The sequence below is a fragment of the Mercenaria mercenaria genome, chromosome 13 (assembly GCF_021730395.1).
Source record: "Mercenaria mercenaria strain notata chromosome 13, MADL_Memer_1, whole genome shotgun sequence".
NCBI lineage: Eukaryota > Metazoa > Mollusca > Bivalvia > Venerida > Veneridae > Mercenaria > Mercenaria mercenaria.
Window position 1 is genome coordinate 59,058,986 of NC_069373.1, and position 72,089 is coordinate 59,131,074.

The 72,089-nt window shown below is 34.6% G+C and overlaps 3 protein-coding genes and 1 long non-coding RNA gene across 9 annotated transcripts; 1 reads left to right on the forward strand and 3 right to left on the reverse strand.

The window, feature by feature from the left end:
- Positions 1–3,337: 3,337 nt before the first annotated feature.
- Positions 3,338–17,115, reverse strand: LOC123530205 (girdin-like). The gene is made up of 7 exons (XM_045310950.2): positions 16,803–17,115; positions 15,622–15,727; positions 11,651–11,664; positions 7,204–7,302; positions 6,279–6,467; positions 5,047–5,235; positions 3,338–4,287 (listed from the first exon to the last, which is right to left on the reverse strand). Exons 1-7 carry the CDS (start codon positions 17,007–17,009, stop codon positions 3,916–3,918), a joined length of 1,176 nt encoding a protein of 391 aa, XP_045166885.1. The 5' UTR covers positions 17,010–17,115; the 3' UTR covers positions 3,338–3,915.
- A 1,517-nt stretch (positions 17,116–18,632) lies between these two features.
- Positions 18,633–39,188, reverse strand: LOC123529002 (uncharacterized). Of its 2 annotated transcripts, XM_045309151.2 has the most exons (7): positions 39,053–39,163; positions 32,495–32,567; positions 31,953–32,224; positions 22,710–22,863; positions 21,704–21,868; positions 20,212–20,439; positions 18,633–19,195 (listed from the first exon to the last, which is right to left on the reverse strand). In XM_045309151.2, exons 3-7 carry the CDS (start codon positions 32,109–32,111, stop codon positions 19,140–19,142), a joined length of 762 nt encoding a protein of 253 aa, XP_045165086.2. In that variant the 5' UTR covers positions 32,112–32,224; positions 32,495–32,567; positions 39,053–39,163; the 3' UTR covers positions 18,633–19,139. The 2 variants fall into 2 exon arrangements, with proteins under 2 accessions (XP_045165086.2, XP_045165085.2); XM_045309150.2 differs by lacking the exon at positions 32,495–32,567 and having other exon boundaries at positions 39,053–39,188.
- On the forward strand, positions 26,859–28,791 carry LOC128547959 (uncharacterized). 3 transcript variants are annotated; one of them, XR_008366814.1, is made up of 4 exons: positions 26,859–27,232; positions 27,684–27,826; positions 28,201–28,297; positions 28,743–28,791. It is a non-coding gene; the product is annotated as an uncharacterized LOC128547959 (long non-coding RNA). The 3 variants fall into 3 exon arrangements; XR_008366815.1 differs by having other exon boundaries at positions 27,689–27,826; XR_008366813.1 differs by lacking the exons at positions 26,859–27,232; positions 27,684–27,826 and having other exon boundaries at positions 27,869–28,297.
- An 11,062-nt stretch (positions 39,189–50,250) lies between the features above and the next one.
- Positions 50,251–57,305, reverse strand: LOC123529662 (uncharacterized). 3 transcript variants are annotated; one of them, XR_006682185.2, is made up of 5 exons: positions 57,063–57,305; positions 55,620–55,770; positions 55,152–55,383; positions 51,933–52,163; positions 50,251–51,664 (listed from the first exon to the last, which is right to left on the reverse strand). XR_006682185.2 is itself a non-coding variant. In XM_053521960.1 (5 exons), exons 3-5 carry the CDS (start codon positions 55,324–55,326, stop codon positions 51,609–51,611), a joined length of 312 nt encoding a protein of 103 aa, XP_053377935.1. In that variant the 5' UTR covers positions 55,327–55,383; positions 55,620–55,770; positions 57,063–57,305; the 3' UTR covers positions 50,251–51,608. The 3 variants fall into 3 exon arrangements, 2 of the variants coding, with proteins under 2 accessions (XP_053377935.1, XP_045166022.1); XM_053521960.1 differs by having other exon boundaries at positions 55,302–55,383; XM_045310087.2 differs by having other exon boundaries at positions 55,207–55,383; positions 57,063–57,304.
- Positions 57,306–72,089: the final 14,784 nt, after the last annotated feature.

The following is a 72,089-nucleotide window of genomic DNA, read 5'->3' on the forward strand; positions in this document are numbered from 1 at the left end:
TTTAAGATCTTATTGATATACCGACCACATATAAGCAAATACATCTATAAAGTCAGACGACTATTTCTACTGTGCGTTTCACTAGACAGGAACATAACGAGAATATTTTAATGCACCATCTGAAAAAATAGGCATTATTATTTACAGCGTGTAATTTTATGTTTTCTTATTTTTATTTAATTAGTAATACTCTCAACATATGTCTAAGAAAATCGATTCTTAAAATATTTTCCAATCCATCGGCAGAAAAGTTTTGTCATATTAGGCTTTAACACTGAATGTCCTTTTTCAACATATGATCTTATTTTGGGAACGTAACCAATATTTACCCCAATTTACTGAAAAGTGTAAAGTGTCCCAGTTTCCCCATTGTCCCAGTTACCCCATTTTACCCTACATGATAAAGTCATCAAATGTCTCGAGTAAGAAAAAGGTTACGTTAAATACAACACTCTAAGCGTGATACCGAAGACTTTACCACGGACGTCCTTGAGTTTACTGTAGGGATAATACACGTTTTTTTTGTGTATAAACGTCTGCAGAAGCCCGCGGGATTGTTTGTGACCGAGACCGAAGGTCGAGGTCACAAAAGTATCCCGCGGGCTTCTGCAGACGTTAATACACAAAACAAACGTGTATTGTCGCTATTCTTGCATAAAAAATATTTTACGACGATTTATGTATTGTTTTCATATGTGATGACTTGACGATTCCGGTACATTTTTTATTTACCATTCCTGTTGTTCTTGGAAACGGTAAACATGTTTTAAATATCCGTATCCATGGCCCGGAAATAAACAACACTATCAAAAGCACATCCTGAAGGTTTTTAAGCGAATTTTTTTATCTCTCATTATTACAAACATAAAATTACCAATAATTGTTCATATCATTTCACAATTTGGTGGACTCATCACAATTTCAAGAATAATAACTTTGCATTCGAGTTATATTGAGTACGGACACGCAGTTGGAGTACGGATAAGTACGAACGTAGTGTCAAGTTTCCAAGCTGTTTATATAAATTCTTTGAGAAATTAGATATAAAACATACCGACTGATACTTACCAAAATCATAAATATAATACCTAAAACGAATAATAGCACAAGTTACACGCGATACTTATTTATTCACAGTTATTTACAATAACTGAACAGACGCTTTGTAAAGGGAGTGAACTCTAAGAGAAGCTAGTGCATACATTGATGGGGGCAGTACGTTTGGGGTTGGAAACAGATACAGCTAAACATACTATGGATTACATTGTATCTATAATGCTACAAGATGAGGTTGTTAAGGAAGAAACAAGACGCAGATGCCAAATATCAGTTTGCGTAAAAATACATACATATATCCCTGGCAAAGCATTTCAAAAATAAAAATCATGTATAAACAGCACGTGAATTGTCTTGTTTGCACACGATTTTTCTCCCGTTTATACATGGGCGGATCCAGTGAAAAAAGTAGTTTTTATGCAAGAATAATGGTTGCAATTATATCTATCAATCTATATCCAGATCTGGATACCGAAGTACCTTTCAGCAATTCACGTAGTTTGAATCTGGGTTTGCCAAAATTAGGTATCGTTTACGTTTATGTTGACTAGAAAAACATTACGTTTCGCGTGAAAAAAAATGAAACATTTGCATTTTGTGGGTGCATGAATTTATCAAACACCTGTCAAAAATGCGGATTCAGAGTCATCCATTTAATTAAACAACTGACGAAGATTTCAAAAACGATAACATCAAAAAACTAGTATCCCTTACTGTGCGAGTAAATGTTCCATTCAATCTTTACAGTTTGGAGGATATTAAAAAATAATTATAATAATTTATTCACATGTTTAGCAGTTTCGATTAGTTAATACTTTCTTTAGACGTCACTTTGTCGCTGTGTGGCACTTGATAATTTTGATCACAAAGACGCTGTAAACGTTTAATGTTAAAAGTAATCGAGTCGTCTGCTTAGATATTTCCCTCGCATTCGAGTACTCCAGAAATTTCCGAGCCGGCCCGAGTCCCAATTTTAAATGTAAAAATGCACAAAGGGTAAGCGAAATAATAAAAATATTTAAAATATTTATTTTATTTTTACAGTTTAGTCGAGCAATAATTTTTTTGAAACATCGCCGAAGCAAAAACGATTATTTTTTCCGTTTTTCGTATTTTGCGCAATATATCAATGAAAATGATCCTAAATTTTGTCCAAAATTGACTTCAATGGAAAATAAGGTTGGTACTGTAAGAGGTTCAAAGGGTAAGTGAAATAATGAACTTACAATTTCTAAAGTTATATCATCATTTAGAGGAAAGATTATACCAATTTTAAATCAACTGGACGTTATCACTTGAAAATTCAAAGAAAATAAAGACAATTACCACTGAAAATGTGTTCTTTGGTACGCCAAAAAGTAAACAAATATCGCCATTTTAACTGCAACTAACGTCAACCCCTTGCATATTATCTCTACTAATTTTAAGTTTGTAATGATTTATGAATGTATATATAAAATCGCTTTAGAAACAACAGATTAATGTTAAATTGACTTTGAAGTGATATATCTCCACCGCTTGTGTTGTTTTTATACATTCTATTGTCTATTTTCTGGCTGTTGTATTGTCAAGTCTTGCTCAAGACTCAAGTCTTGATAATAACAGAATGTCCGACTTGTGTCATTCTATTGTCTACTTCCGAGCCGTTCTAACGTCACAACTCGAAAAATAAAAAATGCGAATTGTGTCATCATGTCGTCTACTTTCCGATTGTTCAAGCGTCAGAGCGTTCGAATTATATATCCATATTATGTCATCATGGTGGCTATGCTTTCCGTTGTCTGACCTTACAATTGACGTAGCGGTAATATACTATATGTTTCAGCCTATTGCTTGCAAACATGAACCTACTGAAAACATAACAGTTGTTTTCAGCAAACACTGTACTTGATTTTAAAGCGGTTATTTGCCGATATAATTTTGACTAAGTGTTTGATAGGACACAGTTACAATTTCATTTCTGAATAAAGTTTCAAAATGTTAAATCCTATATGATAATTTGAACAGTAAACCATCATAAAGATTTAACGTTATTACAAGAAAACGTATGAATTTTTTTTGCAAACTGAAGTACTAGTACATCTTTTATCTCATACCCTTAATTCAAGGAGATGAATACCCTCAAGAATCAGGTGTCGGGACTGAAAAACACAAATGTTAGTATTGTTTTTCATTCGGCTTGATGACCAAAGGTGCATTATATTCATATTGTACATGATACAGCAACTTAGGTTTGGAGACCTTTTGGCCTTCACAAAGTGTAAAATAAATCAAGGCAATCTTTAAAACGTCTTGCAGAAAATCAGTTCATTTAGTAATATGTTTAAAACATCACATAGGTGTTCGCCTGTGACATATATGTACAAACACAAGCATTAAAGTTCTCATAAATTGGTTTTAAACACACTTAATAGCTGTTCTTCTTTATTCTATATAAAATTGACATATTTCCAATTGCTGCAGCACACATCAGGGCCCATTTTAAATGTCTGCAACTTACATTTTCTTGTGCTGAGTATATACCTATATAAATTCTGTAAAAAAATTCGACATATATTTCAGTTAAATACGAACAAACAGAAAAAGATTCCGTATTGTACTTTTTAAATTCCGTATTGTACCTTTTGCATTGTATGCTGCCGGACTTCTTTCGTTAATATGCATGTCCTGACATAGCGCACATAAAAACTTCACATAGTTCCATTTTAATATCGATAAACATTGAAAATTTCGTCCAATAACAAAACAACAAACAAAAAGGTAGAGGTATATAATATAAGAGTCATTATAACAGTAGCTAGATCTGGGATTTTGTATTCGGCTATCGTGGATTTTGCAACCCTATTGTATCTGATGTGGTTACATAACAACACAAGTTTGACTTTCTACTGTCTCTGCATGGGATTTCAATTCTCTAAGTCGTCTTCTCAAGTGTTTTTGCTCTATTTGTTTTCTTTTAATTTCAGCCTCGATTTCGCCTCTCTGATCTAGAAGTTGAGACATACTGTTATTGTCATCACTTTGAGACAACCCCGTGGGCTGTCGTCTGTATAACGTTGTACTGCTAGAGTCCATATCTCTCGATGTCGATAAAGTCCATCGAGTCATGGAAGAGTATGGCCTAGCAGACAACACTTCGTTCTCATCTTCAAGTTTCTCTATCTTTTCCTGTAGTTCTTTCTTCTCTTTTTTGATAAGTTCCAGAGCGGTGCTTTCTCGCTTAAGGTGGTCCTAAAGTTGGTTTTGAAAAATATTTCTTAAAATTTCACGAACTAGAAAGCAAATATTTTGTGCACGCTTTGCTTTTAAGTGCCGCTTTTATTTCTTTTGATATTAATACTTGTTTTAATTGTTATTATAATTTTAGCTCAAAACTGGTTTATTTGTAAATTAGTCAATTACATGTATGTAATATAACATTTGTTAATATTTTAAAATATTTTCATTATTGTCTTAGAATCTTGAAAACTCAATACCTGATATTAAATTTTACTATTCTGTAATTCGATAAGATTAGACTTAATGAATAATATAATCTGTGAGAAGATCCTTTAAGACATAGGTACAGGTCCATTTAGATTATACTGTGTCCATGCTTATCTCAAAGAACTATAAAATATAACAACACTGAGTCCAAGTTCGGGAAGACCTTACATGACCACCATAAGGCGCTTAAAGACTGCTGTTGTGACACTTAACAAAACATTAAGAAGATTCTTTGGAAGCATAAAACGCAACTGAGAAAAATCAAGAGCAGACTCGGTTTAATTGAGTCCGTTCATAGCAGAAAATGGAAAATCTGTAACAATCCTTACGCCTAAAACATGGAGTTGGTTTATTGCAGCAATCATGTTAACAATCATGGCTGCAGTCTTTGATCTGCAATAGAAGTAGGCACAGTCGTGCAGATAGACTCTTTTGCATCTTTTTAACGTTAAAAACCTTTATGAAAGAGGTCAAAATGAAATCTTTAAATTTTAAGATAATAACCATTGCTTTCTTTTTTTCTTGCATCTCTTGTTCAAGTTGTGTACTTTGTCGTTCCACCGTTTTCTTAAGCTTTTCTTTTTCTTTCACAATTCTATCTTCATACATTTTCTGTCTTTTCATTTTCAATTCCACCTCGTCTTTCTCCGATTTTGTCAGCTGAAGCTCTCCAAACATTTGCTCTCTTTCATTCTTCAATGAAATGAGATGTTCAAATTAAAAAATAATCACTAGAACAAAAAAAAAAAAAAATAAACTGGCGAAAGTCTGTCAAAACAATAGGAAAGCAACTGAAATATTTCAAGAACATTTATGAGAAGATCCTCTTGAAGCAGAGAATGCCACGAAGCAAAATAATGGCCGACTCAGTCTAACAGACTATTCATTAGATGTCATAGTATGTACAACATCCCACGTCCGAAGCAGGAATTCTTTTACAAGAGCAATGAATGTACATATATTTCATTATCGCAAGAGACAAGCAAATATAAAACACAAGTTTTATTGCAATTTAATCTATTATTATTATTATTATTATTATTATTATAATACCAGATTTATATAGCGCCCTTTTCACGATCAATTTCACGTTCAAAGGCGCTTTACATAGTTCAAATGCAGCCACACAGGGCGCATAATTCATCCTCTACTAGTACAGACACAGAGCGACCTGACCAGAGGGACAGAGTGAGACAAAGCCCCCACGACAGAGAGATCAGAAATCAGATACAGGCTTGTCCGGCTAACTTAGCCTAGCTCGTTTCGAATAGACAGCCTGGTTCTTTAACGTGCCCAGTGTATAGCACTGATACACGCAAGGATTGCCTGGGTTCCTGAGTACACCTCTAGTTGGGTGGGAAACACTGAAAAGCGTTTCTGAAAATTCCCGAGTAGCTGCCGAGGATCGAACCCCCGACCTCAAGATTGGAAGGCCAGTGTGCAAACCACTGAGCTATCCGTCCACCCATTATTTGACCTGTTACAATATATGCACACACACAACTGCAATGCGGGATATCCTGATACTGCGTATGGATATTATGTTCAGAGGTCAAAAGAGTAAAACAGATATTGGCGGGGTTTTTTTTTGCCGTGCGTGACTTCACCTAGTGTGAATCCATCAACAAGTTGCCTGTTCCACAACGTACCACTACCCACTACAAAATTTAAAGCTGGTTTTGAAACTTTTGTTGAACAATAACCATTGTCAGTATTTTAGAAGATTAAAATTATACCTCTAGTTTCTTATTTTCCTCAGATAGCTCTTTGTTAGTCTCTTCTTGTTGACGCTGTATCTGTTTAAGTTTTTCAATTTCATCTTCCTTCTGTCTCAGGGACGTCTTTAACTTGTCCAGTTCCTCGTTTGTTTGCTGTAAGTTTAAAGCCAGTTTCTTCTCAAACCTTTGGGATGTTTTCTCTTGATCCTGAAAAATATAAGATAATGTTAAGAAATAGAATTAACAAGAGTAAATAACATATTGAGCTTAGTAGTATATTTTCCTAAGCAGACCTAGTATTACTTTAACCTCTTCAAAAGAAGTATTGACCAAGACTTAGACGCTAGTGTATCAATAAAGGTTCCATGAGCACGGCTGCGGATGCCTCTAAATAGTTTTTGTACTTGTAGCATGTGTAAATGTTGAGTTCTGTTAACCCGGGGGCGGAGGGCATGGACGTTAGCATGCATTTCCACTACCGTCCACGAACAGACTCAATCAAACCGAACTTGCAACATTTTCGTTTTTGTCGTGTTGAGTGACCTGTGGAGTTTCCACTTTTTCTATTTTAGACATCGATTAAGACTGTGGCACATATGAGGTGTCATCGCGGCCAAGCTTGAATCGAACCTACGTCCTACGAGTTAACCAGTCGCTATCTTAAACACTAGAACTTCGCTCCCCTGTAGACTAAATGATACACTGGAGGCAAAGAATGCATCCAGCATAATATGCATCCAGCATAATATTAGCACACTCACTTTGATCGAGTCTGTTTATTCGAGGTAGTGGGACGTGCAACACGCCTAATCACCAGCTAAACTGGAACTCTTATTACACATAACGATGGTGGATCCGAAAGAACACTAAGTTGTTGAATATATATAGATGGTGGGTAGAATTTTTTTTTCGTATATATAGTGTAAAAAAAATAAATGCTCACCTGTTTCATTGCAGCAAGTTGTATTTCCTTTTGCTTGTCTCGATCACACAGTTCTTTGAGTGTTTTCATTATAAAAGAATTGTCCACTGCTGTTGCATCCTGTAAAAACGGCATGATACTTTATCATCAAAAGGTTCATCAAATAATTTATACAAGCTGTTTGTCGTATTTCATGCTGACATCAAAGTCAAATTAACCATCTGATTTCATGTTTAAAACGAAAATTAGAATATATTCAACAAATTCATTGATGTTTTTGTTACGTAGCCACACACGCTTTTCACGCTGGTAAAATAAATCTTAATCCGTTCCATAATCATATAAAAGATCAGAGAAAATTGATAAATTTTGTCTTAAACAACTCGATTGTTTACGTATATTTTTTCAATTTCAAGATGAGTAACGGGAGATGATACAAACATGTGACCAGAACAGAAGTTTCTCGAATGATTACTATACTGCTACTTCTACTTCTACTACTACTAGGCCCTAATGTTGTTGCTGTTGCTGCTGCTACTTCTACTTCTGTATTCATTTTAGCTGTAATGCTGATTCTTCGTCTGTAAACTAGCATAGTTTCGTGTTAATGTATGTAAGCTGTTTTAAAGGGACTTGCCCACTCTTCTTTGGGGTTTCAAGCATAGACCTCCCCTCACCCCCACCCAACACCCATCCCTCCCCCGACGCCTTGGTGTTATATAATGGAATGGGAGATAACTCATTATCAGAATCTGATACTATTGGTTTGCACTTCAACCACAATCTGTCAATGTAAAATCTCAATGCAGTTATTTGCAATTCAGGAATGCAAATTTAAATATTGTACAGACAGAAAAGTATGTACAAAAGTGCATAAAAATACACAATTATTCAGGACAGGTTTTCACTTTGCACTTCCTGTATCTTTGATACAACAACCCTAACCCTACTTTAATAGTTGTAAAATTATCACAATTTTGAAAGAAAGAAGAAGCAAAATTCAATTCAAGAACATTCAAATATTAATGTATAGTTTTCGTTCTTGTGTTCTTCACTTTTTTTTTTCATTTCAATCTACCTCGGTGCAAGATACTTTCGGGTAGTAACTGTAAAGTTATCTAGATAAAATGGTTAAGAATAGAGGCAATTATAAGACCATTCAAAACAAGACAGATTTATGGTTCTTGTGTTCTGCATTTCTTTTTAGATTCATTTTACAGTCTTTGACTGTCTTATTGACTTAAGTAACCCTGCAGTGTTCTGAAATGGTATTTAAATCAGTTCTTCATTATTTATTGCCCTGCTCCAAATGTGAACATGCGTTATCAAAGTACGTATGAACTTTATTCGTAAGCACCCCCTTATGCTAAATATTTAAGAAATGAAATGACTTTTTTCGGTGTTCATGCGGAATGAACGACAGAATAGGATCGGCAAATTAAACATGAATCGCTGTTCATGCAAAATGAAAGACAGAATAGGATCGGCAAATCTATTCTGTCGTTCATTGCGCATGAGCACCGAAAAAATAGTTTCATTTCTTATATTTACATTATATTTCCGGGACACCTGCACTTTACCGGTACGCACATTTAATAAATACTCCCCATTTCTTCTTATCGGGGCTACCGCCCCCACACCTCGGTCTTTCTTTTTTCTTTAATGAATAGATTATTGTTACAGTTTATTTAAATGGTTGTAACGAGCACATCCTGCCTTTTAAAATCCTAGCAGGAAGTGCGTACTAGTAAAGTGCATTCTAGCCATATTTCCTTTCCATTTGTAAACTATATAATATCATGGATTGCATATAATTTGTAGAATTTAACATTAAAATCAGCTTCCGGCCATTCTGTTCACTAGACGGAACAACTGCGATATCATCTAAGGAACGTTTTTCGTGCACACCGGACTGGCGTTTCCGGTGATTTTACCTATGCCGGCAAAACCCATCTGGCACCCCCCCATGCCGGATGACTCTCGTGCTGTTAATGACAACTAGTAGTTCATGCACTGATAATCTTATTGTTTATGTAAAATACGGAAAAAACAGGTACCTTGATGGTTTCTCTCCGTTCCTTATAGTATATTTCTCGATTCAAAATATTTCAGTTTATCGTAAAAACATAACGTTATTCTACAAACTATAAAACTAATGCGGAACTTTGTTAATGTGCGTAACGCAAAACATCATGACGTCACTTCTGCTTACGGACGTTAATTTCCCGCGCTTTGTGTTAATTCTCTACTCTAAGAAAGAGTGTTAAAAAGAAAGTATTTCTACCTTTTGTAAAATACGGTATGCAAGAAAAATAATCTGCCAGAATGAAATGCTAAAATGTATACGATATGCAAGAAAAAATATCAGTCATGTGTTTACGAATCGGATGGAAATATCCATCCCGAGGGCACCTACGCATGGGCGGTAATTCTCTAGCCGCTTCGTCTTCCGATATACACGAAATTGAACTTTCTCTAAATTCTGACCTTATAAAAATATCAGAATGGTCAAAACAATGGCTGGTTACATTTAATCCTACAAAAACAGAAGCTATGTTCTTTTCCCTCGCGCGTAGACAATGTCCTAATCTATTATTTGAAAATACTCAGTTAAATTTTGTCGATTATCACAAACATCTTGGCATAACACTCTCTTAAGATGGATCTTGGCACGAACATATATCTAATATTGTAAAGTCGGCAGCAAAAATTCTAGGATCTATGAGAGCGCTGAAATTTAAACTTAGAAGGCACACCTTAAACAAAATCTATATAGCTTACTTGAGACCAGTTCTAGAATATGCCTCTGTTGTTTGGGATAACTGTGCGAATTATGAAAAAGATCAATTAGAAAAGATTCAACTTGAAGCAGCGCGTATTGTAACTGGGCTAACGCGTTCAGTATCAATAGAAAGACTTCTTAACGAAATTGGATGGGTTTCTCTTTCTGACCGCAGAAAAATACAAAAATTAATTTTAATATACAAAGGAAAAAATGATGATCTTCCAACATATTTACTAGATTTATTTCCATCGATCGTGAATGACTCAAACCAGTACAATTTAAGAAACAATGCCGATTTGAAACTTTAGCTAGGCGTATTGAAATTTACTCCCAATCTACTATTCCCTCTGCAATAAAATTATGGAATGATCTGAACATTGAAACTCGTCAACTACCAACTCTTTCGGCTTTCAAAAGTAAACTTAAAGAAATTTTCAAGCCTCCACAATTCCCTACTTTTTACTTAATTGGTGACAGACGATACTCTGTGTTTCATGCTAGGATACGAAACAAGTGCAGTAATCTAAACGCCGACTTGTTTAATAATCACATCAGAGAAAATCCAAACTGCGACTGCGGATCCGAAACGGAAGACGCAGAACACTATTTCTTTAAATGCACTCGTTTTTCACATCAGAGAAGAGAACTTTTTACTAAAACAAGATTATTTCACCCACTAAGTGTCAATAAGCTTTTATATGGCAATGATAATATTTCTATAGAAGATAACACTACTCTTTTCACAGAAGTTCAAAACTATATCAAACATACAAGACGTTTCGACAGTACATAATGTATTTCTTATGTCCTCTTGTCATTATTACATTACTTTGGGACAGGATGTTTGTCATTACTGGGTAGACACTCGGGGATATAGAGCAGCATATATTTCTTTTTCTTTTCTTCTCTAGCTCAACTATAATGATTACAACCATAACTTGACTAATACTAAAATTTATTAATTATCATTGTGTAATTATTATCATAAGTACTATTATTGTTATCATTTTGTTACTACATCACCGTGTAATTATTATCATAAATACTATTATTGTTATCTTTTTGTTACTACATCATCGTGTAATTATTATCATAAATACTATTAGGGTTATCATTTTGTTACTACATTGATATCATCATTATAATATTTCCCTTCTTCTTCTTCTTCCTTTTCTTCTCCTTCATCTTTTTATCTTTGTAGTTATTATCACTATCATATATCTTTGTATAAGGAATGCTTAATTAAACTAATACACTCGTTCATTTTTCATTTGCTATTAATGTTACGCACTTGGGAAGGGCTGACTTCTAATGTTGCAATAACTTGTAGCCCAACCCATTTGCTTTTGTTACTTATTATGTATATGTGCTATGTATTATGTGTTCAGAAGCAATAAAATATGATTAAATCAAAAAAAACCGCCCAATGCGCAGGTGCCCTCGGGACGGATATTTCTATCCGATTCGTAAACACATGACAGATATAATTATTCCTGACTATACGCGGACGTCGTCAAAACAGTCGCGTCGGTTATCACTAAGCAGCGATGACGTAACTTTTGCACCTTTCCTTTTGCTGTTTATACGAAATGAACGTCAAAAGTTTCAATGGAAAAGAAGAAAAGAATAGAGCGAATGTAAATATTACTACACACTAATCCGTTGTCTAGCATATAAACCTACCGGCTTAGGTTTCTCTGAAAAATAAAATAATGATTACAGTACTTGATGTTGACAGTTTGACAGATTCATAAATAGAAGGCATTCGTATCTACTTTATTAAATAAAAGGTAATACAATGTAAAAGTCTTTTTATCACATATTAGCTTATATTATTATTAGGTTATTTAACATTGTTCCGTACAATACGGAGATATATTTGGACGAGTACCCAGCTGAGAAAAACATACTGGACGAGCCGCTAGACGAGTCCAACTGGGTACGGGTCAAATATATCTCGTATTGTACAGTTCAATGTTAAGGCCATACCAAATTGATTAATAGTTCTTCGGAAAATTTTCAATTTCTTGCAATTATGACTATACATGAAGTTAACATTTCTTTAAGAATAACACAGAACTTAAACATTTACAGTGTGACTAAGACAGTAGATAGCTTTTCTGTATGTTTTAAAGACTACATGAATGGTTTTGCAAATAAATTCTTGCTAAAACTCACTGAATCACTTTGTTTTTATTTTGTATTTATAATTACTGAGGGATGAGTGTCTTATTTTTAATTTTGATTGTTCTACATTAATCTGAAGTCGTGCCCATTTAACGGCAGAGGATGAGGAATATTTAAGACAAAACAGGCACCTAGTGGAATAACATATCTTCTGAAACCCAGTTAGATGGCTTCGACACATGAGCAACTTTGTGCCCCTAGTGAAACTCCAAATGGTAGAGGTGAGGGGAAAGTAATAAATCACTTGACCATTGAGACCAAACGGAGTTGGGCACACAAATGCTTCCACATTGCTCGAATCCATTGGAATAATTTCTTAACAGATAAGGTTAGCTTAAGTTTTTGTGGTAGAGGTTCATTTCAGTCAAAAATGATAACAGACGGACAAAAAACGATCCCAATATGGCCACTCTTTAAAAGTGTTATTTGTTGTGCTTTGACTGACCAAGAAATTTTGAGTTGGGAAGGTCTGTTTTTTCAGATTCTTTCTTTCAATCAATTCATAGCCAATTAATATACAAACAGGGAAAATTGGGGTTACAATACGACAGAAATTATTTTTTATATCTACACAACTTATTTGAAAAGCTAAACATTTTTTAAAAATGAATATATGCATTTTGATAGAATATCTGACTGCCGTACTAAAGAAGTTACGTTCAAAACGATTTGGGCCTGAGACAATTAATGTGATGGGTCAGTCAGGATCTGTGAACAAACTTTTTTTTTCAAAAAAGCACTGGCTTTGGCTCTAGATCTAAAATATTTAACTAAACAACTGATAACAAATGGTTTGAAAACTATCTGAACAATATTTCAATGTTTAATCCAAATATTTTCAATTTGAATCCCCGTGGCCGTGCACGTCTTACAAGTCTGGCTTTGTTCTTTTCACTGCATAATTTGAACAATCGTAGAACGTGCCTACTTCAACACCTACTGGCACACCGAAGGCCATGTGTGGCACTAGCACAGACATTCCAGATTTAAAACAAATGATGAACAACACCATAATTCCTGACTTTTTGAGTTTGTGTCATCAGCTACATGTTACCATTACGAACGCATGGATTCCGATCAATATCACTTTGACACATTAAAACAGCGATAAAACCTGTTTACCGTTATCATTCCGGACCGCGTAATCAGATTTTTTTTTGATTTTTTTCGGCGTTTTTTATGTACGTGCGGGCGTGTGAATTTTTTTTTCTTTTTCTCGGGAATGAAATCATTGATGCGGTAGTTCTGACGAACGACAAATCAGTGTGGTATGGCCTAAATTGTGTCAAAAATTAAGACTTTTACTATTGACTTAATGGAAAATAAGGGTGGTTATATAAACGGTTGAAAGGGTAAGTGAAAAAATAAAATTACAATTTCTAAAATTATATCATCATTTAGAGGAAAGATTAAATCAACAAATGCCGCCGAAGCAAATTCGTTATCTTAAACCATTTAAAAGATATAACGAATAAATCGAATTTATCTTTCTTTATTTAATGTGTCAAAAAACCGATAATATCGATTATTGGAACAATTGAAAGTTCAATACGAATGATTCACCGAATATAGTATTTCTGCCTTCCTCATTTCAAGTCTAATCTAAGTCAGTACACACAGCGCCTACGTCACCCGATTTACATTCGGAACATTTTCACGCCGGTTTCGGCGCGTGCGTCAAATAAGGTAATATATTATACAGGCACATGTTGCAAATCAACGTTCGCGATCGGATAGTTTAGTTTAATCATATTTTATTGTATATATATTCAAACATGTATAAATCACATTTAATACAAGCATTAAATCAAATACATACAAATGGATTGGGCCAAAAGTTATTCCAACATCATCTAGGGCCCTCCCAAGAACAGTCAGTTTATAAGTAGCTCAAAAGTAATGTATTAAGGTTGTGTGATTGGTTGTACAATTTCAAGATTTAAACAAAGAATTTTGGAAAATATGCATTGAAAAGAAGTATTGAAAAGAAGTTTAATAATTATTTTGTTAGATATCAAACAAAATGTTATAAAAGTGTAAAAAATAATAAAGAAATAAACAAACAAGAAGATATACCATTGTTGAAGTTACCGCTAGTACTGACACCACCGCCCCCAGTTTTCGTTAAATAGGTTTGCAGCAGTTACATGTTTTGGTGAACTCGAGTTAGCGTTTTTATTTTTTTTTTGTTATTTGAATCTTTTGCTCTCCTAGTTCATAAGTTTGTACTTCTTTGAACAGTATTTCATTCTGGGATTCTGTTAAAAGTATCAATGTCAAATTAAAAGATTCTTTCACCGGTTGTAGGTGCAGATGGGAATTTCCGGCCTCGAGGGTAGCTGTTTAGGCGGTTACGAGACTCCAGCCGAGTAAGCGCGTAAACAGTTACTCGAGAGCCGGAATTTCCCATCTGTACCTACAACCAGTGACAGAATATTTTTCTTGCATACCATAGGCCTATTAAAGATCAACCGAACGGCTTTCTTTTTAGTTTATGAGTTGCAGCGTAACGTTATGAATTTTTGATAAAATAGCTTTTTTTTAAATCGAGAAATATACTATCAGGAAACAAGATGAACTGTCAAGGTATCGGATTTTTATTTTTATTCCGTTTTATGAAATAAAATGTAAATTGCTACATATATGTAGTTCCTTTGTCGTCATTTACAGCACGAGAGTCATCTTACACCCCGGGGTGTAAGATGGATTTTTACAGCACCGATAAACATACCGGAAATCCCCGTCTGGTATGCAAGAAAAAAGTTTCTTTGCGCTATGAGGATGAAAGGCTCTGGTATTAATGAATAATGTTCGCATCTGAAGTGCATATTTTTCTTTGAACTTTAAATTTTAGCATTTTCATAGAACCAAGGATTTTCGATGCTTTAGATACAATAATTGAGATATGTTGATGCCATGACCCGTCCTGACTGAATGTGATACCTAAATGCTTATGATGTTCGGCAAAGTTAAGGTGTACATTGTCAAAAAGTAACGATGGTCGATTTCTGTTACAGAACGAGAAAAACATAACTTCCGTTTTAGAAGGATTGAAATTAACTTACCACTGTTTAGACTATGATGTAATTGACATAAGATCATTATTTGGATAGATCAAATAGATATTGAATAAATGATTACATTTCACTGCCACGCTCTACTTTTGTGTTATATATGTGTTGCTGTTGTACTATAAGCCATTTTGTGTATGGAAAGCTTGTTTCAAAATCAGTTTACTACATTGGTAATTAATTCAAAAAATTTTTCGCATACTCCTATATCGGCTGAAATTATTATCTCTCTGGAAGGCATACTATGTTGTTTTTTTTTCCTATGTTAATAAATATTCCAATAATTATAAATACGTGTATTTGAAATGAGGTTTTATTAAAAGAAAGATATTTGGTCATATCACCAATAGGCATCTGAAAATCGTAAATGAAAATCATTTTTACAAAATTTCTTACTTTTCTGTGTCCTGTCGTCTTTCACTTCTAGCTTATCTGCCAAATGATCGTATCCAGCGTCACGCAATGCTTCTTGAAATATCACAAAACATTTAGACGGTTTTCTCTGAAAACACAAAAAGTTCATTTTATTTTTTGTGCAATGTATCCTTCCTGTTAGCAGTAGAGCAGTCATTGGCTTTAAACAATATATTTATATATTCAGTTAAGAAATGAAAATTTTTTTGGCGTTCATGCGAAATGAACGACATAATAGGATCGGCAAATCCATGAATCGCTGATTCATGTTTAATTTGCCGATCCAATTCTGTCGTTCATTTCGCTTGAACACCGAAAAAAATAGTTCCATTTCTTATATTTACATTATATTTCCTTTCCATTTGTAAACTTTATAATATTATGAATTGCATGAAATTTGTAGCATTTAACATTAAAATCAGCTTCCCAGCCATTCTGTTCAACAGACAGAACAACTGCGACGTCATCTAAGGAACGTTCTCCCCGACTATAAGCGGACGTCATCAAAACAGCGGTCTAAGCAGCGATGACGCAACTTTCGCGTCTTTCCTTTAGCTGTTCATACGAAATGACCGTCAAATGTTTCAATGGAAAATAATAGGGCGAATGTAAATATCAAAATATATCAATAAATTCCATCTACCGTATTATTTTACATTCTCTGTGGATAGGAGGTCAGTATATGCGTGTCTAAAATTTCAATAGATTATGTGAGCCGCGCCATGAGAAAACCAACGTAGTGGCTTTGCGACCAGCATGGATCTTGACAAGCCCGTGCATCTGCTGGTCGCAAAATCGCTATGTTGGTTTTCTCATGGTGCGGGTCAATTATATTTTCCAAGTTATGAAAATAATTTTCTTCTATCTGACTGTATAAAAAATGTATGCTTTTGTCAATCATGTATTTGAAAAGCACTGACGTTATCGTCTAAATAACAGCTGACTGTAATATCATTTCAATATAGCACTTAGTCTATGCTAATTTAACTTTCTATACAGGTAAATTTATCACAAATATAATAAAGAACAGTATTTGAACCGTTTTCGTCAAAACAATAGGGAATTGTAATATCATTTCAGAATAGCCTTTCGTCAATTCTTATAGAACTCTCTGTAAAGACAAATGTGTCAAAACATACTAAAACAACAATATAATTTCTTACTTGTAACAATAACAGGAACTCTTCTGTTCGCTCTTTTTCTATGTTGTATTTCCTTTTGAGATCTTCCCATGTAGCCGGTTTGAGTACATCTTCAACAATCAGGTGATCCACAATATCACCCATTCTAATATCTTGTTTCAGTGTTTTCCAATGTCTCCGAAGAAGACTCATCTCTTTTTCTGTCAATCCACCCCTTTTTGAATCCATACTTGCTATTATGTTTTTGTCATATTTCCTTCTTCATGTAACATGATGTGGAATGTGTTTGGTTCGTATATCCTTACTATATTCATATCTGTAAATACCTGGCTTTATATTACATATCTGAGATTACGATGTATAGATTTTGGCATGTGCAAGGTTTTTATCTTTTCAGAGAAGACAAATTGATAATTACTATAGAGAACACTGTCACACTGTTTGTTTTACATTCGAATCTCAAGTGATCGGAAGATAAAGTGTTTTTTACTTAAGCTAAAGATTACGAACCCGGAAAATATTTTCTGCATGAAAATACTTGAATACAGACTAAAAAAGGGTTATCTTGATTTTTACGAGAAGTTGAAAAAATATTGTACAGTGGAATGTTTATATGAAAAGTAACACCACCATCACATGTATATAACTATTCAAAATAAGAATTATAAGGAACTTGGTAATATTATCCTATCAAAACAGCTACTTTAGTTAGGCTATACATGGATATTGTTACCTGGAACCATACATCAGCGTGTGGTCTGCACTATATATAGCACAAACCAAAGAAGATAATACCGTAGACCGCACAATTGGTCCAAAGTGAAAGTCCTCATTTTCATACCATGAGGATACTACTTTGACATTTTTCGGAATTTTTTGAAATTGGGTGAAAAGATAAAAAAAATCTTTTGATGATGATATTTGGTGAATATTCTGGAGTATACATAGAGGATATTTGTTTGTTTTGAGTGAATATGGAATATATCTCACTGAGAAGTGAGAAAATTTCAAATATTTTCACGAGCGCGTAGCGCGAGTGAAAATGTGAAAATTTTCTCACTTCGAGGTGAGATATATTCTATATTCACGAAAAACAAACAAATTTTCTTTTTATTTTATGCTCAGTTACGTTGAGATGTGCATTTTGCAACTATTTTAATCTCAGCGCGGGAAACAGACGCGCGTAAACAGACATGACGTCAGACGTGCTGTGACGTTATAAAGTTCCATTTTGTTTTATTTTTTGCTGCATAATGGTATGAAATTCTCTTTAAGTAAAATAATTTGAATCGAAAAATATACTATAAAGAACAAAGTGCGGCTACAATTTTCATCCTGTTTTAAGCAAATAATTTAAAACTCATACACAATGTAATGAGGGGGCGGAGCTATATCTCTCACAGTGTGAAAATATAGATTTCATATTTTCACAGTGTGAGTGATGAAATATGAAAATATTTAACTGATAGAATACAGTATTTCATTAGTTAGCATAAAATAAATGTAAACATCTTCCAGGCCAATTTTCAATTTTATAACTGCTTGAATATAGGCCTACACATTTTCTTTGTGGGTGGAAGTTCTTCACGTGTATAAAGAATACAATAAATGAGCCGCGCCTTGAGAAAACCAACATAGTGGCTTTGCGACCAGCATGGATCCAGACTGTTCTCTAACGGTTTCTCTAATTGCAATAGACTTTGAAAGCGAACAGCATGGATCCTGACCAGACTGCGCGGATGCGCATGCTGGTCGCAAAGCCACTATATTGGTTTTCTCATGGCACGGCTCATTTATGCTTCTGAATTAATATGTCTTAAGAAAGTGCGAACATCTTTCAGTTTACAAGTCTTTATTTCTTTTTTACATTTTTTAAATGTAAAAGTAAAAGCTTAAACTTGATTTTTTTTTCATTACATAAACATGCTCTCGATTAAGTTTCCGTTACAAACTAATCGTAGCCTCATACAATTTGGTATGGTACAAATCTATGACAATGTAACTAAATATATATTTAAAAAGTAACGTCAGTTTTGATCACCTGGACCCAAATTTGATGAAAAATGATGAAAATATTTTACATAGCTTGCTTATGATAAGGTTTTAACTGATAAATGTCCGTCTTACATTTTAACAAGGCGTGTTTCAGTCTAGTTGGCAATTTTAAAAACAATGAATACTATAAAATAAAAGTGTAACTTTAAATTGTTGCAAAATATTTAGATCAGAATCTTTAATCGGTATTAATTGAGGCACATTGTACATAGATATCACAAACTGCTCAACGTTGCATAATATCTAAGGTACGTTGGTAGAAAGGCGGAGTGCCATCGAGATCGCCTGGATATTGTACACATTTTAAATACCAGGATAAGGAGGTGGAGGGTCGTCCAGATCTTCAATAATGTCAGGTCCTAAAAATACATTTTAAAATTTATGTTAATATAAATTTAATCGAAGTGACCGTAAAATGTTGCGCCGTACATTTTATTACTAGTCCTGAACCAACTCAATTAAATCGAATCTGACATTATTTTCCTTTGTTGCATTGCTGCGTACTATATCTTTACGATTCTAAAATAATTTGTCTAAATGTAGGCGGTTTTATTTCTTAAAAGGATCCATCATATTTACAGATTAATTTAGACGCTGCCAAAATGAACATTTTCTTCCTAAGCGGAGCGAGAGATTCCGGAGGTGTAACCAAAGCAAGCAATTTCTGTGACGTCATTTGTCATTACATGCTTCTCCAGATTAACAACATAACTTTGTTAACAAGTAACAACAGCTAAATGAAATCGAAAATTATATTTTTTTGTTTAAGAAGTTATTTTGATGTACATGATATAAAGAACTGCTAAATTCCCTCTATTTGATATCAGACTATCGCATGGACACTTTTGATAATTTCCTACTTATTTTTTAATCTGAGGAGTGCTTTTATAGATATGTACGGAATCACAAGTAGATGATATTTGTTTGTTTCCCTTTAAGACTGAGATATCTTTCAAGAGAGAACACCAGATGCAATATTTTCACGAGTGGCATAGCCACGAGTGAAAATTTATGTAAGATATAGTGTTCATGAGTGAACGATATTTTTATCTTACATGTAAAACAAAAATTTTCTTCTCATTTTATGTTTTGACTAAATCTACCCATTTCATTGCGTTTTACCACTGAAAAACATATTTGACATTTTTCGCTGTTAAAATACCAGACACAATTCACTCTAATATCGTCTATTGACGCTAGGGGCTATCAGCCTATTTGATATGCTGATATCACCTTCTGGCGGTCAATAGACGAATATTATGTCGATAGTTCACTGAAAAACATGATAAGAAAATGAACAAACTGATGAAAACATTTTTCTAAATTTCGTATTTACAAATTTACATAAAGTTGGAGGCCTGCAGTGTTAACATACCTGCTTCCTTAGAAGTGTTTTGGCGAGGTTTTCTTTCATCATACAATGATTGGTCTATACGTGTAACAGACTGGTAGTCCGGCGGCTTCCAAGGATCTTCTGATGGATCTACGGCAGAAACTTCGAGTGGATTATCATTCCTCAGAGGTTGCCCAGTATCTTGTGCATTTCGAAATGGATTATCAGGTAGAGTTACCGTCTCGGTCTGCTCTGTATTTGCGGTAACTACTGAAATTGAATGAAACAATGTATACGTAACATGCAATTCTAATTATCTTTAAATCAACAACTGCAATACTCGTGTAGGTATATATTTTTCGGGAAAATGTGAAAACAATAAAAGTTTTACAGGTTATTTTCTGAATTTGTCACGCCTTCATTACATTCTGTTTGGTGTCAGTTACTAGTAATTTTATCATTACGTTACCTTAATTTCTGTTCTTTAATATCAATGCAGTATTAACTAGAGATTTTTCACAAAAAAAGAAAGAAACAAAAAAACCCCCAAAAATGTATATCTCCCACCACTCATAAGCAGACATTGTAAAATACCACAAAGTCCAGTGAAAATCACTGAACCATAATATTCAAATGATATACACAACTAGTCTTGGTACTTATCAGTCCTGTGACGTTTGGTGGAATTCCAACCAGTTGTATTGGAGAAATAGCTCAGACATCAGAGAATTTGACAAATCAAGGATCATAACTTCATTGAAAACCATTAAACCAGAAGAAGTTGATGATACTGATATGCGCAACAAGGCTATAAAATGATCAGTAGTGAGGATTAGTGAACTTCAGCCCCTATGACAAAATTAAGGGTCACAGCTCTGTGAACCGGAATATTCCAACAATACGCACAAAAAGGCTTGGCACTCATTTAAGATTTGGTGGACATCCTCCCAGTTATATAAGAGAAATTAGCAAAACATAGATTAAAGGGTCATAACACCGAGCCGAAAACAAATATGCACAACTAGGTGTACTCTTGTAAAATTTTGTGCAATTCCTTCTTTTGGAATCGGTGTGGGATCGGAGCAGTTATGTGCAACAAATCCGTAAGGGCCATATCTCCGCTGAAAGTCACTGAACCAGAACATGCCCACAATATGCACAAAGAGACCTGGAAACCGATCATTCATGTAAGGTTTGGTGGAAACCGGACCAATAATATGATAGAAGTTGCAAAACCATCCTAAATTTTGACGAATCAAAGGCTAAAGATCCGCTGAAAATGACTAAACCGGAACATGTCAACGAAATGCACAACTAGCCTTGGCAATGATCACTTTTGTAGTGTTTGGTGTAAATCCGCTTGATTATGTGTGTGCGTGGAGGTGGGGGGGGGGGGGGGGGGGGGGGGGGGGAGTTGCGCTGACAAACTTTCTGACGGACAGACTAACAGACAGACTGACAGTACTAAATCAATATCACGGCCTCCCCTACATGTGGAAGCTGTAAAAAGTTGCAAACCAATACTTAAACATACATGGCTGGTCGCATTTATGGCTACGAAAGGCCCACAGAACCACAAGTAAGACAAAAAGTAAACAACCAATGACTGAAAATAGTCCAACAGATGATGCCTTATCCTTGTAGGAGTAGTCCGAAGTGTCGGCTTCTGACCAACTGCTCCATGTTTCCCACTGTTTTTCTGTGAACATAAAATGAGCTGCACCATGAAAAAACCAACATAGTGCATTTGCGACCAGCATCCGCGCAGTCTGGTCAGGATCCATGCTGTTTGCTAACGGTTTCTCTAATTGCAATAGACTTTAAAAGCGAACATCATGGATCCTGACCAGACTGCGCGGATGCACAGGCTGGTCTGGATCCATGCTGGTCGCAAATGCACTATGTTAGTTTTCTCATGGTGCGGCTCAAATGTGCATTGAAAAGGTAAGTAATAATATTTAAATAAACTGCATGTTTTGTATAGAAAGAAAAAAAGCGTTTATTTCCGTATAAAAAGCATTGAAGCGATAATATCAAAGGTGGTCTTTTCCGTAGTGTGACGTCTTTTAAAAAAGGAAGACATGAATAAAACGTGATCGTTCGAAAAAAAAAATGTTTCAAAACTGGACACCAAAATCGGACTGCGAATTACAATTTATCTTGGGCGAGTCCTTTTAGTTGTTCTATCTAGATATTGAAATGATCGATACTCCGACATTCAGTTTGATTTTCTAATACCCACTTTTTTTTAAACTGTAAAAATATAAGGATTGAATACAATTTTTGTGCTTTTATACGAGTATAAATTTAAATCTTAAATGAATAAGCACACATTGAAGAAAGGTTGTCTTATGTCTAGCTTCGTAACTCCCTGTATGAAAAATAAATATATATTTATTGCTAAGTTTTATATACTAGTACCTGTAAACTAGAAAAGTTTGCCCAAGACGACAAAAATGAAAATGCTGCAGTCTTGAAAACATATTTATGTTTAAAACGACTGCTCTATAAGTAGCATGCAAAAAGGTGTGTGGAATTACCGCGTTCGGTGGGAGGTTTCCTTGCGTAGATTTCTAATTCTAATGATACTTCTCCATAGCTTACAAAAAATGGGTCGTAAACAAATACAGCAGACACAGTGCCACGTGTTGTACAGAGAGGATGAAAATCAAAGTTTATACAAGAGTATGTATTCTGAAAACAGAACATGTGGATACAAAACAGAACATGTGGATATAAACAAAACATATGGATATAAAAGTTTTATATCCACATGTTTTGTTTATATCCACTTGCTCTGTTTTTTATAATAAAACAGATCATAATGAACACGTGGATATAAAACAGATCATAATGAACATGTGGACATAAAACAGAACATATGGATATAAACTAGAACATGTGGATATAAAACAAAATATGTGGATATTAACTAGAACATGTGGATATAAAACAGAACATGGATTAACATAAAGAAAAAAACATACTAGTACAACTTAGAATTAATAAATTTGGACATAAATCAATCTAGATTTAAACGAGTGTTTAAGGATGTAGGATCATTTTTTTCTACGGTTAAGATTTGTTTCATACTGAGTGAGCTTTAAGATCATTAGTTTCTAAGACAAGTTAGGGCAGAAAAAGCACAGGTCACCGCACTCGTTTTCATTTTATAAGGCATTTTCCTCACCCACTGTTTAAGCATTTCTGAAATTAAGTAAAATTGAAAAAATGGGGATGTTTTATAAAATATTTAATATCCCAGGCTTGGTTCACTAATGTACGTAAATGGCACCGAATTTAGCCATATTATACATTACTTATTCTACATTGATACATATGCTGTTCGTAACAAGTAAACAGAATGCTTCATATATAAGTAATAAACTTTGAAAAATAATGTGTTGTTGTGTTTATATATTACTCCAAACATGCCCCACTTTCCAAAAAAATGTGAATTTTCCATGAAATTTGAGACTTTATTTATGATTTCCGCCTTGGCGGCATCCTTTACCAGTCTTAATATTTTAACCACTACTTCGTACATGAAAAACCAACAAAAAGTGCAAAAATCATCGCTGGTGAGCAATGCCGCCATATTCAAAGACGAAAAAAACGTCCGTCTCAGAGACACATTTTTATCCGAAATTACACAAGCCTCGATTTCGGTAAAATGACGTTGAAGTTGACGTCACTTGATTAGAGACCGCTTCGTTTGTTGACTTATCGAAGATACAACTTTGCAGCGAAAAATAGCAGTGTTGACATTTCGATTCGACTGTTAGCTGTCAAATAGATCTACTTTTAATATCTTTCCTGTGTATTTGTAAGTTTTCATGATGGCAGAATATACTTGTAGCCAAGACAGTCGGGCATCTACTATGTTAAGTAGGCCTACATTCTCAATTTCTGTATGAAACTTTCTATCTATAATTTGTAAAGAGGTAAATGAACTGATGAACAGGAATGGGCTATTCCAGAAAATATCAACCCCCACTGTGGAAGCAGTTTTTTTCGAGAAAATTACCCCCCCCCCCTCCTGGAGACATTTTACCCCCCTCTCCCCCTTCCACACACCGGTTACCTGAAAAAAAACCCCATCCCTTCCTCCCAATACGATCCCTCTAAATACACCCCCCCTCCCCTCCTCTCGGGTTATTTCAGAAAATATCCCCCTCCCCCTTCCACACCCCGGTTACCTCAAATACCCCCCTCCCCTTCCTCCCAATAGGATCCCTCCAAATACCCGCCCCCCCCTCCCCTCCTCTCAGGTTGTATTAAAAAAACTGCTTCCACAGGAAGGGGGTGGATATTTTCTGGAATAGCCCAATATTACGAGATATTGTACATTGTTTAAACTGTCACAGATGTGAACAGTTTAAACTGTCACGGATGTGAACAATTTAATAATTAGGGTAAAATGGGGTAACTGGGACAATGGGGAAACTGGGACACTTGACACTTTTCAGTAAATTGGGGTAAATATTGGTTACGTTCCCTAAATAAGATCATATGTTGAAAAAGAACATTCAGTGTTAAAGCCTATTATGACAAAACTTTTCTGCCGATGGATTGGAAAATATTTTAAGAATCGACTTTCTTAGACAAATGTTGAGAGTATTACTAATTAAATAAAAAAAAGAAAACATAAAATTACACGCTGTAAATAATTATGCCTATTTTTCAGATGGTGCATTAAAATATTCTCGTTATGTTCCTGTCTAGTGAAACGCACAGTAGAAATAGTCGTCTGACTTTCTAGATATATTTGCTTACATGTGGTCGGTACATCAATAAGATCTTAAAGATATTTAATTTCGGTACCGTAACGGCTTGATCATAAATGTGACGTCAATTTTGACGCAAGAAGCTGGTTCTTGTATACATGTAATATCGCATTTAACTTGTTTGAAATATTGAAGCGTATTATGTACCATTGCAAATCAAGGACATGGCATTATTTTTTTTTTAAAATTCTATAAAAAAAAGTATAATAATTTTATTTTATTGACTTTCATTTTGAATAATAAAGTGGCAGTCATGAACCGTTGCGTTGACGTCAGACAACGACGTTATAAAACAGGTGCTTGTTTGTGAAATATGGCATGTCCAAAATATTTATATTGGTATGTGTTGATACCTTCAGTTATGGGAAGAGTTGCAAAACTGTAGGTATCACATTACTGTTTCATACAATGAGATTTGTTTTTGAGAAATTACAACATACTTTATTTTTGAACGTTCCTTTTCAAAAGTGTCCCACTTACCCCAATGTATTGGGGCAAGTGGGACACTGTCATTAAGAACAAAGTGCTCCATGATTTTATTTTTGAACAAACTGGATGCTGGAAGAAAAAGGGGATATGCTCCAATGGACAGTATATAAATTGTTGTACATAACTGGACATAACCACTATAAATCGTCAACTTTTAATCTTTTTCCACAAATGAAATGAAAATAGGAAAGAAAGTCTAGTAAATGACGAAACTCTGATATTTTGTAAGTATACCACTAGTTCACAGGCGTGGTCATAATATAACATTAGCTTAACTCTGGTGCAACTACTGAATTTTCTACCCGATACCAAGTTTACATGATCTAAGTCACTGTTTAGTCACATAAGCTTATTTAAAGGGAGGTCGTTCCGTGAACCCTCCCACTCAACCGCGTAAAATCTGGTGAGTTTAGAATTTTTAATAGTCTAATAGGCTAATACTGATATTTCTTTCATGTTTAAAGAAACTGTCGGCAAATCTTATATTAATAAGTAGTATTTATACTAGGTGAAGCGCAGGAACCAACTGACGGTCAAGCCAACATAGTAGTTCTTTTAGTTAATTACTCCTTTAAAAGATGACGTTGTGTCAAATATTCAGGCTAAAGCAAACACCAAACACATTTTGGGTACAGCTGCCAATAGTTTCCGAGAGCGTATGCCCATGTGTCCCTCTAGATCTCCTTAACTCTACCTTCATTCCCCTCACATTTCATCCCCTCCTCTCCGAGTCTTCCCGTATGCAAAAGCTAGTTAATGTCCTTATTTCTTTGTGAAAAAAGGCACACATTTTAATTGTCCCGTTATCATTTGATAAAATCTATGTTTTAAGACTGTTTAAAACTTTTGATCAGTTTCAAGTGTAAAAATCACATATATAAGTACATAATGGATTATGTCAAGTTTATGTTTAATTCATACATAGTTATTTACACTTATAACATTTTTTTTATTTTAAACGATTTATATAATAAGCATATATTGAAACAAATAATGACATAATTTAGGCAAAAATTGGACATACTGATTTCTTTATGCATCCTTGTTTTACAAAAAAGTCATAAATTGTAATTAATACTGAGCTATATTTTCAGTTTAGAATTCTTTTTTGAACTGTAGACATGAATGGTTTCATTTGTCATAAATGCGACAGTAATATACATAAATTCTAATAAAACTAAAATGTCCCAAGTTACCCCAACTGGGTGGGGTAACTTGGGACACTTGACCAATGTTTAATTAATTTATAGTTAATCACAGGTTATCAGGTATTTGTAAAAGTTTATATTCGTCATATATTATATAGGTTGCGCATACTGAAATATCAATAAATCAAATTTATATTTTGTCTTTCTAAAATATTACTCAACAGTGTTTCTTTAAGTGTCCCAGTTACCCCATTTTACCCTACATGGTCATTATGCACAGTGGAATCTATGAAAATTGAAAATTATAGTACAATAACACAGGAAAAGTGGTGTTTTAAATTGTCACTTTTTGTTGTAATTATAGCAACTAAAATAGACCTCCTGAAAATTTCTTAAAAATTCTACATGCAAATAACAATAAAAACTACTTTTTTTTTCATTCTCACTACTGCCATTACTGGTAGACAGCATGCTGGTAGGCTACTAAATAAATGAGAAATTCTTTTTTTATATTTTTCAGGATAACCTCCAGCAGTAAGAAATATAAAGGCTCACTGCAGTTTTGAGTGCTCAACAAGTATTGACCCCATACTATGCTCAGCAAGTAGGGCCCTTGTATTTCTGTGAATCCTCATGCAGGTATAAGATTTCGAAGTTAGTGTTTACATTCATATCAGTGTCAGTATCCTCAAATGGACTTTTTCAATATCAATTTTAACTATGAAATTCCATATATCACTAAATCAAATTCCATAGTCTTCAAACAAATCATGACTATATGAATAAAAGCTGCAGTGCACATTTTACATTGGAATTATAGTGACACCTTTGCAGAAATTTTGTCAAGTAAAATTATCTAAAGGAAGTTATATGTTTTGTTAAGACTTGAAATTACTAATTTCTATGGTTTTTTTTTCACTGAACTTTCTGTAAATCCCTGAAATTGGGTTGAAAATACTGCATTGCTTTAAGTTAATGTTAAGCAATATCTATAAGAAAGGATGAACTGTTTGGTAAGTGTTGATTCACTCCATTTTTGATGAGAATTTAATACATTTCTTATAAACTGTTCTTGTTTTTGTATGAAAAGTACAGTACTGCTGTTGGAAGAGGAGCAGACAGTGTGGTATCTATGGTCCATCATCACTTCAAGCATCATGGCTATGGAGAAAAGAATGTTTCATTACATATCGACAATAATAGTGGACAAAATAAGAAAAGTGTTGTAATATGGTAAGAATTCCCAATAAATAAAGAAATATTTATTCAGCACACAGAATTTGATGTTGAAATATTTAATTTTACAGTGTGTTCATACACTTCAGTTTGGAAAGTCACTAGTTTCCAGTTTATATATATAATGTGCATAATTTTATCTAAATGAAAAATAATATCTCCACTGATAAACATTGAATTACAATTTGAATATTGCATACTTACACAATATACTGTATTAAGACTTAGGTGTGTATGTAAGAAAATAAACTGTGTAGCTGGCATTTATTTGTTTTAATAAAGTGATGCTATGTTATATTCTAAGGACTCACTATTGCTACTTAGAAGTTTTTGTTTAAGAATTCATTGTTTAAATATACCCGTTATTTTAGCTATGGAATGTGGCTTGTTATGATGGGTCTACATGATGACTTGGAGTACAACCTGATTGAGGCCCGGCATACAGAATTCAGTCCTGAACATGTTTAGGTATATTTGGCTTGAGCCTCTTTAATCAATTATGTTTTTATTAATAATCAAGTATTGATAAAACTTGCTGCAGAGATCATGTCTGTATAGAGGCCACTTACATTAAAATACCACAGTTTCTGTTTATTTTTGTGTTGTTAAAGAGTGTCTAGCTCACTGCAAGCAAGTTAATCAGAAATAACATAATTCTAATAAAGTAACTGTTTTTCTTAACCAGGTTAAAGAACTTTTCGTTAAAATGAAATAAAAATCATGGCTCTTACTTGATGTAGAATATGTGCGATGGTTGAATTTTTTCATGAAAAGAAGTTATTACTGTAATAAAATTCTAAAATGTTATTTAATGTAATTATGTGTGGGATGTCTTTTGGAATGCTGTTGTTCAGGATTGATGAAAAGGTTATGTGTTCTTTGTCTTAAATATTTGATACATTTATCATTACAGAATGTCTTCTGCATGACCTGGTATAGATAGTATTCTTGAAGGATTATAACTTCAACACAGAGACGGAGATTAATATTTTTAGGCAGGGGGTTGGCATGACAGGCAAATTCACGAACCGTATTACCATTCCTGAGCTGGATGCCAGTCGACAGTGGTACCTGTATAATGAAATAGCGCCCCTTTGCAGCAACAGCAATGTATGCTCAAAACCAGCAGTGCCAAAGCCATTAAAATTGATAATTCAAGTCATTTAAAACGAAGAATGAATGGAAAAAAGTGTTTAACATTTAAAGTAATACAGAGAAACAGCTCTGAAATTTTGATTATTTTGAAAGTGTTTTTGGTTTTTTGAAGATGTACTAGACCCAAATTCCATATATTTGAAAAAGAACAAATGATACACATAGTTTATGTAAACATTGAATTAACAATTTCATGGTGTCAACAGTACTATGCATTTGTTAAATATTGACTCACTATATACATGTAAGGCTGAACACAGTATAAATGTGAAATTCCTCTAAAATACTGGAAGATTTTTCAACAATAATTGTAACATATATGGTAGTAATGTACATTTTTTTCATTACGACAGTTGGATTATATAGATCTACGAATATTTTCTGCTGTATTCAAACTGCATGTAATCATTACTGTCGGCAGTATCATGTTTATTTTCCCTTTTCATGAACAATTAATTTAACCTGTCTTGAAAGCACAATATATGTATAATGTGTAAAACATACATTGGATTATTGTGGAAACAATTTAGTTTTTGTATGCCTAATTATATATTATTGCCGTTAGTATTATCTAACTCTTTTAATATGATCAAGACATTTAATAAGGCATTTTTCTTAAACTATTACTGTGTGTTAAATGAGATTATGTAGTATTATGTTTACGGAATTAACTGCGTAACCATGGAAACATTTTTCTGTTGTTCTATATTATGTCTTGAAAAAAACATTGTTTGAAGAACACTTTTCCGTGGTGCATTTTTTTTTTGATTTTTGCATATAATGGTAAATGCTGAAAGTGTTCTACAATAACTTAGAAAAACGTCATTGTTGTCTCATTGAAGCATATACTGCAACTCCATTGTAACCATAGCAACAGAAATATATTGTATTATTTATGAATAATGATCTTCACAAACAAATTACATATGTTATTTTTCTTAAAGAATGACCTAAATTGGTTTTATTCCATAAAAAAAACAGACATAGCAAACATTCTCATTTTTATCTCCGTTTCCATGGCAACCATATATTTTTTGCCTCAAATTATAGGCGTTGCTTAGGGTTATATCTTAGCATATCTGAATGTTAATAATACGTTCTGATGTAATTGTTATAAGAGATTTTCGTGTTTCCATAAAGAAAATCAATCGGTTGCCATGGCAACAGCACAATTTCAAATGAATTAAAATATGAGATTTTGCATTCTGAGTTGTTGATCATTCATTATAATAATATTTCAACAACATTTGATGTTGTGCCATTTTAACCTATAAGTGAACCAAGCCCTTTACAGAAAGATGAATGTGAATGGGTCATCTTCAGATCTTCGTTTAGAAGATCAAGTACTTTAGTCAGATTAGTGATATCAATATCATAAAAACATAATATCACTAACAAATCTCTTTCATTTTTACAAATTGGAATAATTACCCCAATCCACTTAAAAAAGTACTCAAATCTTCCAAAAAAAAAAAAAAAATCCACACGATCTTTTCTAGATCTATAACTAGGCCTATACACGATACTCGGTAGACATGGTAACTGAGAACATTTCTAGAAAGATCTGTTACCTTTGCTATAGAGCTCTATCTTTTGAGAGAAAAAAACATTCATAAAACCGGCATAAAGAAATGTAAGAACGTGACCGTGACCTCTAACTGTGCATGTAGAGCTATAATGACACACACATTTCAGTTTGAATAGGAACAGGAATATCAATAAGTAACATCAACGGAATTATGTGTATCTAGTATACCTTCTTCTATTGGCTTATAACACATCATTCTTTATTAATGATATATCTTAACATGGTTTAATTTGGTTACAAGTTGAACAGAAAAGAAGGCCAGACTGTATTTGTTCTACGACAAACAACGGTTGACGCGCTGACTTGTAAGAGAGCATTTTGACGTCAGTAATGACGTCAGATTGCCACATGACGTTTAATTTTTATTAAAATATTTAAATGAACATGTAAGAATGAAAACAATCAAGGTCACCTTTAGGTTTAGATTGTCCATTTACCATGGTTCATTGTACAAGTGCTTACGCTTTCGTGGTTCAGTTCTCGTCAAACTCGTGTCGTAATTATCATTCTCATTTTATGTCAGTCTGGTATTTATGTCCAACTGTCATGTCTGAAGGCGTGCGTAATCATTGATGATTCACATCCGAACATAAATAGTAAGCTCCATAGTAAAAGAAACAGAAGAAATATGTTAATTTACTGTAGAATCTAGGTAATATATTTATCACATGACCGGAAACTTTCTTTAACATGTTTAACATAAAACCTACAGAAAAAACAACATCTATTAAATATATGCATGGGCATGCGGCATTTAGCGCAGTATAAAGTCGTGCTCGATTTGTCTACCGAAGTTTATCCCGAATGTTCATAAAAAGCACGCACATGAAAAACTATAATTGTATATAAATTATATAAATCTCTCCCCAAACATATTTTGTTTTCAAATGTTGTCAGTTAATGTTAGAGCCTGGTAAAAATACAAATAATATTCCGCTAATTAGCATGAGAAGTTATGCTTCCTATAACTGCTATCCAGCACCGATAACACGATAAGTGACGCTAATTGAAATGCGCTAAAGTGACGTAGATAGCTCTCTAAGCTCACGAGGTGACGTATCGATGTGTTGCACAGAACTATGCAACTGAGAAAATTTTCTATTCGTCAATATTTTTCTTTTCGCGATTTAATCACAATTATGTAAACAATCATGTCTGGAAGACTGATGTAGGTTTTAAAATGCACGTGACTCGTGTGGGCTGACCGTCAGGGGAAGTAACTAGAGTCACAGATTTTGACTAGTCCATTTCCTGCGCGTTTGAACTTTGAACCTTGATAAATTAGGCGACAAACCACTCGAAGGCCTTGATTACTTGCTAAATAAACAATGATAAACACTTACCATTCCTGCTACATTTCAATTTTAAAAAAGCACTCACCAGTGTGAAATCTTCAATGTTGTACTCGAACACTTCACTGCACTTCTGAAGCTTATAAAACGAACTCCGCCCCGTCTCCTTTTTTCTGATACATATTTCATTATTGCTTTGGGAAACCGAAATTTTAAATGTACATTTCTTTCCAGAAAGAAAGTTCATGTCGAAATCTTCCTCTTCTAAATTCGCCCCATAATAGTTCAGGAAAAATGACTCGTTCTCATTTAAAATCTTGTCCCCACCACAGTTGTCTTTATTCACAGTTATTATTGAAGCTGTAAAATAACAGTTGTGCTATTACTGGATTGATTTCACAGAGTATAGTCAACAGCAGAACAGATCTTGTCCTTTCCCAAGACAACAAGTTATATGCGAATAATGAAAGATAGTACCTTGCCACGGGCATTGGTCAGGGTTTCTTAAGTTTAATGTACTGAAGTATTGTACTTTGTACTAAATCGTATGTAGTATCTAAAAGTGATATTTCATAAAATACAGTGGTTGGTGATGCGGCTTTAATATATTAATAGTTTAATATGATATACCATGTAGGGACGCAGTGGTACTGTGGGTCGTCAATTCGATCCCCCGCTTCTTCAACTTGAATAACTAACATGCCTATAAAAGTCCAGTGTATGGTCATTAGTACGCTAAAGAACCATGGAATTTTCTGGAATTAGAACGTCATCTGTAGCGTGCCAAAAAATATTACAACAGTCTTCTGGAGGAGTCGCCCATATGGGTTACAAATAAGTTTAAACAGCCACACAAGAGGGAAAATAAATGATATTATTCCGTTGTATCCTATCATTTTCGACGAAACTTACTACAAATTTCCGAAGGATCTTCTTCCAAATTCTATTAGCAATTAGTATCACAATAGCAGTCTGTTTCCCCGTAACTGGACCCAGTGTTGTTATATTTAATGGTGCTTTCGGGATTATGGACTCAGTGTTGTTATATTTAATGGTACTTTCGGGATTATTGACTCAGTGTTGTTATTATTTAATGGTGCTTTCGGGATTATGGACTCAGTGTTGTTTTATTTAATGGTGCTTTCGGGATTATGGACTCAGTGTTGTTATTATTTAATGGTGCTTTCGGGATCATGGACTCAGTGTTGTTATTATTTAATGGTGCTTTCGGGATCATGGACTCAGTGTTGTTATATTTAATGGTGCTTTCGGGATCATGGACTCAGTGTTGTTATATTTAATGGTGCTTTCGGGATCATGGACTCAGTGTTGTTATTATTTAATGGTGCGTTCGGGATTATGGACTCAGTGTTCTTATATTAGATGGTGCTTTCGGGATCATGGACTCAGTGTTGTTAAATTTAATGGTGCTTTCGGGAGATGTTGACGTGTTTTTTGTATAACAGAATTGCGTTTAAACAGGTGCTAGGACACGCGAGAGATTTTGCACATTTTATTAACTCTCATGAACAGACTTAGTCGCATCGAGTCTGTTCTTATTTTGTTTGGTTGCGTTCTTTTGCTTGGTGTGTAGTTATATACCTTCCTTACTATGACTTGGAGTCTTTTTGCACGATGTATAGCTATATATCATACTCACTGGGACTTGGAATCTATTTGCCTGACGTATAGTAATATACCATAGTCACTGGGGCATGGAGTCTATTTGTGTGATATGTAGTAACACATCATTCTCATTGCATGTAATATAAATATATCATACTCACTGGGACTTTGACTCTATTTGCATGGTATATAGTAATACTCTCTGGGACTTGAAATCTATTTACAAGTTATATTGTTAATTACTGGGTATGTTAGTGACACTACACGGAAATATGTGGGGTCAGCATGATAAATGGGGTGGCGAGGCGTTCGCAGACTGATTTAACATATTTCCGATTGATTTATTTTACCGACCACTTACTTTTAGCCTTACCCAACAGAAAAATCTACTGACCCTCGACAGAAATATAGGGGATCACCACGTGACCACCTTTTAACCAATGGAAATGCTAGAATCTTATGGGAGGTAAAACAAAGTTATATTTCATACACACTAAGACCTGGAATCTTTTTTGCATGGTAAATAGTAATATACTGTACAAACTGGGACTGGGAGTCTTTATGCCTGATAAATATAGTGCTGTAATGTATTTCGTTCTCACTGGGACTTGGTATATAGTTGCATGGTATATAGTAATATATCATACTTACAAGCACTTGGAATATATTTGCCTGATAAATAGTAATATTTCGTACTCACTAGGACATGGAATATATTTGCCTGATGTATAGTAATGTATTAATATATCCACTACTACTATACATGAGGCAAATATATTCCAAGTCTCAGTGGGTATGATATATTACTATACATGAGGCAAATATATTCCAAGTCCCGGTGGGTATGATATATTACTATACATGAGGCAAATATATTCCAAGTCCCGGTGGGAATGATATATTACTATACATGAGGCAAATGTATTCCAAGTCCCGGTGGGAATGATATATTACTATACATAAGGCAAATATATTCCAAGTCCCGGTGGGTAGGATATCTTACTATACATGAGGTAGATATAATCCAAGTCCCGGTGGGTATGATATTTTACTATACATAGGGCAAATATATTTCAAGTCTCAGTGAGTAGGATATAATATTACTATATCACACCCACTTGGACTTTATCTGCCTGATGTATAGTAATGTATCATAGCCACTTGGACTTGTAATATATTCTCCTCATGTATAGCAATATGTCATACCCACTGGGACTTGCAATATATTCCCCTCATGTATGGTAATATATCATACCCACATGGACTTGCAATATACTCTCCTCATGTATGGTAATATATCATACCCTCTGGAACTTGCAATATATTCCCCTCATGTATGGTAATATATCATATCCACTTGGACTTGCAATATATTCCCCTCATGTATAGTAATATATCATACCCACTGGGACTTGCAATATATTCCCCTCATGTATGGTAATATATCATACCCACTTGGACTTGTAATATATTCCCCTCATGTATAGTAATATATATCACCCACTTGGACTTGCAATATATTCCCCTCATGTATAGTAATATGTCATACCCAATGGGACTTGCAATATATTCCCCTCATGTATAGTAATATATCATACCCACTTGGACTTGTAATATATTCTCCTCATGTATAGTAATATGTCATACCCACTTGAACTTGCAATATATTCCCCTCATTTATAGTAATATGTCATACCCAAGGGGACTTGCAATATATTCTCCTCATGTATGGCAATATGTCATACCCACTTGGACTTGTAATATATTCTCCTCATGTATAGTAATATGTCATACCCACTTGAACTTGCAATATATTCCCCTCATTTATAGTAATATGTCATACCCAATGGGACTTGCAATATATTCCCCTCATGTATAGTAATATATCATACCCACTGGGACTTGCAATATATTCCCCTCGTGTATAGTAATATATCATACCCACTTGGACTTGTAATATATTCTCCTCATGTATAGTAATATGTCATACCCGTAATATATTCTCCTCATGTATGGTAATATATCATACCCACTTGGACTTGCAATATATTCCCCTCGTGTATAGTAATATATCATACCCACTTGGACTTGTAATATATTCTCCTCATGTATAGTAATATGTCATACACGTAATATATTCCCCTCATGTATAGTAATATATCATACCCACATGGACTTGCAATATATTCCCCTCGTGTATAGTAATATATCATACCCACTTGGACTTGTAATATATTCTCCTCATGTATAGTAATATGTCATACCCACTTGAACTTGCAATATATTCCCCTCATTTATAGTAATATGTCATACCCAATGGGACTTGCAATATATTCCCCTCATGTATAGTAATATATCATACCCACTGGGACTTGCAATATATTCCCCTCGTGTATAGTAATATATCATACCCACTTGGACTTGTAATATATTCTCCTCATGTATAGTAATATGTCATACCCGTAATATATTCTCCTCATGTATGGTAATATATCATACCCACTTGGACTTGCAATATATTCCCCTCATGTATAGTAATATATCATACCCACTAGGACTTGCAATATATTCCCCTCGTGTATAGTAATATATCATACCCACTTGGACTTGTAATATATTCCCCTCGTGTATAGTAATATGTCATACCCACTGGGACTTGCAATATATTCCCCTCGTGTATAGTAATATATCATACCCACTTGGACTTGTAATATATTCTCCTCATGTATAGTAATATGTCATACCCGTAATATATTCCCCTCATGTATAGTAATATATCATACCCACTGGGACTTGCAATATATTCCCCTCGTGTATAGTAATATATCATACTCACTTGGACTTGCAATATATTCCCCTCATGTATAGTAATATATCATACCCACTTGGACTTGCAATATATTCCCCTCGTGTATAGTAATATATCATACCCACTTGGACTTGTAATATATTCTCCTCATGTATAGTAATATGTCATACCCGTAATATATTCCCCTCATGTATAGTAATATATCATACCCACTGGGACTTGCAATATATTCCCCTCATGTATAGTAATATATCATACCCTCTGGGACTTGCAATATATTCCCCTTGTGTATAGTAATATATCATACCCACTTGGACTTGTCATATATTCTCCTCATGTATAGTAATATATCATACCCACTGGGACTTGCAATATATTCCCCTCGTGTATGGTAATATATCATATCCACTTGGACTTGTAATATATTCTCCTCATGTATAGTAATATGTCATACCCGTAATATATTCCCCTCATGTATAGTAATATATCATACCCACTGGGACTTGCAATATATTCCCCTCGTGTATAGTAATATATCATACCCACTTGGACTTGTAATATAGTCTTCTCATGTATAGTAATATATCATACCCATTTGGACTTGTAATATATTCCCCTCGTGTATAGTAATATGTCATACCCAATGGGACTTGCAATATATTTCCTTCGTATATAGTAATATATCAAATCCACTTGGACTTGTAATATATTCTCCTCATGTATAGTAATATTTCATACCCGTAATATATTCCCCTCATGTATAGTAATATGTCATAGCCACATTGACTTGTAATATATTCTCCTCATGTATAGTAATATGTCATACCCGTAATATATTCTCCTCATGTATGGTAATATATCATAACCACTGGGACTTGTAATATATTCCCCTCATGTATAGTAATATGTCATACCCATGTAAAGTAGTATGCCATACCCAATGGGACTTGTAATATATTCTCCTCATGTATAGTAATATGTCATACCCCTAATATATTCTCCTCATGTATGGTAATATATCATACCCACTTGGACTTGTAATATATTCTCCTCATGTATAGTAATATTTCATACCCGTAATATATTCCCCTCATGTATAGATATATGTCATATCCACTTGGACTTGTAATATATTCTCCTCATGTATAGTAATATGTCATACCCGTAATATATTCTCCTCATGTATGGTAATATATCATACCCACTGGGACTTGTAATATATTCCCCTCATGTATAGTAATATGTCATACCCATGTTTAGAAGTATGTCATACCCAATGGGACTTGTAATATATTCCCCCCATGTATAGTAATATATCATACCCACTGGGACTTGCAATATATTCTCCTCATGTATGGTAATATATCATACCCACTGGGACTTGCAATATATTCTCCTCATGTATAGTAATATGTCATACCCAGTGGGACTTGTAATATATTCCCCTCATGTATAGTAATATATCATACCCACTGGGACTTGGAATACATTCTCCTCATGTATGGTAATATTTCATACCCGATATATATTCCCCTCATGTATAGTAATATATCATTCCCACTGGGACTTGCAATACATTCTCCTCATGTATGGTAATATATCATACCCACTTGGACTTGTAATATATTCTCCTCATGTATAGTAATATGTCATACCCACTGGGACTTGTAATATATTCCCCTCATGTATAGTAATATGTCATACCCACTTGGACTTGTAATATATTCTCCTCATGTATAGTAATATGTCATACCCAATGGGACTTGTAATATATTCCCCTCATGTATAGTAATATATCATACCCACTGGGACTTGTAATATATTCCCCTCGTACATAGTAATATATCACAGTCACTTGGCGCGTTAAAGCTGATATGCACCGAATTATATTTCGATATGCATTCAGATATTTGTAATTCAACGTTTCACGTACATGTACATAACTATCAAATATTTGAAATGTAGAGATTTCGATCAAACAAAAATGTTTAATGCTGCATACGTAGATTTTGGATTATATTTTAAGCCAGTAATGATTAATCAAAAGTGTGTTTCTTCAAATATTCGATCGCTATAAATGATTGGTTAAGCATTACCTACTTGATAAAAAAGAAAATCTCTAAGCTGAACTATCGGATTATAAGCAGTATCTTGATCTCGGTAAGAATTGTTTGCTTTCCGTTATCTTCTCGAAATAAATATTATGGAAGTGCAATGAGTGCTAGCAGTATAACAATAGGATCATACCATTCAATCATAGTGCCTACTGCATTGTTGAGAACATATATTTCTATGTTGAAACGCCCGCGTGACCCGATTTAGCACTTCTTAACAATATCTTGATATTCTTATTGATAATATACGTACATTACACATGCACATATGAAACTGAAGTAGAAATTGATATGTTGCCAGACCCGCTTCTTGTCTCGCTCTGCACTTCTGTGCTAAATTACATAGATGATATAGCTCATGCAGCAATGATCGGCATTATATCAAGAGCATAATTCACATTTCATGTTTTTCCTAGTTACTTGATTCCTCGAAAATCAGCCGATTTTAAAGCCAATATGAATTTTGCATAAATGTTTTAAGATATATATATATATATATAGCTTGGAATTTACGATGAACCACAGGCGTGATCCGATACTATGTACTTTTAACAGATAAACTTTGAATTTCTAGAGAATTGGCATTCATATTACAAATGTATCAATGAAGAAATGCATGTGTAACAATATTGAATTTACCTTTAATCAAAACCATCACAGTTAGCAACACAAACTCTGTGCAGAAAATACCTCGATCTCTTTCCATTTTATCTTATCATACAATAAGAACTACATTAGTACCCATGATATATTAAATAGCAGTAGTAATATCCGTTAATTAGACCACGATAATCCGTAAATAGCCAATCGCAAAGCAGACTTGTACCCGTCTATATTTCATATACAACAGTTACAGTAGCGTTGTATATATATCGGGGGAAACTTGGGCAAAAAACGCGTGAATTTCGTGCCAATTTACCATCTAACAATACAGGCTAACGCCGGAGTTAAATGACCTTGCAATATTCTCACCAGTTATCAATGGGATAAAAAATAAGACTGACTTGGAGGTAAATTCAGTTGACAACGTCTAAATATTAATATTGTAAAAATGACCCCATGTTATTAGATATCAATAAAAATGAATTACAATAAACTACATATTTGTAGTGTAGAACCAACTGGGTAAAAACGTAATTTACACATTCACTGAAACGTTTCCAACAGTTGTAACTTTTTATGTTCACTTGTTATAAAAAAGACATGTCAGCATGATCCTTACATTTGTAATCAACTGAGCATGAGTCATCGGTCGATTGACTTTATCAGTAGATTTCGACAGTTTAGAAAACTTAGAAAATCTAATGCACTTGTTAAGGATTATAAACACTAAACCATCTTTACAGTAAAATTAAAACATCATACTAGTGTTTCCCACCCACCAAGACTAGTATCATAAATAGAAATTTAACAGGCGGTTAGTTTAACAGCTTAATGCAGTGGTCGTGGGTTCGAGCATCATTGGGGTCACGACCATCACTTTTCATATGACCCCAGTACTAATTTTCATAAGAAACGGACTCGAGAGTGGTTACAATAAGCTTAAACAGTTAAAGCTTTCATCAAAATCGAGCTAAAACAAATTAGTATAAACTAAACTAAACTAAATTACAGTCCGTTAAAGTTTCGAACAACTTGGCCCAGTTAGAAAGTAAAACAACTACATCATTCTTACAAGAAGGGCGCGATATAGTAAAAGGTATTCGTAGTCCTACGAGCATCTACGCACTAACTATATCCTGATAAACAAAGTAAACAAATAAAAAAAAAGAACTAACTAAATAAATAAATAAATAAATAACCTGGCTATCTTCTTGAATCAACGAATCAATGTATCTGTCATCGTGTTTCGCCAACATGCAAACTCCTCACAAAAACTAATTGTTCAGCATGCAGTCATATTTTGAGTATTTTTGAGAAATCCATATTTAACTGTTTAGCATTAATTTTGTGACTGCAAATGACTCAAAGTGTTAATGAACGTTAAATCTTAGTAAATCCAGTATTTGAGTAAAACTGAATTTATACAAATAACCTGCATTCTTTCATATGCCCTACTGACAATTAAGCGCTAACGGTACAAAGATGATATTACTCTTATAAAAACACGTTAATCCTAATTTCTATAGAACGCGTGGGAGAGTTTTCAATAATTGCAGTTTTTATGTCACGTGGTCTAAGTCGGATAGACAACTCGTGCCGTTGTCTACGGGATATATACAACTCGCTTTGCTCGTTGTATATATCCCGTAGACAACGGCACTCGTTGTCTATCCTATACATATTAAATAAAGTATTTCACAACACATTACATAATAGATTATAGCTTAAAAACACGTTACGTGCGTGAATCATAAAATCAATAACCGGAACCGATAGTAGCAGAGAAAATACAACACGGGCATAAAAATTCGAAGTTGCTGATGTAAAGCAGTTGGCAGTACAGCAGTAAGAGCAGTTAGCGGTAAGTTTCGCCAGCTGTGGAGTCAGTGTCCACAATACATTTTTTTCTAGCCAGGAATTTCATAAAATTATAACTTATTTTATTTGCACAGGTATGAATCACATCGATTGTGCATTAAATAAAATATTTTTACTTACTTGAAAAAAAAAAGATATTATAATACGCAACAGACTTCCATGTAATTTCATTTGATCTATTATTCTTGCCTATATACCTAGCGGGGAAAGTATACATTTGTCCGAGCACGCGCCAGGGATAGATATTCCTGTCTCCAAGTTTCAAGTTTTTCAAGTTTTATTCAACAAATTATCAATTTGTATACATACAAAAACATGAGACAAATACAAGTATTTAAAGAAACATTACATATAGTCACGCAAATCAATGAGGGCAACACACACACACAATTAGAATCTACATTAATTTTATCGAATTACGGAATCTATAAGTTCTATTTATAGCAAATTAAACCTAGGGAAAAACCTTGAAATAGTGTGCACTTGGATGATGTCACATAGTAATGGCTCTATTGTGACGTCATAAATTATATAAATAATGCAAGGAAATGCCTATATCTATTTATCAACACTGTCTATTTTAAACCAAACTCCAACACAGTGTTACTTCCCCTTATTGGTACAGTAGATGATTGTTTGACAATATTCCTGCGCGGAGGTTGATTTTGAACGTGATAGGCAAGAAAAATGATCTAACATGTCTGCCTATGTAAGACAGCTGGGGACAGCCTGGATAAAAAACCTCGCTAACGCTCAGTTTTTCATTCCACGCTGTCCCTCGGATAGGGAAAAACCTGTCGTACACAGGCAGGCATGTAAGATCCTTATATGTATTTACATAACGCTGTGTTGCAGCTCAAAATGGTAGCAAGTTAGCAACTCATTTTGGTAGTCAAGATTTGATGACCCAAGTGCCATCCTCACATTTATACTTAGTTTTACAGAATTCAACACTTTCGTGCTTTAGAAAATCTCGGTGCACGACTATCCCTCCGACAACACTAACACATTAAAACGACAAAACAATACAATGCTATTGCATAGGAAGCGTCGTTTGAGGCCCCTTTCACACGCTCAGGAATCTACATTTTGCCTGTTTTTCAACGAAAACTATATCTCGGGAGGGGAATTCCGAACCCCCTCCTCCACCATTTTTAGCTCATCTGATTTTTTGAAAAAGAATGATGAGTTATTGTCATCACTTGATCGGCGTCGGCGTCGGCGTCGGCGTTGCCTGGTTAAGTTTATGTTAAAGGCGCTCGCGACAGTTTTTCCGGACGGGTCGATATTTACCCCAACACCGTGCCAATTTGGTTGTTTCTAGGTTATAACACACTAAATAGTTGTTGTTCTTTATTCCATATTAAACTGACCCATTTCCAATGACCGCAGCACACATCAGGACCCATTTTAAATTTCTGTAACTTACATTTTCTTGAAGAATATTGTCAGTGCTAACTAAAAATCAAAAGAAAAGTGGGGGTCATGTTTGATGCAAGAAAAATAATTTCAGTCAAACACACAAACTGCAAAATCAGCTAAAAAATGAGACCCCAAATTATACTGGTGGTGTATGATCTAAGTTTCCATGAAAAATTTTGTCATGTTGTTATTTCATTATGAAAATGCTACCTACATGTCAAGCATAGATCTGTCATGTGATTTTAGCAAAAAAATTGCAAAGAAAATAAGGAAAATAGCCCTACAGAGCAAAAAAACTGAGGACTATTTGTGTCCGCCATTATGCGACTACCATTTTTTTTCGCGCCATTTTTCTATTTAGTGTCTGTATGCCTATAAGAAAAACTTTTTTCTCTGACAGTGTGCCAGTTTCATTTGAAATGTACAAGAAACCCAAATGCATGAGGAAATACAATGTTTTAGCTTGATATCACCAGTTTCAAAGTTTTTACGGCATTTTCAGTACCATAAGACAAAGCATCAGATTTTGTCAAAAATAGCTGTCGCGACATAATTTTTAAGCAGTTACCCTAAATTCAGCCTTGTTTTGCCCTGTTTTGACATTTTCTACTCTGATCTGCATGCAAATTACACATTTAAACTGTTATATATGTTCACTTTTACCTCTGATGGCCAGAAAATAGCAATCAGTAGCCTATAAATATGCAGTTTTTGAAAAAAATACACCCAAAACAGTGAAAATGTGATATTTTTGGGGTTTATCCTCATTTTCAACAAAATTGCAATTAATTTGTCATTTTCTATCAAATTCTAATCAAACTAGCCCATTCCCACCATCATCTGGCCAGATTTCATTTTTTACCAATGTCATCTTATAGGTTATAACACACTAAATAGTTGTTGTTCTTTATTCTATATTAAACTGACCCATTTCCAATGACCGCAGCACACATCAGGACCCATTTTAAATTTCTGTAACTTACATTTTCTTGAAGAATATTGTCAGTGCTAACTAAAAATCAAAAGAAAAGTGGGGGTCATGTTTGATGCAAGAAAAATAATTTCAGTCAAACACACAAACTGCAAAATCAGCTAAAAAATGAGACCCCAAATTATACTGGTGGTGTATGATCTAAGTTTCCATGAAAAATTTTGTCATGTTGTTATTTCATTATGAAAATGCTACCTACATGTCAAGCATAGATCTGTCATGTGATTTTAGCAAAAAAATTGCAAAGAAAATAAGGAAAATAGCCCTACAGAGCAAAAAAACTGAGGACTATTTGTGTCCGCCATTATGCGACTACCATTTTTTTTCGCGCCATTTTTCTATTTAGTGTCTGTATGCCTTCTAGGAATAAGGTCAGTAATTCGGTCGAAAATGTGCTTCTGTGGTGTCGAAAGAAGTCCATAATAAATAGATCCTAATTTTCCCATTTTTTGCGCAAATTCGTGTAGAACGAGTGCTTTAATCACACTTTTTCGCTACTAGAATACATTCTGCATGAAATGAGACGGTTTTCATGTTCATACAACCCACATGGCAAGTTTTGCACATCGAAACCGGAAGTAGGTGTTTATTGCGTGGAGGAGAGCAAATATGCGCCATTTTTAGGGTAGCAGACCACAACTGACTGGCATTTCATTAGGAACTATTCAACCCCCTATTTTCTTTTCATTTTTTCGTTAATTTGTGATAGAACTTTCATGAAAAATAGGTGTAGGAAAAAGTGATGTTCTCTAAAGATAAGTAAAGACGACACGAAGTTGTCATTTTTTATATGGAACAAAGAAGGATTTGAATTACTGACCTTAACCTTCTAATCGATGTTTCTCATGACAGAGCTTTTGCAGCCGTTCTGCGCATGCCCGGAATGATTGTCAATTAGCCGCGCACGGAAAAATTACGCAATTTGTGTACAATATGCATAATATACTGACTAAAGGTTAGGGTTAGTATCACTATGGTTACAAAATATATACATTTAAGATACTTTCGTTCAAATTTAGTTAATCGGGTATATACCGGAGTCTGTACTATATCACAGGCGCACCAGCTCTGTTTTTAGTCACAGCCGTTTCTAATCCCGTACCGTACCCATACCGTACATCCGTATTCGTAAACTATGGGTTTTGTTCGGAGAAAGGCGGAAACTTACATCATTCTATGACATCAATATACTTCAGAAACACGTAAAAATCAGCTTATTAAGAAATCTACCGTTTCATAATTTGATATATCTATAAGCCATTTGCTAAAAAGTTTCCGTAGCATTTGTCCAGAAGCCTTTAACCTGCACTCTTCAAACTTAGTGAGATGAATGGCTAAATGGAGTGGATAACACCTATTGCTTTTAAGATCAATATGTTAAAGGTAAAGGATGCGGCAGCCGAAATGATTTCTTCCTATAGAAATACAGAAAAAAAGTTTCTACAGTCATACTTTCAGCGAGTTTATTCCAAATGTTCCTGAGGTGAGCGACCTTGGGTCATTTGATTCTCTTGTTAAATGTCTTTGCCTTAAGCTGGGGACAAATACAGAATACTGTCGAGAGTATGGCTGAAAATATGCCCTTGTTTGAAATTAAAATTGATGACGTATTTCCTACCAACCTGCGTTGTATAAATGCCCGCCACATCCCACCTCGTTGTAATTTGATTTAAGCCAAATCTAATATGGTGACCTATCATTTTTTTGTTTTAGATTAGGTAGACATGACCAAATGTATGTGCAGAGTTTGATTTAATTCTATTATGTGAAACTCGATAAAATAGCAGAAATACCAACTTAAAATTGCCAAATATATGCAAAAACAACCCTTGGGTCTGCTCAACAAGTATTCCTTTTTTACAAAATCATTTTCTTTTGATTTCTCTGAGCATGTTTCAAATAGATATATTGTTTTCCGTTATAAAAATGTTAAGATATCAAATTTATGCCGGTAATTGTACTTTACTGAAATATATTTTAGGAGTATAGAAATTCTGAAAAATGTTAAAAATAGCATCATATCTAGAGGCAAATAAAATTGAAACAAAGCCGGTGACCTAGTATTTTTATTTCATTTTTCAATGCATCATAACATGATCTTGTAATACAGAACATTTCATCAAAATCTATTTTTTGGAAAAAAATTACGAAACTGTAGCGAGCGTCCTTAAGGTCAGCTTTTCTCCTAAACTATCAAAGCTTTTGAAACTTGCAGCACTTGTTCACCATCAAAAGCTGACTCAGTACATCAAGAAACATAACTGCATCTTGCTTTTTGCAAGAATCATGGCCCCTTTTGGACTTAGAAAATATCTAATTTCTTGGTTAAGTTTTATGTTAAGGTCAACTTTTCTCCTTAACGGTCAAAGATATATTGCTTTAAAACTTGGAGCAGTTATTCGCCATTAAAAGCTAACTCTGCAAAGCAAGTGCCGTAACCCTACATTGATTTTTGCAAGAATTATGGCCCCTTTTGGACTTAGAAAATCATAGGTAGGACAATATTTCTATTATATAGAGACAAAAAATCAGATGAGCGTCTGTACCCGCAAGGCGGTGCTCTTGTTATAGGAGATATTCCCTCCGTAAATGATCCTTAACACATCATATGAGCCGCGCCATGAGAAAATCAACATAGTGGGTTTGCGACCAGCATGGATCCAGACCAGCCTGCGCATCCGCGCAGTCTGGTCAGGATCCATGCTGTTCGCTAACAGTTTCTCCAATTCCAATAGGCTTTAAAAGCGAACAGTATGGAGCCTGACCAGACTGCGCGGATGCGCAGGCTGGTCTGGATCCATGCTGGTCGCAAACCCACTATGTTGGTTTTCTCATGGCACGGCTCATATATATCCTTGCAACGCATTTTGTCGCTACCAAAACTCGGCGACTACCAAAATGTATTGCTACCATTTGAGGTGAAACAAGATTCACATTTATATAGATTGAAATACTAAGTAAATAAATTTACCTGATGGATATTGAACCCACACCCACAAAATACAAAGACTGCAATGCTTATATTATTATTATATTTATAATACCAGAATTAAGTAGCGCCCTTTCATGATAAACACGTTGAAAGGCGCTTTACATATGGCAAACACAGCCACACAATGCGCGAAAAGCATCTTCTACTAGTACAGACACAGAGCGATCTGACCAGAGGGACAGGATGAGAAAAAGGCCACAGAACAGATAGACAGAAATCCTTTTTAGATACAGACTTGTCAGGCTAACTTAGGATAGCTCTTTGCGAATAGACAGCCTGGTTCTTTAACGTGTCCGGTGTATAGCACCGATACACGCGAAGCCGTCTTTCCGGGGAAGAACCAGTATATGCCTCTAAGTTAGGTGGGAGACACTCAAGCGCATCTAAGAAATTTCCAGGGTCTGGACCGGGATGATCTTATACTTACCTTGCTGGCGGTACATGTTTTGTGTTGCTAAAATTAATTATCATACAAAACCAATCGTTTATATCGTATTTGTAAACACTACCTAAATTATAGACTGTTCCGTTATTAAAAGAAAACATCGCTGACCATAAAAACCAAACTATACCTGATGTCGATATTGTCATTAAAATTTAAAATTTAAAACTGTATAACAGCTTTATTATCTGTTATAACTGCTGGTAGTAGCAGCAGTACACTGCTGGTAGTACAAGCAATTATCTGTTATAACTGTTGGCAGTGGCAGCAGTACACTGCTGGTAGTACAAGCAATTATCTGTTATAACTGCTGGCAGTGGCAGCAGTACACTGTTGGTAGTACAAGCAATTATCTGTTATAACTGCTGGCAGTGGCAGCAGTACACTGTTGGTAGTACAAGCAATTATCTGTTATAACTGCTGGCAGTGGCAGCAGTACACTGTTGGTAGTACAAGCAATTATCTGTTATAACTGTTGGCAGTGGCAGCAGTACACTGCTGGTAGTACAAGCAATTATCTGTTATAACTGCTGGCAGTGGCAGCAGTACACTGCTGGTAGTACAAGCAATTATCTGTTATAACTGTTGGTAGTAGCAGCAGTTAACTGCTCCTAAAGCTGTACTGCCAACTTCACATCGATGACAATGGGACTATTGAGACATTTACGTTTGGCTCTTACCATTCTAAAATGGCACGATAGGACTAAATGCATGAAAATTGATTTATGTGAATGCGGTAATGGAACCATCTATCCTAGTCCAACCCGTAACGTAATTATCACTTCCATTTCATTTCAGTCTGTGGACGGACCATCAGGGGAGGTCACTAGAGCCACGCATTGGACTACATCTATCCGATGTATAACTTGTTTTTAGGTATCAAAATCATAACGGTAAAACAAAAGGCGCATCGTAAACGCTGCAGTTTTCTGGAAGCAAGTTTTGTCTTTGTTTTCTTGATGAAGGTTTACTTTGTTTTTAGTGGTTTATTGAATTTAGTTTTGGATTATACTGTTGAGACAGCTGGATTTTATATCTTATAATTTTCACTGTTTCGAAAATACATTTGAACTCATTTCTTAAAGTTGTTGGGGATGCCAAGGAAGTGTTTCTTGATACTTTGATACCCCTTCCACAACAACAACAACAACAAAAACAACAACAACAAAACAGTCTTCTCCTTTTTGACAACAGACATCGCATCAAATCCTTAACAGTAAACATAATTGCTCTCTCATTTTGGCTTTAGTGCTGGGGGCCACCCCCACCACACACCCTTCCATGCTCCTATGACTATGTATAATTTTTTGAAAACCTACAAAAACTTAAAATGTATGCGTTCCGCCATACTAAACAGTAAGTCTTAAAGAATTGTTTAACTTATAACATCATGATTTTGCGAGTGACGTTGTCCAATGTGCGTGACGTGGCAAAGCTGGTATTAATTGATAAAAAAGACATTCAAAGACTCAAAGTATATTTTTTGTTTTAAAATTAATTTCGAAAAATCTTTCACACCCCCGGTGTTCGCTTTGCGATTCTTACGCTGACACAAACAACTAGTCTCTATTTCTTTTAACATGTTTATTTTTCTGCATGATACGAGAAACATTTACTTCGAATTGTACCATAAACACTCTATATTACTCTGACTTAATTATGGATTATCATATTTGTTTAAATGATTCAGTTCTTCATTCAAGTGACTACTCTTTCCAAATTGTGTTGCTAGATTCTCGACATGTAAGTCATTGTTTTAACCCTTACCCTGCTAAATTACTTTAATGAACTTGTCCATCTTTTAATTTGGACAGTACCATTAACTGTTCAAGGAGGTGCTTACCAAAATGATACTGACTGAATAGCGAACAGTGCAGACCATGATCAGTGCAGGCTGATCTTGGTCTACACTGGTCACAAAGGCAGAATCACTTGCCACCAGCAGGCTAAGGGTTAAAGTTCTAATCCTTTCACAGACTACTGTCAAATGTTTGTCCAAATGTGAGCTAGTTTATGAAAGTGAAAAGACGCAACTGGAACACTGCAATGTAAATCAAAATGTACACATCTTGTCGTACAATCAATAATTACCTGAACTGTAAATGACAAGGCCTTTTTACGAAACAAACAGTAAAAGAAGGTCACTGGAAATATACAGCCAGATCCATTGGTTGTGAGTAGTACATGTATACACAGCAGTTTTATGCAATGTTAGGAAATGTATAACTATTACGTTAACCGATACCAGGAATTGTGTTTGAAAAAGAAATTTGCCAAAAAATTCTTTTATTTTTGTTTTTAAAAGTTTTATATTTGAACTTTTAAATTCATTTTTATGGCATCTGATAGAGGAAAGAATGATGAATTTATATGAAACAAAAACAAGAAATGTCAAATGTTTTCAATTCACCTCTTTTGTGAGGACAAATATCATGATTTGCATAAGAATTGCAGTGCTTTCTGTCTGTTCGTTTCTGCTAAAACTGTTATATGATAATTTTCTAGAAAGTTATCACTAACAATGGGCTCATACAGATTTCCAATATTATTGTCCCATTGTTTATTCATTGTTTCTGAATCGCTATAAACAGCGTCATTTAAAATAATTTCATTGCCATTATGCAGTATTAAAATTGCTGTCACAAAGAGCATAAGATCCTAACTCCCTTTTTTTAATCACCTTCTCTATGTAACCGCGCAGAATTTAATCAGGAATAGACTGTCTCACAACTATTTCGTATCTATCCACTGAACAATGTAGTTCAATGCGGAATAATTTACCACTTCTGACGTCATTATCCTTACAGACAGGAAAATTTGACTTACTCTGTAGCCACCTTTGAGGCAGCCGCGAACTTGATTACAAACATACAAGTGCTCATGTCCAGTAAAAAATAGTTCAAAATACTTCGAATATATACCAATGGCGCAGTAATTTACTATGAATAACTATCGGCTGCATGCCTTTACTTCAGTATTTTTTACATTACAGGTGGTTTGAATGCATAACTGTATATATCACCATAGCACAGTATCATATTGATGAAATGGTTAGCCAAATCAAATCCTATATGTATTTGGTTTCTAACTATCAAAGCGCTGTTAGCGCTTGTGCCATTTTTGGAATGGATTCTTTTCATAAATCACCTTCCTTCCATCAGTACTGAGCTATCAGTACTTTGATTTCACCTGATACACAGAAGATGAATGATGATCGGTAGTAAGGGCGGTAATTGGCGACGAGCTAGGACCACCGTCAGCATGCGGAAACAGGATATATGCGCTAAGTCTGCAGTAACCTGTGATATTTTTGACCGGGGGGATGAGAACTGCGTACTGACGGGATAAATTCATTTGCATCTGTACATTTTACGGTGCACTGATATGTATCATTCAACGTTTAGCTGATCGGCCGTATTAACTGGGACTGCAAGTATTTAACCTAAAAACTCAACTTACAATCCAATACTACAATCCAATATAAATTTATATTTAAAACTAGCAATATCTTGGCTTGTTTGAAGTCCCTTGTTTCTTTTGTTCTTAGATTTTCAGCAACAATTTGCGTTTGTTTCAGATTGTAGTGTTCCAACTTTGTTGGCAGGCGCTTCAGTTTTACGTTTACAGACACACACAAAGTCACGTAATATTCGTAGTAACCCTGGTCTGGTTACACAACTACTTTGATGTAGAATATAATAATGTCTTTAAAGCAGGAGCAATCGGAATCTTCTATAACGAGACAAGAAGCTGCATATATGTCCCCACCTTAATAGTAAATGAGTCCCCACTGCTGGTATGGATCCCATGCTTAACCCTTACCCTGCAAAATTTCTAAAATGGACTGGTCCATCATTCAATTTGGGCAGTACCACTTACTAATTGAATGGATGTTCAATGAAATTTTCTGTCTGGATAGCAAACAGTGCAGACCAGAGGCTGATCATGGTCTGTACTGGTCGCATAGGCAGAAGCACTTGCCGACAGCAGGCTAAAAGTTAAGGTTCGAGATTAGCTCAAACGAAATTTTAATACTAGTATCATCACTGACTCGTAAAATTTCAAACATAATCTTGTCAACAAACATATCTAACGGTTAGCAACGAAAATATTTTTCAGGCACTTGTTCTCAACGGTTCTGGTTTACTATCGCAACTAGTTGCCTTTTGCACCATACTTTCAAGTATAGATCATGGTTGGGTTCCTCACATGATACGATTTTGTAACATCCCATAACAGTGCGTTGTTTATGAGTTTCTACCATGGACAAGATTATATGTTATTGGCATGACAGCTCCACCTCAGTGCTATAGTCTCAAAGACACCGCTTTTAGTTCTAGTCTTGTCATAACCAATTTCACGTGCATGAACCATTTTCAGTCCGGAGTTTATACCAAAACATTTCGAAGATAGATTTCGAAGTTTCATAAATACATGTATGTATCAATGCTCACCTCGCGTTTTCCGACAATAGAGGAATAAGCCAACAGATACGTCATTCAGTGTATCATTGAACTGTTCTTATTAAGGAATTATTAAATTATTAACAAAGAATAGCATGTCTTTTCATATTTCTCCGGATTAGCAGAATATCTCGTGTAAGTTTTAGCATATATGCATACACATGTACCGTTGCTTCACATCCATCAATGTATTCCACGTTTTTCACTTTTTTAACTTTATATTCCAACATTTTTTTTATATAATTTTTATTTTGCATACTGCTAATAAATTTAACTATGATCTACAAATTGGTGCTAAAATCTTAATATCAGTTAAACTTCAGCAGAATTGTGAAACAGACTCTTGGCCTACAGACTTTCACATTGATTAAACAAAGCGGCTTCTGTAATATCTACTGTACGTTTTAAACACCCGGATAGGGAGGAGGAGGGTCATCAAGATCATCCGTACTACCTTGACCTGAAAAATAAGAACAACGTTAATAAATACATAAATGTTCAATATAAGTAAAAAAAAAATTATAGGAACAAATATTATTATAAGTTATGAAATTTGTAGTAAAGCCGGGTTACCTCCGGTCTCCTAACAATTCTAGAATAAGCAAAATATAGTCGTAAATTATACCTTGCTTCTACAATTACATAATATATATAGGCTATAAACCGACTTTCAGTTTGCTATTTTATGGTGTTTTTCACGTATTATAAAAGTGTTTAACTATATATACCTATTTCACTAGCAAAGATCTGACGAGGTTTTGTTTTTTCATTAATTAACGTGTCCATTGCTGTAACAGAGTTGTAGTCTGGAGGTTTCCAAGGATCATCATCGGGTTGGTCTTCGGATGAACTATTAAATGAATAATGGTCCTCATTTATTGGAGAACGACCGTCGTCTTGACTGTTTCTAATTGTGTTATCAGGTAGAACAATTGCCTCCTGTGTATTTGAGGTGTCATCTGAAATAGATTGAACGAGTTAAATAATAATCTCTAATAGACGGAGGTGACTAAGTCTCTTAAAAATGTTTCAAAGCACGCGATCAGAGTCAGATATCTAAGTCACCGGTCAGTCGATACTCTAATGCAAAGATGTAAGAGACAAGTGTTCTTTATATAACCACAAACAAGATGCATTTATAAAACAACTGCATTTTCATTTAAGGAAATCAATATAAGGTGGAGGGCACCATGGAAATATAATATATAAAGAAGGTTATAACATATTAAACGTTACAGACAAGCAATTTTATGACAATTTGGGACAACGCCATAGAAGGTCAAGTACCGAGATTGTTGTTAACAAATATTGTGCCTTCCCTAAAACAATTTATTGGATCAAAAACTGTAAATCAACACGCTACTAACTTCCATAAGCTCTAACACCACTGACCAGATGTCCACTTGTATAAAAGTATTTAACCGAGGTACCAGTATACCATGAACTTAATAACTTCACCTATCTGTAGCTTTATCAAGCACAGTTTTATAAGTTATATATGCCTAATTCCTTATTTGAAAAAACAAACAAACAAAACAAAACAAAACAAAACAAGAGCTGTCCATTGTCCCAGAAGCAGGAATATTACCCTAAATGTTAAAATATCTATAAAATTTCAATCCAGAATTTGCATTAGTTTTAGAGATAGTAACTTGCATGCAAAACTTTAAACAGAAGTTTTAAGTTCAAAAGGGGGCATGATTTGGCCAAAATGAATGTCAGAGTTATGGGACTTGATGCAATCAACTAGTTTTATAACCCCGAAGACACATGTGAAGTTTCAATTTTATATCTGCATATGTTTTGCAGATAGTAACTTGCACACAAAACTTTAACCAGAATTTCGCCAAAATGCTTGTCAGAGTTATGGGTCTTGATGCTTTCACCTAGTTTTATAACCCCGAAGACACATGAGAAGTTTCACTTCAATATCTGAACAAGGAAATTCAGGAAAGACGCCGCCAAGTGTTGTGTCTGAAGTACATTTACTACAATATGAGAAATTACCTAATCATTACTATATTAGACTCACTGGTTACAAATTATCAACATTAGCAACACAAATTATGTTATAAACTGTTAGAAACACTCAAAAATAAACACGATAAAGAAGTATTACCATGCAATACAAATCCTCTACCTGCAATGACCTTGACATTGCGAGTAGGTGATCCCTTTACATACAAAATTAAATTAATTATTTCACCAACTAAGGTCAGCACCTGTGGAAAGTTCTTATATGCAGGTGCATGTGTATGAAGTTTCACATAAATGCAGTCTGAGTGTTTTCTATTCACTGGTAAAGTTTAACGCGATCTGGTAATGTCATTTCCTACAATTTCATTGAATATTTGAAAAACATTTCTCTTTCGGAAAACTTTACTTAGAGTAACCTCCCTTATCAATAAATCGGATGAACATTTTGACGAATGTTTAAATAAAAAATATTTTCTGCTCTACAAATAAGGAGAGGAATGACAAATAACATTGTTTTATATCACATAATAATTTGTATTACATACATTTTTGATGTTTTCTTTATGCCATTTTTTGTTTATTCACTAAAATCTGTTGTGCAATATCGTGTTGTGTTCTGTTTATCGTTTCAAAACTATTCATTACCATCTTTATATGGTACAAAATAAAAGGGTGTCCCATATACTCGACGCCGCCCTCTGGAATTAGTTTTGGAGATAGTAACTTGCATATAAAACTTTAACCAGGATTTTCTAAGTCCAAAAGGGAGCATAATTTGGCCTAAATACATGTCAGAGTTATGCGAGGTCGGTAACTGATCTAGAAAAAAAGTTTCAAAGCTATATGTCTTAAAATTTAAATGATGTACTTTAACAAAGATATGACACCGACGCCGACGCCAGGGTGAGTAGAATAGCTAGACTATTATTCGAATAGTCCAAAACATAGTTGAGCTGAAAACAAGCAATTAGCACGTATTCATGTTTGAATTTGTTAGTATAAAAAAGATCAGCCTGCACATCCGTGATCATGATCTGCACTGTTCGTCATTGAGTTAGTAACATTTTGGTAAGCACCCCTTTTAACAGTTAATGGTACTGTCCAAATTGAAAGATGGACAAGTTTATTATAGAAATTTAGCAGGGTAAAGGTTAATGAGAGATGAATATGGGATATCTTAATGGCAATTGCCACTTAATGGCAGTGATAAACATTTAGTAACAGTTGCCATTTGATGACAGTGTTAAACATTAATGACAGTTGCCATTTGATGACAGTGATAAACATTAATGACAGTTGCTATTTGATGGCAGTGATTAACATTAATGACACAGATAAACATTAATGACAGTTGCTACTTGATGGCAGTGATAAACATTAATGACAGTTGCCATTTGCTGACAGTGATAAACATTTATGACAGTTGCCATTTGATGACAGTGATTAACATTAATGACAGATGCTATTTTATGGCATTGATAAACATTAATAACACAGATAAACATTAATGACAGTTGCCATTTGATGGCAGTGATAAACGTTAATGAAAGTTGCCATTTGATGGCAGTGATAAACATTAATGACAGTTGCCATTTAATGACATTGATAAACATTAATGACAGTTGCCATTTGATAATATTGATAAACATTAATGACAGTTGCCATTTGATGACAGTGATAAACATTAATGACAGTTGCCATTTGATGACAGTGATAAACATTTCTGTGAAAGATGGTCATAGTATATAGTTAAGACGAAGACCAATATGAACTCAGACCGGAATTTATGTGTCACGTATCATAGAGTATTAAAACTTAGTAGTCAGTGCTAAAAAACTAATATTACGGATCACTTTCGTTTTTATTGTATTGTTAAACAGTTAGAACGATCAGTATACAAATGTAAGACATTCCAATTAAAGTGTTTCGACTCTGTATTTTTTTTGCATCGTGGTTTTGATATCAAATACCTTTATTTCTTTTTCTTCCAATAGCTACAAAAATGAAAACTAGGATTCCACATACGAGGTTGGTGACTATCGCAGCTTATACAGTTACACAGCGTCCATACAAGTAGAAGGAAGACAAAGACGATAATGCCAAACGCCAAAATCATATACCAAAATGTTTCCATATTTGAATCATTTCAAATGTCGGATTCTGACCACGACATCGATGGACTCCATGTTTCCAGTTGTTTTTCTATAAACATACAATATACATGAAACTCTGCCATACTTACTTAACTTACTTTAAAGTATTATTTAAAAGGTTGATATAAATCTCCATTCACATAAATAATTTCTTAAATGTATTATTTTATTTTTAGATAAGTTTTAAGTCAGATTATATTAGAAATAAAATAGATTATTTTCTATTGCCAACAACAGCTCCGTACTCTTTTAATGTATGTATACGTAAAATAAAATGTTGCATACAATTGCCCCATATCATATTGCCGATAGTCTTCTTGTCTAACAATACTCCTTTATAGCTGACAAATATCGTGTTGTACAGAAATACGGCATACACGGTGTCAAGCGTTGTACAATGTGAACCAACATCAAAGCTGATAAAAGAGTTTGAATTCTGAAAATAAAAATAAGGCCTATTCATTTTAGCACGCAATGACGAAGGTAATCTGACTTTTATGATATATAATTAGTCTATGAATGTGCACTGATTTTATGTTTCTAATAATTCATTTATTGAATGACAATAACATGTTAGATATTGACATTGTGAAAAGTATAACATGTTTATTGGATGAGACTTGAATAAACTATCATATGTCATCTTTTCTATTCATAAACTCGACGTGTTATCTTTTCTATTCATAACCTCGACATGAATTACGTCATTATGTCAACAAAGTGGGGGTGTATCCCCCCATTCATCATACCATAATGTTTGGGGGCATGGGCTTTGCCGGCGTGGGTTCGATCCCATCCTCGTCGCCAAAAAATGTTATGTTCTTGAGGGTTCTTATATGATATTATATTGCATAGTCATTAGACTAGAAAGACACAAGTTACTTTGACAGTGACTAAATGTATTCTAATTCTAAAATCTAACAACATACAATTATATTGGTATCAGAGAGGCAGTTACAGTAGGCGGGGCTTATCATAGCAGTGGGCAGCTTGCTGACCAATAGTCTAAATACATTACAGGTATGTAACTAGAAACAAACAATATTTTTAGGCCTAATCATATTCGATCTATTATTTTGTCCTTATATCCGAAGCATAAATTAAAATTCATAAAATATGATAATGACTTATAATTTGTAGATATCAATTATAACAGTAAAAAAAAAAAAAAAAAAAAAAAGTACTCTCTGTAGAAAAGAGTGTATCATCCCTGAATTAAATAAAGTTAGGGCTCATGATTAATCTGGAACACGAAACATGAGATTAATATTATATCAGAATTTGTCTTAGCATTTATTTCAGAGGTTTACTGAAAATTATCCCTTATGTTTTAACCCTTACCCTGCTCAATTTGTCATTCATTTTGAACATTGCCATTAACTGTTAGAAGGGGTGCTTAGCAAAAAGATACTGACTGAATGGCGAACAGTACAGATCATGATCAAACTGCACTGGTCGCAAATGCAGAATTACTTGCCGCCAGCAGAATAACGGTTAATATCAAAGTTGTAAAAACTGTTATACTCTTACACATATTCTGAAAAAGTGCTCTGTGCTCTGTGTTCTTAAACCTTATCCAAGCTAGGCATATTTTACAGTATCAAAGTCACAGTTAAGCACGTCATGTTGGTCATAATCAAATTCCTAGATGTATCGACCAAAGTTTTCACTGTGGAGAAATACATGTGCAGTGACTAAACAATAACCATTGAAATGTTTTGCACTTACCTTTCAAACACACTTAACACAGTTAATCCAGAAAATACCTCGATCACTGGTAATTCATAAAAGAGCTGTATCGGTTAAGATCTATGTGAAGAACTATGCGAAGTATTTAAGTTTAGTTTTGCAAAGTATCACAAAACAAAACAAAAAAGCTAGCAAACATGTTACATAAAATCAAGAGGAAATGTTAACTGTGATGTAAGCATCCCGGTGATGATTCACAGACAGTGCGAAATTTCCGATAATCATTGCCGATGCATGTGAATATTTAGCAATATAATTATGGCGTACCATTTGGGTCGAAAGTTTCCAGGTACCACAGGTAGAAATAAAATTATACCTGCAGTATAAATTTATAACTGCGGGTTTAAATTGGAAATGTACCCGCGGGTATAAAAATTGTACCCGCGGGTACAATTTTATACCTGCAGGTATAAAAATTGTACCCGCGGGTATAATTTTACACACGCAGGTATATAATTATACCCGCAGGTACAAAATTATACCCGCGGGTATAAAAATTATACCTACGGGTATAAAAATTGTACCTGCGGGTATACTTTTATAGCCGTAGGTATAATTTTATACCCGCAGGTATACTTTTATACCCGCGGGTATAATTTTACACCCGCAGGTATAAAATTATACCCGCAGGTACAAAATTATACCCGCGGGTATAAAAATTATACCTACGGGTATAAAAATTGTACCTGCGGGTATAATTTTATAGCCGTAGGTATAATTTTATACCTGCAGGTATACTTTTATACCCGCGGGTATAATTTTGTACCCGCGGGTACACTTTTATACCCGCAGGTATAAAATTATACCCGCGGGTATAAAAGTGTACCCGCGGGTATAAAAATTATACCTACGGGTATAAAATCATACCCGCAGGTATAAAAATTATACCCGCGGGTATAAAAACTGTACCTGCGGGTATAATTTTGTACCCGCGGGTCCACTTTTATACCCGCAGGTATAATTTTTTTATACCTGCGGGTATAAAATTGTACCCGCAGGTATAAAAATTATACTCGCGGTTACAAAAATTGTACCTGCGGGTACACTTTTATACCCGCATTAAAAGTGTACCCGCGGGTATAAAAATTATATCTACGGGTATAAAAATTATACCTACGGGTATAAAAATATACCCGCAGGTACAAAATTATACCCGCGGGTACATTTCCAATTTATACCCGCAGGTATAAATTTATACCTGCAGGTATAATTTTATTACTACCTGTGGTACCTGGAATCTTTCGACCCAAATGGTACGCCATATATAATATCAAGTACGAAAGTTGCTGCAAGTTGCAGCAAAAGGAAACTCCTCGCCAAACAAAGCAGTGTATAGTACATGTAGTACTGTTAGATTAGGAGACGGTATAATGATGCTGGTGTCTTTAAAATTTATTGTAGACCCTAGGCAAACGGAAGATGAATGTTTGACAAAGAGGCGCGAAACTCACAGTATGAAAGGAAAAAAAAAACTGTGGCTATTTAGATTACCAACCTTGAACTATAATGCCATAAAAAGTAAAATCAAGGACATACAAGTAAATAACGTTCTTAATAAAATTAGCAAAACTATGAAAAATGCTTATATGTCAGGATTTGATATTCTATTCGTGTGTTTGCGAATTGATTTAAAATCATAAAGCGGGTCCCTAATTAACTCGCCAGGCTTCGCCGATTTCCGTAAATCAACGAAGACAGTGTCACGTGAAAAAAATTTAAATGCGTCAAAAACAACAATGGCTGACTATATTACAAGTCAGTACCGCTTAAAAGATGATAAAAAACATATGAGCCGCGCCATGAGAAAACCAACATAGTGGGTTTGCGACCAGCATGGATCCAGACCAGCCTGCTCATTCGCGCAGTCTGATCAGGATCCATGCTGTTCGCTCTGAAAAGTGTCTGTAATTGCAATAGACTTTGAAAGCGAACAGCATGGATCCTGACCAGACTGCGCGGATGCGCAGGCTGGTCTGGATCCATGCTGGTCGCAAACCCACTATGTTGGTTATCTCATGGCACGGCTCATATATTTCAGGTTAGAACATCAGTAATCTAGGCCACTTCTGAACTCGTTAAGAGTAGAACTGGATTTTACATGAGGTGGTAGGATGTTCCAGAGTCGAATGGTTCTAGGTAAAAAATGAGTTCATGTGATAATGGGTGCGAGAGGAGGGAATATGAAATTAAACTCCATGGACCAGGCCTTTTCCAAAGCTCTAATAAATGGAGGTCCTGATGGAGAGTCTAATAATCATACATGATATTTATAGTGAGATAAACTACTGTATCATCAGCAAAGAGTCTTACGCTGCTTTAAAATGTGTCTGGCAGGTCACTGATCTGTTATGTAAAGGCTAGGCCTAAGGACATACCATTGGGGTACACTGACACCAAAGATTGTATATCTGATTGGTGGCTTTTTGTGTTCGTTTTTAAGGAAAGATTTAATCCACATGGATGTTTTTCTCTCTATACCTAAAATAAAATAGGTTGTAGACCAAAAGATTGTGATCGACATTGTCAAACGCTTTGCTAAAATCCATTACTATTACGGTGTCCATTTACTAGTTTCAAGGTTATCAAAAAATTCTTGACTAAAATAAATTAACTAAGATTCATAACTGTGCTTTGAGCGGAAGCCATGTTGGAAGGAGTTAAGCAAATTTTATTATCTAGATGATTCATAATATTTGATACTGAAACATGCTCCATCAGTTGGAGGCAGTGCAAGAAAGAGAACAGACCTGTAATTGCTGGCTTTGCTTCGTGGGTCCTTTTTGTATACAAGGGTAACAATATCCGTCCTCCAATATTGTGCAACACTGCCAGTACCAAGTGAAGACATGCAAATTTTAGTCCCATTTTATAGAGAAGCAGTATTTAAGCTGTGGGCGGACTTGGTGTTGTAAGCTGTTTCTTTTACTTTCCTGTTGTTTGTTTTGACATGCCCTCTGATGAATCTAAGTGAATTATTTGATTTTGATATGATGGTATCAATATGTTTCGACCAACTGAGATCTTTACTTAGTGTGACGTCCAGGTTAACCTCAATACCTCACATTTTTCCGGATTGTACTCCTTACTGTAATGATACCGCATGAATAATGAAGTAAGATAATACATAAGATACAGATATAGATATATAGATATATACAATAATTGTATAAATGATCTAATATCAGGTATATCAAATATTTGTCCTGCAATTTTATAATAATGTTGATATCCTCCGTATGTGTATATATTAGCTATCAGCTAACCCGTCACTTTCGTACTCGCAATATCTTCGCTGTAATACTGAGTAGAGTTATCCAAAATAAATATATAAAAGATAAACTGTCATAAACACAGACTTTACAGATATGGTCATTACAAAAAATAAATGCTCTTATTATTCTAGTAAGAAATTGCTTTGATACATTATGAGAAAATACATAAAATGTGGGAGAGGAGTAAAAAGGCAGAAGTAATTAGTTTTATATTCGACGTCCGTCTTTCGATATTTTTTTATGTAACAAAATGGTTTTAGGCCGAAATATACATAGAATATATGTCATTTTTTTATTCTTAAACTTATATTTTCTAGTTGTTTTGTATATTTTTGCATGCAGTTATGTTGTGTTCAGTTCAGTAATAGTTGTGCGCATGTCTAACGGAAGAGGCCAAAACGAAAACATCTTCGTGTTGATGTGGCGAAAACACGACAACACGAAAACTCGACAAATACCTAATTTGTCAAGTTTTCGTTTTTTCGTGTCGGCGGGGCGAAAACAAGACAACGCGACAGCACGACAAATAACGGGCGCCAATACGACATTTTCATACCCGCCAACACGAATACTCGACAGATAAATTTGTCGTGTCGACGCCCTCTAAACGTCGAGTTTTCGAGTAAAATGTGTCGTGTTTTCGTATTTTCGCCCCATTACCAACTTTTAGTAACATCTCGAAACCGATAAAGCGGGACAGATCTACCTATCATAAAAATCAATAAAAACCAGTAATCCAATATCATCGCTACCGGACGGATTCGTTGATTTCCGTACTAATTGTTGTTGTTGTAGTAACACGGGGGAAAAATCGATAATTAACATCTTTGGTCATTATCTGATGCATTTACAGGCGGGCGGTTTGCTAAAAGATATACTTGAATTGAATGAAGTTTTGATAATTATTAAAGTGAAAATCGGAACAAGTCGAAAATTTATATAATACTTTATTAATTGTCAAATAAAAGTAATATTTAAGAATATGAATATGTTGTCTAAAATATTTAGAAATCGTTACATTTTATACATCGAACACATAGATTTACTTTCTTTTTAATACATGAAACATCATGCTAACGTATATCTATGTACAGAAAAGAAATATTTACGCACAAGAAACTGTCTGTAAATCAAATAAATATTCAAGAATATGAATATGTTATCTAAAATATTTAGAAAGCGTATATACTTCCTCTATACGCGCTTTCTTTCACATATTATGAACATTAGAATATGAGCTTTTCATTCTAAAATATTTTCAAAATTCTAAACCACTGACGTTTTTCGATTTTCATCGTAAAAGGTAGTAAAAACAGCAAATTCTCATGTATTTCCATAACATAAAGTTTGTCAGTAATTAAGTTTTGAAGCCTTCCTAAGAAATAAAGCATTTTTTTTCAAGATATCTAAAAAGTATTTTTGTTGTCGAACGATCTGGAGGCCAGTCGCTTTAAAGAAAAAGAAGTATAGAAATAAGACTTCTACTTAAAATACTTAACCCTTACCATGCTGGACACGATTGGTTCTTCCTTTGCAATCAGTGCAGACTGATCATGATCTGCACTGTCTGCCATTCAGCCAGTAACTTTTTGGTATGCATCCTTTTCATAATTAATAGTACTGTCCAAATTGAAAGACAGACAAGTTCATTATTGTAATTTAGTATGGTAAGGATTAAGTTTCTTATATCGTTCCTAAATAGAAATATCATATTTGCGTGACTTGAATAAGTACTGCTGACAAATACTACTACCATAGTATACTTTAACTATAAATATATTGTTACAGGAAAAAACAACAACATTAAATAACAATAACTCATCAATATCTTAGAATAGCAGACTTAACTAAGTAATAACTTAAGATTTTTCGTGAAATTTGGGCCAGGATCTTTACTCAGTAGATATTTACGGAACAACACTGTTAACGATGTGAATTTTAAATTTATACTGATTCTTTCTACTGTCATACGATTCATGAAATAAGGGTAAAAATCGTAAAAACAAATTTCATGAAAGAAAGGGAAAAGACTATATAAAGACAGAAGAAAGTGAAAGACATATATTACAACGCAAAAACCATAAAACCATAAAAATACCTATCACTTATAGTAAATGGGGTAACATATTTTTTTATGGCCCGCCTTGAAACAACACTGACCGGATATTGTTTACCCCTAGGCAATATTGTAATACACAATAAAAGTCAAAGGGTAATTTTAAGATATTTGTTACAATTAAATCAAATAATAGATGTCGCAATTTTTTAAAACGTGTGATTAAAGAATTTACCAAAAACATGCATTAATTTAAGAATACAGAATAATATATACAAAGGAGGTTCGGAAAGAAGCAGAATTATCAGTTCATCAAGCTATCTTTCAAATTAAAGTTTGGTCATATTATGAATAATAGAAAATGATTTTTTTGTTTTGTTTAAAAATTATTAAAAAATCCCATATGAAGAAAAAAAGATGACCGCGTCGGAGATCGGACCCGGACCGCTACCGCAATAAAAAAAGTCTCCAGATCGTTTGACAAAAAATAATATAGGTATCTGGAAATAAATAAATTAGTCATCGTTATATTTCTTAAGAATGCTTTGAAACTCAATTACTGACAGGCTATATTTTACGAAAACACATGAGAATTAGTTGCTTTAAGTATATTTTGCGATGAAAATTAAAAGCATTTGTATATTCAATGCGAATTGAACACTAAATCCTCCATAGCGTTTTTTTAAACGACAGCGGATCTAGGTTTCGGCGTTTCTGAGTTCAACAATTAATTTGTTTTAAATTGTCTAATTACAATCTGTTTTTATTTTTTGTTGTTTTTTTTTGTCAGTGTGAAGTTGCCTACAATTTATAGGCTTTGAGCTATAACAATTTGTACCGACAAAGTCAGACTAGCAGACGACAATATTTTCCGTAACAGCTTCCGAGTACTTACGGATGACGGCGGAAAAAGCCGGAATTTTTTAAGAAATGTTCACTGTACACACTAAAATGCAAAAAGGACCAAACAAACCATTCTAAAATTTAAAACAAATTACACATAACGAAAACTGAATAATTTTTCTACATTTTTAGGGGTATCTAATTTTTGATTTTTTGCGGAAAATATCTCATTTTATCTGTTATATTTGGAAAAGTCAGTTTTTTTTTACCCGTTTCCTTCTGAGTCTATATGAACTGAGGTGGGTCTGTTTAAAGTCAAAAAGGACCAACCAAATATTAAAATGTTTTTTTAAAAAAAATATTCATAATATCCGGAATAAATTAAACTTTAATTTGTGGGGTATCGAATTTTTGATTTCCAAACAGAACTTTTTCTATTTAAGTTTAAGTATTTTTTTCATTCTTTGTTTATATAGGCAAATTGATCGATTTTCCAATAGATCGATGTTACTAAAAGTTGGTAATGCCGCAAATACGACAAGGAGAAAACTCTATAAATTAGGTTTTTGTCGAGTTTTCGTGTTGTCGTGTTTTCGTCCCGCCAACACGCCAACACGAAATGGCAGAAATCAACCGGCATAAAAACTCGACAAATAAATATATCGTGACGGCGCCCTCTAAACGTTGTGTTTTCGTGTAAAATTTCGTGTTGTGTTTTTGTGCCCCGCCAACACGAAAACAAGAAATGGCAGAAATCAGCCACCATAGTTATTAGTATTTTCACGGGGAAGGAATGGATTGGTGATTGAAGTCTGAGAAATCAACAGTGGATATTTGACCCGATTCGATCCGGTAAACGCGGTGATACAAGACTATGCGAGATTATCTTGTTGCGATTCTGTGCATTTTATACTTCTTTGGTGATTGCGTTTAATCTTTTATCGAACAGAATGGAACAAATATTAAAAAAAAAAAAACACATGTCATGGTTCCTGCCAAGATTATCCTTGAGGCTTGCCGAACCGGAAATCTTCCTCCATCTCGCAGGAACTACGTTTTCTATTTATCTTGTTTCTGCCAAAGAAGCCTTATAAAATACACAAATAAGCGAAAAATGTGCTTCCGTGGAGTAGTCGAAAGAAGTCCAAAGTAAATAGATCCTAATTTTCCCATTTTTGTTTTGCGCAAATTCGTGTAGAACGAGTGCTTTTATCATACGTTTTCAGTGCAAGAATACATTCTGCATAAAATGAGACGGTTTTCATGTTTATACACCTAATATGGCAAGTTTTGCAAATCGAAACCGAAAGTAGGGGTTTATTGTGCGGAAAAGAGCAAATAGGCGCCAATTCTAGGGAAGCAGACCACAACTGACTGGCATTTCTCTAGGAACTATTCAACCCCCTATTTTCTTTCCATTTTTTTCTTTGATTTATGGTAGAACTTTCACGAAAAATAGGGGTAGGAACAAGAGCTGTCAGTGGACAGCGCGCTCGACTATTCTCAGTGCGTGATAGTATAATATAAGCAATGAGTAAAACTTTAACATAACAATAAGCATATTCTAAGTCAAAAAGGGGCCATTATTCAGTCAAAATGCTTGATAGAGTTGCCTCCTCCTTTTTACAGACTGGGGTCATGATGGTAAGCAAGTATGCAAAATATGAAAGCAATACCTCAATGGACTTTGAAAATATTTGGGGTGGTATACGCAAACTTTAACATTTATTCTAAGTTGAAAAGGGGCCATAATTCAGTCAAAATGCTTGATAGAGTTGCCTCCTCCTTTTTACGGACTGGGGTCATGATGGTAAACAAGTATGCAAAATATGAAAGCAATATCTCAATGGACTTTGAAAATATTTGGGGTGGTACGCAAACTTTAACATTTATTCTAAGTCGAAAAGGGGCCATAATTTCAGTCAAAATGCTTGATAGAGTTGCCTCCTCCTTTTTACAGACTGGGGTCATGATGGTTAACAAATAAGCAAAATATGAAAGCAATATCTCAATGAACTTTGAAAATATTTGGGGTGGTACGCAAACTTCAACATTTATTCGAAGTCGAAAAGGGGCCATAATTCAGTCAAAATAGAGTTGCCTCCTCCTTTTTACGGACTGGGGTCATGATGGTAAACAAGTATGCAAAATATGAAAGCAATATCTCAATGGACTTTGAAAATATTTGGGGTGGTACGCAAACTTTAATATTTGTGTGACGCCCACGCTAACGCCGACGCCGGGGCGAGTAGGATAGCTCCCCTATTCTTCGAATAGTCGAGCTAAAAAGTGATGTTCTGTAAAGATATGTTAATAGGACCTAAATTTGTCGTTTTTATATGAGACAAAGAAGGATTTGAATTCCTTTAAAGGAATAAGGTCAGTAATTCGGTCGAAAATGTGCTTCCGTGGTGTAGTCGAAAACAAACTTAAAACGTTTAGCATGTTCGTGATGTTTTCTACTGTGCTATTCTGTATGAAAATGGATAGTTTCGGACGTAAATAGTGCATTTAGACCTTTTAGTTTTTCTTAGCGCCATTGTGAACAAATGAACCGAGGAGCATCAAAATGGCGGAGCTTTTGTCAAGGCCAATGTCTTTAAGCTTCAACACAAAGTATTCAGATAGACTTACACACGGCGAAGTAATAGAAGCTGTTCGAGAAATGTAAAAATAACTAGAATTAAAGCGATCCAAACAACTGAGAAAAAATGCTGCATTATAACAGTGACTGATTCAAATATAAAACAAAGCCTGATACTGAGCGGACTCGCGTTACACAACCGTTATATACCAATGTCTGATGTTGACAATATAATAACAAATTTGACAATCAAAGATGCTCCATTTGAAATGGCAGATACTACTATATTATGTCAGCTGTGTCAGTTCAAAGAGATTTTAAATGGCAGTGTTATTAGAGGCAAGATGCGAAACACAAACATAGAAAATGGAACGCATTATGTCAAAATACTAAACTGTTTCCCACTTCTCCCCCACACAATTGAAATAGACCAGTTTATGTTCCGCGTATTTGCGGACAATAACCGTACAGCATGCAAAATATGTGGCGAAACCAATCATGACTACTTCAGATGTCCAAATAAACACTCAGACAGGCAAGCCGAGGGGAAGAAAAGATCACAAAAACAGAGTACGGTTGTAAAGCTAAAGCAATGCTTCAACTGTAAAAGTCATAACCATGAGAGAAAAAGCTGTATGTCTTCGTGACATCATCTGTCATTCTTGTTTACAAGAGGGACACACTCAAATGGAATGTCCGACGTCTTTATACGGCGAATATAAGGACGAGATTTAAATAACTGCAAAATAGACAGATCACCTTTTTTATTATCTAAAGAAATGTGCACTTAAAGGACAATTCACACCAAGTGTGTCTGGTTTTCTGTTATTTGTATCATTAAACGATTTTATATGAAAGGTCCTCTTATGAAACTTTCTTATGAAACTTTATAGGAAGATATAATCAGTGTGTCTTAAATCACAAATTGGTTATTTGCGATGCGCGATTACAAAACGTGCAGACTGGTTGTTTGTGAGCTACTATACCAATATTATTACGCAAACGGTAATTATTGCAACACACTGAACAAAACATTTGGATACGCTTTATTTAAAACCAGGTAAACCATCAATATGTGCTTCAGAAATGCACATTCACATGTTTAAGAGTTTATTTCTTTCTGTCGCATTTATCAAACTGAAAAGGAAAGGAATTTTCCAAGTGATCTCTTACAAAAATTGCTTTCTTTTTTCAAAGCGGCTCTTTGATCATTTTCCTTTCTTGTGCAACTTATTTTTCTCGTTTATCTTTAAAGGCTAGTGCCATTATTTTGTGCCAGGCCAGACATTAACATGAAAATTTGAAATTTTGCAAATTTAAAGGACAAAATCGTCATTTACGAAATACATTGCACTGACAAAATGCCATCACAAGTACTCCGCGCCAGTTGCGTTCATAGCATTTTTATAGCAGAGGAATTCTAGGTACTGCATTTGTATATGGAAATGTCAAAGAAAATGATGCATATGGTCCATAGTGGCAATACCTGGTGACATATTCTTGGGCTATACCACGTCTGTTACTCCTTTGGCGTCAATTCACGTGCATTTTAACGATGATTTAATTATTCTTGAATGAAAGAATTTTCAAATAGATTCCTTGAAAACAATAGCATGTGAGCGTTCTTTTACTGGACGTCATGTCATTTTATGCATAGACCTTCTAGATTTTTCGAAAAAGTAAAACTATTATTTTGAAACTACTCTAATAGTTAAGTTAGAGGTTTCGTCGTTCAAGTATTAGAAATATCAAGAAAAATTATTCATGTTGGTTTTTATTAATAGTCAATGAAATTAACTCGGAGTCCGTCTTACTCCAAAAAGGAGATCGTAAACGTGCGTTCACTGACCCCAAAAATGGTACGGTAAACGATTTGAAATGCAGCGATCAAGTCAGATTTTGAAACACAGTTGTTCTATCAATCGTCATTGAAAAACTTGCTTTTTGATTAAAGATTTTTTTCTCTCTATATTTGGCGTGCATTTTCTTCTAATAGTTCTGTAGACCAACGAGATGGCTGACCGTTGTAAAGTAAGTTAATTTTTATATTTATTTCGTTTACATGTTGACAAAGAAAATCGGCAGTCAGCTTAAATTCACAGTTAACACAATCTGACTTATGTACTTGATCTTATAAACGAAGATCTGAGAACAACCCATTCACATACGTCTTCTGTATATTTTGGATTTCCAGTGTTGCTATTTTTATTTTCACAAATCTATTTTTATTTGAACCAATCAGACGACTTGCTCGAATGTCGAAGAGTAAGAAACATGTGCAGTCATTCCAGGCCTCGAACCCGGGACCCCTCGCTTACAGAGCAAATGGCCTACCGGCTGAGCTAACCGGCTATATCAAAAATAAAGGCTAAATGTAGATTTGCAAAATGTTTTAAGTTTAGCTCTGATTGGCTAGCGAAAGGGTCATCAGAACGAGGTTATCAATAGGTCGTTCTCAGATCCTATACGTAGCGTAATAGGAGACGTACTTTAGTCAGATTGCAGTTAACAGAAATGTGTGGCGTTTGCAGAATTATAACCTGAAACATGTTTCTGGCAACGATAAATGTCGTTCCACCTCTAAAGAACGCAACCGCCGTTAAATGTTGCAAGGTTGCCGTTAAATGTCGCAACCACCTCTAAATATCGCAAAATCCTCTGCCGCTGTATGTCGCACTTTTAACACTAAATGTCGCAAGAAAATGACCACCGTTATATGTCGCAACATCAACGCTAAATGTCGCACTAAAACATATATTAACATTTCATAAAAACTTGTTCAATAAGTAAATGGTGTTACTGCTGTAAGCCCGACGGAAATCATACAATCTTGTATACTTTCGCGGGAGTAGCAGATTTAACATGTTAATGTTGTATGAACAATTATCTCTATACTAAATGCTGAGTTTCACAGCTTGCTTAGACAGCTTTGAAATAGGGCCAGTGTTTTCTTACAGGCAGATTTCAAAGTTTCAACAAAATAAATACGGGTTATAGTGACAGTTTGTGTTGGGAATGTAAGGGTGGAGAAGGGGGTGAATAATGACACAGACATCTAAGACACAATACCAACAAATAGTTAAAAATGATTTTTGTGGAGTCGGGGGTGGGCAGGAGTTAGGGGTTAATGTGTGGGGGTAGGATTTGAGGAGTGAGAGAGACAATATTAGCAGGAAGGATGATAATGTGGTACTAAGACACATTTTTAAGAAGCTTAAAGCAAAAGTCAAGGTGACTGCTCGTACTTGAAATAATGCACTGAGGGGCACATAGGGTCTTCCTCTACAATAAAAACCACCTTATGACCTTAACTGTTACATTCTAACAAAGAAATAGAACCAATGGCCGATTGATAGCTCTAACATGTCTTGCTTTTGAAATAAGACGATAATATTCCGAGCACTCGAGATAACTATATCTTTTGACAAGAGAGTTAAGCCTTAGATTTATCAACCGTTTTTTTACAGCTTAAAGTGATATGGAACAAGTCCCGTTTACTAGCGGCCATTCAAAAGTGTGAGCAGTCTTAGTTAAATGTTCAAACGACATATTGTTTTACCGAAAGATATAGAAAAAATAGCCATTAAACAACTGCAGTTATAATGTATTCTGAAATCGAACAAGTTTTCTAGACCAGGAGATGTATCTGCTCTATTCAGATAAAAATAATAAGCCTGTCCATTGTTTGAAATAAGAATAATTACAAACAATATTTTTTCTTTTTATGTTGTTTAAGGTATTTTAAAAAATTATAAAAAGCAAAGTCGCCATGACCGTGACTTATATTCTCCATACGTTTTGTCAAAACAATTAAACGCAAATTATTCGCCATGGAGCCATTTTACTTAAAGTGGTCATAACATAGGATCTGTGAAAAGAGTTGGCCGCCGGTGATTTTTAATATATTAATATCTGTCCAGGTGATGGACCTAGAACTATCATGAACGCTTTTGTTTTGAGACAAACAATTTTGGAGCGCTCGATTTATTATCTCGAGCTTACAACATCTTATCTCGAACGCTCGACAACTTGTCTCGAGTGCAAGAGATCTTATCTCGAGAGGACGATATCTTATCAAGGTGCACGAAATATAATGTCGAACGCGCATAATAATTTAAATCTAAAAATGTGTGTGTCTTTAACATACCGCCGTATAAAGGACATGTAAAAGGATTTTAACTTATAGAAAGGGTTTGACTTTCTGCGATTGTTCAGGACCCCTGCTCATCTACATCTGCAATTTAAAACTTAGGAATTTGACAAAGTATTGGTAAAAGCATATTAGTTAATTTCATACATATTTTAATGAAAATTGTGTGAAAACATGATTTGCTACGTCAGGCATCTGTGATAAATTTATAATAAAGGATACCTGAACTAAAACATGCATATATTTAACGTCTATTTCAATCTACAATCTGACGGGCTAAATGACAATACGACACAACGTGTCGCATTGTTGTGTATCGCGTTATGTGTTGACCATCTACTCTTCTTTCATCTAGGTTTGCGCACGAAATGCGATACAACGCGCGACAATACGAAGTAATGCACGATACGTCGCTCAACATACATTATGACGAGCGACATGATACGCGAGTTTTAGTAATGTGCGACATTAAGCGTTGGTGTTGCGATATATAACAGTGAACAAATTCTTGCGACATTTAACGTTAAAGGTGCGACATATAGAGGCAGATGATTTTGCGACGTTTACCGGTGGTTGCCACAATGTTATTTCAGAATAAGTATTTCAATCACGTACAATGTATATGAATTAGAATAAACCGGGCAGAACACTTCAAAACTGTAACTGTCATTCGGGACAAACATTTCGTCATTTCACTCAGCACTGCAAAAGGCTCAGAGTGAAAAAGTTCAACCCTTTCATCTAATTAAAAAGACTGTTGCATAAATCTTTCGTAAAGCTAAAATAACTATATATAAGATACGTTATGAGGCGATCATATTTGTCAGCTAGGTCATTGTACGTATATAAATTTATACGTTTATTTATAGTCGCCACCGGTAACCCATATGGGCGACTCCTCCAGAAGGCTGTCAGTGATCTTAGTTTGAGGAATGTGCCTGATACATAAAACGCTCCAATTCCAGAAGCTTCCTTGGTTCTTTAGCGTGCCAGGTGTAAAGCACCCATACACGGGACTCTTATCCCAGTATTAGTAATATTTAGTTGGAGAAACGGGGGTACGAACTTACGACTTCTGGTTTTGTAATCAAACATTGTTATCACATGTTGTTTCGGCGCAGCCGTATAAAGCTCGTTTTCATGACATTCAATAACCTCTATGAGCCTTAATATGCTTCAATAATATGGGGTTATACAAAATCTAAAGAAATAGAACGTTTACATTTAAAGTTTTGTAAAAGACTATAACAAGTAGAAATAAATACCTATACAATTTCAAATGTTGGTGATTAGACGATGTACGATGTACAAGTCTCAATAAAATTCTGTTCTGTTCTGTTCTGTTCTGTTCTGATAAGAGAAATTTAAAAAAAATCCATACTCGCGTTAAGATGGTATATAAAGGAAAACAAGCAAATTTAAACAATATGGCTTAATAATTAAGGGACAATACTCTTTAAAACATAGTCTCACTTTTGGAATGGTTGTTGGTCTGAATAGAAATCTGAAAGTAGATGGACAGAAGAAACAAAGTGACGAAAAGTATAGATAATGCGAGGATAGAGGATATTTGTTTGTTTTAGTTTAAAATCGAAACATATTTCACCGAGTGAACACTATAATGCAATATTTTCACGAGTGACGCAGCTACGAGTGAAAATGTAAATTATGGTGTTCACGAGTGAAATATATTTCGCTCTTACACTGAAACAAACACATTTTCTATCTATTTTATGTATTTCTCATGGTTTTGATAAAATTATATCTAGTTTTCCGCGCAACACCACGTGCATCGCATTATGACGTCATAATGTCGTGACGTCAGGATATATTTGCTGAAAAACTTTTTAAAAAATAGGTCTATTACGTTTCTTTTACATTTTATTATGATAGAATGTATATATTTATTATCCTGATAGTATTTCTATACATATATATATCTTAAATACTGAAAGGGAAAGGCAACGTTGTTCTAATGTTTATTTTGTTTGCTGGGATTTCTTAAATCATTTAAAGAAGTGAAAGAATTTTTAAAATCGGAGTGAAAATGAGAAAGTTATGACCATTTAAGTATTTGGGCAAATTGGGGGCCATTTTGTTT

Bases quoted from the DNA above. Each gene is read 5' to 3' on its own strand.
- LOC123530205 (XM_045310950.2), bottom strand. From the start codon at position 17,009: ATGGATTCAAAAAGGGGTGGATTGACAGAAAAAGAGATGAGTCTTCTT. The intron at 6,468-7,203 runs GTGAGCATTTAT...TATATTTTTCAG, and splicing joins AACTTGCTGCAATGAAACAG to GATCAAGAGAAAACATCCCA. The intron at 5,236-6,278 runs GTATAATTTTAA...ATTTCATTGAAG, and splicing joins AGGAAAATAAGAAACTAGAG to AATGAAAGAGAGCAAATGTT.
- LOC123529002 (XM_045309150.2), bottom strand. From the start codon at position 39,119: ATGGAAAGAGATCGAGGTATTTTCTGCACAGAGTTTGTGTTGCTAACT. The intron at 32,225-39,052 runs GTAAATTCAATA...GTTATTTTACAG, and splicing joins TGTGATGGTTTTGATTAAAG to CTTCAATAATAACTGTGAAT. The intron at 19,196-20,211 runs GTATGTTAACAC...ATGTATTTTTAG, and splicing joins AAACACTTCTAAGGAAGCAG to GACCTGACATTATTGAAGAT.
- LOC123529662 (XM_045310087.2), bottom strand. From the start codon at position 55,315: ATGGAAACATTTTGGTATATGATTTTGGCGTTTGGCATTATCGTCTTT. The intron at 52,164-55,206 runs GTATGTGGAATC...AATCTATTTCAG, and splicing joins CTGCGATAGTCACCAACCTC to ATGACACCTCAAATACACAG. The intron at 51,665-51,932 runs GTATATATAGTT...CTTATTTTTCAG, and splicing joins GATCTTTGCTAGTGAAATAG to GTCAAGGTAGTACGGATGAT.